The sequence below is a fragment of the Chelonoidis abingdonii genome, chromosome 6 (genome assembly GCF_003597395.2).
Source record: "Chelonoidis abingdonii isolate Lonesome George chromosome 6, CheloAbing_2.0, whole genome shotgun sequence".
Taxonomy (NCBI): Eukaryota; Metazoa; Chordata; order Testudines; family Testudinidae; genus Chelonoidis; species Chelonoidis abingdonii.
The window spans coordinates 89,680,821-89,752,909 of NC_133774.1; the positions used below are offsets into that span (position 1 = coordinate 89,680,821).

The following is a 72,089-nucleotide window of genomic DNA, read 5'->3' on the forward strand; positions in this document are numbered from 1 at the left end:
TGCATTGCTGAGCAGGATCTAAAAACAAAGATTCTCCTCTCACAAAGAAGGTGCAAATTATTAAATAGGGTAGCGAGGAGAGGAAATTGATGCCTTTATCCTGAACACTAATGTTCAATTCTCCGTCCTATGCGCAGTGTCATTTCCACCCTCATACGCCCACAGAACTTAGATTCACTAGTGCACAGTAGAAAACAAAGGTCACCAAAGCCCAGAGTGTGCACGTTACTGGGAGTGACTCTGATGTCTGAGGGTATGGCTACACTTGGAATTTCAAAGCGCTGCCGCGGCAGCGCTTTGAAGTGTGAGTGTGGTCGGAGCAGCAGCGCTGGGAGAGAGCTCTCCCAGCGCTGCATGTAAACCACATCCTTTACGGGCGTAGCGTGCAGCGCCGGGAGCCGCGCTCCCATCGCTGCCGCCCTGATTACACTGACACTTTACAACGCTGTATCTTGCAGTGCTCAGGGGGATGTTTTTTCACACCCCTGAGCGCGAAAGTTGCAGCGCTGTAAAGTGTGAGTGTAGCCATACCCTGTGAATGGAATTCATCCCATGATGTTAACAATTTGGGATCATAATATTTCCTGAGAAGCTGCTGGCAGAACTGGAGCTCCCAGTTGAGGCTACAGCAAACATCGATCAAGTCAATGAGCTGTCACAGTTCCATATAAACAAGCAATTCTGGAGTAGACTTTGAAATAGAGAAGTCCAAAGAAATAAAGCAGGGATTTATAGGTAATGTACAAAGCAGCCTATCATTTTATTGCAACAATTTGGTTAAAAGCATGATCATGAGCTGCATACAACGTCACAGAGATGCTTACAGGCCCCAGCTCAGACTAGGCCCTGTATCACTGCATAGTCAGAAACAGTTGCTGCCCTGAAGAGCTGACAATCCCCAGCAAATGTGATTTTTCTGTCTATTTCTAAAGCATCTATCACTAAGTGCAAACTCAGAGAAATGCTGCCTGAGAGCATACATGCTGTTACTTGAGTCATGTTAATCAGGCCTGTTAGTTTTGTAGGCAGACTATCTCAAAATTTCACAATACCATAGGTGCATCTATAACAATGGAACAGGTATCACTGCGATTGTGCAACTGGCCACCAAGTGGCACCACTGGAATAGATCAAACCACTCGCAATCGGAGCTGATCTAAAAAAATTTGCTTAAACTTTTTTCCCATCAAGAAATACCATTTCCATGAAATTTCAGTTTTGACTACATTGATTGGTTTTCACAAAAAATTCATCAAGAAGTTTTCTTGGGGTTGCGATGATTGGGTAAGCAAGTGGAGAGAATAATAGAAAGCATACAACACAGTAGAACAACCAGTAGTTTGGTGATGAGGGCCTTCTCAATCAATGTTCAAGTCCCTGTGTCTCTTTCCTGTGTTTTTTCACTTAAAAATTTCAAAAGGTCTTAGCTTTGTTCCACATTGGAATGAAAGCAAATACCAAAACCCCAATGTTTCACAAAACAAAATGGTTGTTTTCTGGCCAGCCTTACTCCTACTCTTCCAATTAGATACAAGTGCAAAAGTAAATTTAGTAATAATGAAACGTTCAGAATGTTCAGACATTCAGAACCTAACATCACTACTAAATTGATGCACTTAAAGCATATCATAGCCAAGCATTTGAATAAAAGTAGTGTGTTCTATGAATGCAATCACAAAAGGATGTTTTATGTGCTCCTCAGGCTATGAACTGTCTTTCTCGATGTGTTTATCAAAGTTGAACATATTGTCAATACTTAGCAAAAAATACTCTTCTCATATTTACTATAGGACCAGATGAGAGAAATCCTCACTTAGGCAATTAAGGATAGGAAAATCTTTGGCTTGTTAAAATGAGTATGCACAAGATTACAGATATAAACAAGATTACTGACAAACTATCACGTGATGGATAATAATTCAGCATTTTTCCAAGAGTTTTACATATCATCATTCCCTTCATGGATTAAAATGAAACTGGCAGAGAATAAGCATGAATAGACTCACTGCAGGGAGTAGGAATGTTTCTTGTGCAATTGTGTCAAGATGTTTACAGAAAAAGTAACAATCGCCTTTAATCTCACTGTTCTTTCTAATAGATTGAGGAACCCACCGACTGGGTTAACTGTGTCAAAAGACAAATTTATGCTGCTCCCGTGTGCATGGATCCTAAGGCTCTGAATACTAATTTTAGAGAAGCTTTATCTGACACCCAGACAAGAAGAAAAAACAGGGGCTTGTTATGTTTCAAAGCTAAGGGCTTGTCTACTCTTAAAACACCACAAAGGCACAGCTACACTGCTGTAGTGCTTCAGTGTAGACACCATCTGTGCCAACAGGAGGAATTCTCCCGATGGCATAGGTAATCCGTCTCCCTCAGAGGCAATAGCTAGGCTGACAGAAAAATTCTTCCATCGACTTCGTACTCTCTACACGGGGACTTAGGTCAGCTTAACTGCACAACCCAGGGGATTTTTCACTCCCCTAGCCACCGTAATTTTTTAGTGTAGACCAGGCCTAAATATCTTGCTTTGCTCCTGGCAGCTAAAGTGCAAAGAGTGCAAAGATGTGCATATTAAGTGTGTTTAGAAATATTTGTTTTCAACATTTACTGTTTAGTATAAATATTCAGCTCTTGAAATATTTCACAAAATGTAAATATGAAGACCTGGGAAGCAGACAGTTGTAAACTGATGATATTTTTGTGGGTCTCAGTAAGTAGCAATATAATGGTAGTTTAATTAAAGTACTTCAAAGAATTCAGCCCTATAGATTGATGCTAAAGAGGAAAATGTGTCAGTGCGTGAAATAACATTGCCAGAAGATAAATTAGTTGTCTGCTACATTTATTGTTTTTCCGTAACACTCTTATGCACTGACCTTGGTGTGCTATGTATGTGATTAGCTGAGCCAAAATAAAAATGCTTCTTTAATAATTCATTATATATTGAAAAAGTTTCTCTGGGAAATACCAAAAATTCTGGACTCTACCAGTGTATCATTCTGTTCCTGAATACTGATGGGAACGGCTGCTACCACTGCAAATTCCCCACCTGATGAATGGTTTTAGTGGAACACCAGATTAGGTTGTGGACAGGTCAGAGGAGCACTGGAATCAGGGAAAGCTGCATAACTCAAATCTTTCTTATGCCTTCAGCTGCTTATGGGCAAAAAGAAGTACCTCCTTGTGACCACCTCAATCTTCCTGTCTTGCTCTCACAGCAGACCTCAGCTCATGTGTACTTAGGGCTGTAGGTTCAAGTTTTCTCTGCCTTTGTGGCACAAGAGATTGTGCAACCTGTCCTACAGAGCCATCAGTGGAATACCCCCTTCAACAACTAATGGGCAGAAACCAAAACAAAGAGAAGATGGGGAAAATGGACAACAAGAACGTGCCTATCTTTCTGAGATGACCTGGGTGGCATGAAGGTGGACCCACCAAATACCACACAAGGATGGGGATCAAAGAAAGTAAGTGGGAAACTGATTTTAAGGTCATTTTAAAACAATGATTTAGAAACAATGTTACCACTTAAGATGTCTGTGTAAGCTAAATATCACCAAGGTCTTTTTTTGCATCAGGAATTGAGAGAGTGTCTTTACTGCCTACACGCCTTTTGACCAATATCAGAGGAGTCTCATTTATGATCTCATTGGACTTATGCTTTATTGAGGAAAGTTGCTATTTGGGGCCGTTTTTTGTTGGAAACATTTCTATTTACACAGGTAACACTGACACACTAGGGGGAGCTCTTGCACTCGCATAATAAAACATTGCTCTGTGTAGTTTTTCATCTTGATGAGAACTAGCAAGCACATTACTTGATGAACACTAGTGAGCTCTCATTACAATTCAATGGGAGTTGTAGGTGTTTACCTCTACTGGAACGGTTGCCCCAGAAAACAGATGGGCTTTGCAGCATGACCTGAAGGACTGCAGAGTATTTTGGACCAAACTAGGAGGATTGAATTCCAAAGTCAAAGGCCTCTCACAAAGAATGCCCTGCTGGCTGCTTTCCACCCTGCTAAGCCAAGGAACTCAAACTCAGCTGCCTCCACTGAACACAACTGAGGCAATTTCACACAGGAGGGAAACAACTCTTGGGCAAGCAGGTTAAGTGATTTAGGGCTTGTCAACAGTGCCCCACAGTTCAGAATCTGGAGGTGTGAATAGCAGTGCACACCAAAGTGTGTTGTAACTCCCCAAGGGGTCGCAGCAGGTGTGAACAAAAAAGTTCCTAGTTTGCATTAATGGAGTCTTCTTCAAACATAGTTACATTAATGCAAACTAGCAACCTTTCCATTCGTGCCTGCCATGTCAACACGAGCGAGTTACAGTCCAGCACTTTGGTGCACACTGCAATTTGCAGGGCAGTGTAGAAATAGCCTTAAGTTTTAGAGGTCAGAATTTACAGTTTAAAGTGTATTCAGAAACAAAAAGGCAACCACTATACATTACAGACCCCTGATGCCACATGCTTCTAGCGGGAAACACTACTGAACAAGACACACCCTTGTTTCAGAATGGATTTACGGTGTAACCAATGAGGGTTGTACTGCAGCACAAATTATAAATTTAAGTAACAGAAAAAAAGTATAGATGCTCTGTCACATCTCCTGGTTGATTCCTTCAATCAACTAATATTGCTTCCCTCATATCTAGATTGTGAGCCTCAACCAGTTTGCCCTAATCCAGGCCTTAATGTCTACCATACAGAGGGCCAAGTGCTCAGCTGCAATAGCTAGATCATATGATAGAAGTGGGTGTCAATGTCCGTGTAGTGAAGACACGGCAGACCATTTTTCCCTCACTAGCCCTTCCAATGTCCCCATACACACATTGAACAAGAGAGGGAGACAAGATGGAACTCTGTGGAACACAACATGAGAGCACACTCGAGGAAAGAGCTACTCCCCAAACCTATGTTCTGGGAATGCTATTATACTGTGGATCATTATCAGAAACTGCTTGATCTTGGATTCCCTTCCTTGTGAAGATAGATTTGAGAAGATTAATAACTGAGGTTATTTTGTGGATGATTCAATTCCAAGTAGCCTGAATATAGGTCAAATATACAAAGACTTTTTACCTTCAAGTGAAGGTCAGGGATGCATTTCATGATGGTTTTACTGGTACTTGATAAGGATGGAATGGCTCTTATGATGGCTACATTTGACACATTAAACATTTCAAAACCATATCAGTAATATGTGTACGTACCAGACCAGCAATGGATTTCTCTGGCTCTTTGGAATAAAAATGTCCTTGGCAAATGCAACATACCATTTCCTTCCTTGTTTGAAATCACTGCAGTTCTCTCTCAAAAAATATGACCAAAATTTTCAATCTAATTTTAAGCCCTTAAAATCCATATTTAACGTACGTAAATGGTCTCATTGTTCAAAGGCGATGAGCACTACAGCTGTGAGGGAACTAGAATTTCTGTATTGCAGGAAATTCCATCATTTTGAAACTTGTTTTCATTCTAAATCAGAACAAAAACTAAAAAACTCAAAATTTCTCCACAAAACAAAATGTTGGGGAAAAATAATAATTTTGGGTCGAAATGTTTCATTTTATTGTTGACTCTTAAAAAATTAAAATATAAATTTCACAATGAAAAATCATTTAAAATCATCAAAACATTCTATCCCAGTAAGGTTGAAACTGAGCATTTTTTAACCTTACTGAAATAATTTGCTTCCATTCTTTGAAAACAAAATTGTCAAAAATGACACATTCCCATTGAAAGTTTTGATGTCAACAAAATGACATTTTCCCACAGAAAAACCTTCCATTGGAAAATATTTGACCAGTTCTACTGCGCACCCACTGAAGTCAAAACGCACACATATGAAAGTGTTATTGTTACCTATCTTACTAACTCCCAGAAACTGCTCCACCCACACAGGAAAAGGAAAGATGAGCTCAGGATGAGATCTATCTCTTGCCTCCGTCCATCCCTCAAGTATCCTGTTTCAGGACTTGCAGTTCTGCATCCTCAAAACAATCCATGTATCAGTTCCTGCAGTTTGATCAGCTGGGATCTGTAGGTTTTTTTCAGTGAGTATATTTATTATGCTTCTGTACAATGTTCCAGGAGACATTCAGTTTTCTGGAAAATATGTGATTTTAATCTGCCTCAACTAAAATTTTACTTGACATGTGCCTGGTACATTTCGTAATCTTAAAAACAATCTTTGCATCATGAAGTCTGTTCCATTCAAAGGCTTTTTTAACGATATCTTCTAAGGCTTCATGGTGACAACATGCTGATGAAAACCATTCACATCCTAGATTCATGCAGGATTTAAAATCATGTTTATCTGCCCCTGAGTTAGCCCATTTTGATTTAGAGGCACAGTTGGTCAGATCCTAGGGTCCAGCTGAACTTCATATAATGCAAGTCAGAGGGAGTGTATAGGAAGTGCAAAGGTGGCATTATGCTCCTCTGGTCCTAAGACTACTTTATGTGAGGTTTGTCCACCAGTTAGAACAGTTCAGGCTGCTCTGATTTATGTCAACTGCAAATGATCCCAAGGGCCATAACAGCAGCCACGAATCAGTGTATTTTTCTGGTGTCCCAGCCACGTCCTTTTCCCTGCTAACCAGCAGCTGGGAGCTGAGTGTGTACAAGCCTCTGTGAGGAAGGATCCCCATTGAATTGGGATGAATCTACTGGGTCAAAATGATTTTTTAGCCAAATTTTAATGTTGGGCCCAAGTGCCAGTTACATTAGAATTTAAGCAGCAATGCCCGCTTGAATACCACACCTTAGAATCTAGCCCAGAGAATCCATAACCAATACTATGGGTGGGCAAGATTTTTGCCATTCAAAAACAAAGCATAATGATAATTTATGTTTATTTTCCCCCAAACCAAGACTTCACAAACTAATCTCCAGTGATGTCTTGGTTTGCAGTTAAGAAAAACAACACATTAACACTCACCCTCTTTCTGATATCTGTGCACTTTACATTTGTCAGAAATTAAATGAAGATGAAAAATCCTTAGGTTTTACACAGCTGCCCATCATCGTAGTATCTGAGCACCTTCCATGGAAAATCAATAGCCATAGCAAAATCCCTAGTGAACTTCATGCTGAGTCTCTGGCACTAGAGAGGCTGAAGCTGAAAAAGACAACAAAAAGACAACTGATTCAGTGCCTCCCTTTGGAAGCATCTGATGACAAGTATCTTACAGAAACTCTGCTAGCACAAACCATAAAACTGCTTCTACCTGGAAACCCTGAGGACAGGTGATATCAACTACTCCTGTCACCTCCCTTCATAAAGGAATTCCTCCCTGTAGTTCAAGGAGCCAGGCTAACTGAGAGACACATAAATTATACCTTTTTCAGAGTCTTTGAATCCAGCTCTGTTTGGTAAATTTTAGCCTGTTGCAACTGAAAAAGCTGAAAGTTATAAACTCCTGGAAAATGGGATTAATAATGGAAAAGCTTCAGGCAGACACCCAGTGTTGCTGCAAGGTGCCAGCATAACAACAGAATGGACCTTCCATATCTAATTTTACCAGTCTGTGTCACAGAAACAGTATTATGACTGCAATAAACACTAAATGACCTCTATAAATGTTTCATATGTCATATAACTGGTGTCAATAAGAAGTTGCAGTCAGCTAATAAAACATGCCAGCTCTCCAATCTGCTGCTTTACTGACCTGAGATTTCCCTATAAAAGCTATTAAAAAGAAGGGAAAAAAAGTGTGACATGGCCCCTATAGTTTAGGCATCTGGATGATGTGATTTGTGTGTCATCTATAATGGGCCTAGATTAAAAATCTTATGAAATTATAAAGTATCTTGGTGGGAGGTGCTGGCACCCACTGAAGTTAAAGATGAATTCCAGTTTCATTCTCATTTTTTCAGTTGTTTATCAATTTCTTTTTTTAAAGCAAAGTTCCTATTGTGATAAAATTGTCCCTGCTGATGCTCAACCCAAGAGTGAAATTATGTTTTTGGAGTGAAATGGAATAAGCCATTGAGTTTTTCAAGCATTAAAAAAAGCACTTTTCCCAATATAATATGATTGGGTATTTTGTGCTACCTCCAACAAGCTAGAAACATCAGCTTGGCTTGTTTTGTCCATAGAGGTGTAAATCAGTGTAACAGTGAAAGTCAGGGTGGCTACACAGGTGTACCTGAGAAGAAACTAGCCTTCTGACTCTACCCAGAAGTAATAAGTGGCCTCTTAGGGAGGACTTTGGGGGATTCCACTCCACATCTTCAGGGAGTCCCTTCTCTGATGTCCTAATGTGGGATAGGTGAGCAGTTAGAGGTGCTTTAGCCTGAAAGCTTGCAAGTCGAAATTTGCAAAGATATTTAGGCACCTAGTGGGATTTACAAAAGTGCCTAAGCAGGTTAGGCACCTCACTTTCTTGAAAGGTGCCTAACCTAATCCAGCCCTCAGAATCTCTCTGGCTGACAGATTCATTCTGGACATCAGGAGGTATGAGGAGAACTCATAGAGTGACTGCTGCTCTGATAGTGATGAGCAGGCCACCCTTCTTTCTGACTAGTAAAGTATTAGCCAAAAGGGAGCAGAAGAAAAATCATGAGGATTCCAACAGCTGGTGAATCTGGATGGTCTTTAAAAACTTGCACATCCAGAAACACCTTCAGATATTTTTCCTACTTGATTCAGCATTTAGAGAAAAGAATATGAGACGCTTGCTCTGTTGAGAAGCTCCTCTAACAATCTCTGTTTCTTTTTGTTGGTTCCTTTTATGTTGGATCCATGAAATCTCATACAAACACACACTAAAACTTAATGGAAGAAGATGGCCAAATTGGAAATGAAGGTCCTGATCTGTAAATACTCGGCGAGACAACTCACATAAGTGTGGGACATGACTTAAACATTGCTCCTTTAAATTCCACAACCCTCCCACAGAAGTGGCAGTACGTGCTCTGAACACAGAGGCAGAATTTGATAGCTACAGATAAATAAAACCTCAGCCTCTCCAGAGATTTGTTCTTTGTAGTCAAACATTTTGTGGATTCTACAGAGGTCCATGTTAACGGCACTAAGCAGGTGTTTACAGTATATTTCTGAGCCACAGAAGAGGAGCAACGTATTAACAGTTTATGGTAAACTGCTTCATGGAGATTTGCTAATAGAGTGAACAAAGACAGATACAGCCAAAATAATTTTCACCACCTGTAAGTCTTTGTCTACACCTCAGATGAGTTGAAAAACATTCTAACCCATTTCAGATACTGTCAGCAGCGTCTTGTGTACACTGGCACTCAAGGAATTTTAAAACAAATTCCGGTGAACCAGCTGGCAGGTTTTTTTGTGTAGATATAATTAAGGACAATGACAGAAAAAGCAGTCAAAGTAATCTTGCATCTGGTTAGAATATTATAATACACACACATACAGAGGTAGAGTATGTGTGTGTAATATTTCCCTGTGATTTCCAAAGATGTTACCGACTATTTTCTAAAAAGAAATAGTATTGCCAGATCAGTCTTTGCTGCGTCAGGCCCAATCCCGCAAGCACTTAAATATATGCTTAACTTTAAGTACATGTATGTCTTCAGGATCATGAACTTACAGCTTATAGTAACTTTGCTATTTATAGGTAATTTTCATGGAAGTTACTATACACACACATGTACACACACATACTGAGACTAGATCTCTATGGCTTTATATAACAATATGAGGGGTTTTTTTTAAAGGGTTTGTATTTTAAAGAAAAAAGAACATACATTAAAAACTGCTTGAAATGTTTAACAGCTCAGTCTATTTGGAATAAATTGAAATGGTGCTCTGTAAAAAAAGGTTACAGCAATTAGGGTTTTGATCAACTTTTTTAGATTAATGGAATTTGGCTGTAAGGCTAGCTACAGTAAAAACTTTTAAAATCTGAGCTACAAAAGCACAGACCAAAAAACACTGCCTGTGGCTTCAGCTGCTTGGAGTTTGAAATATAACAGCAGAGGAAGGTTAAAGTGATCAGTGATGTTATAAATACCACTTAAGCTAAGTGTCACATATGGTATATTAGCAATAAATGGATTTAATGAAAACTAAGACTGGGGTCTACATCTGTCATCAAACAAATGTACAAAATATTTTATCTGAAAATGAAATGTAATAATTCAAGTGATAATCTATAGAGATACAACAACTCCAAATGGTGAAACTACTGCCAGTATAATACCTTTTGGCAGCTAACATTAACGGAACAGACAATTCCTGTGATTATTGTCTTGAGAGAACAGACTATGTGATATGTCACAATCAAACACACATCCTTAGATCTGCAGCTGAGAACAGCATGCTTCTACAAGTCATCCTCTAATGCAAAACCAAGTGTGATTTGTCGCACCATCCTAGCCACCATTACAACCAAGATGGTCATATGGAATTTTTCAAGCTTCATGGGACAAATATTAGAATGGATAATATCAAAGTGTATTTTAAAGAATAATTCCTAGCTCTTGCCAAGTCATGCTCTCTGTGGTATCTGCCAGAGTGGGAGAGAGGCATGCTCTCAAGGGGCCTGTGTTTCATGGTCATCTCAGGCAGGGGGCTGCAAAGTTCATCAAATGAGACTGATCTTATCTCTCTACTAGTTCTGTTCAAAATAGCCTTGATACGATGAAGGATTTATGTTACCCCCACTTCAAATAAAAAGTGCCGAGGGATGGATTTCATTGCTGCCCTGTGGCACTGTAGAAGCCAGGGCTGCAGCTGCATAATTCATCACTGGTTTGTGTCACACAGAGGATTTATTGCAGGAAGAATCTATCTCCAAGGTAAGTAAGGATTTGTTTCTCATAATACATTTCATCATCTTAATCTCGCAAGAGGTGAGTACCTTCTCTAACTTTAATTCTTATACAAATATATTCAAATAAAGGTCAAGGTGTGAGGCAAGTCAGGGAATGGTGCCCAGTTTAACAGCATTCTGGAAAAGATTAGAAGTATTGACACAGAAAAAATATTTTAGGATGAGGTCCCTTGGCAGAGCACTGGACAAAACACCAATGGGAGTCTCTGTATATTATAGATTGGTGTGCCAAATGGCAGCTGGGGTTACACACACTCTTTCCACAAAGACTTTCGATTATTATCCATTAGATGGATGATTTAAAAAAAAAAATAGATACCCAAACCTGAGAGTGGACCTCCCTCTGGTATGCTGTGTCAAAATTCTCTCACCTGATTAAGAACATGAGCTGCAGACAGGATCTGTCATCTTCCTTGATCGCACAGCATCAGGCGATCCCACTCAACAATCATCATTTAGGATCTTAACATAAGTTTTCACAGACAATAATTTATGCTATTTACCAAGAGCCCTAAATTCAGCAATTCACAGGATCAGGTTTCAAATGGGATGGGTGGGGAAAAGCTCATGTACTATAGACAATCCTTGATCAAGAAAGCAAACTACAACTGCTTTAAATGTGGAATATTAAAAGAAAGTCAATAATAGATGGACAGAGTGATGGATAGCTCAGAAAAGGGTAGTCATTTGAACATGGTCTGATGTGCTACTCTTGTGTAAGTGCTCACGCACATAAGTAGTCTCACTGAAGTCAATGGGTCTACACCCGAAAGTGCTCACCTCAGTGTAAGGGTCCCACATGCAGGCTCTACATGTTTTGACCTTTGGGAGGGGAGGACAGAGAAAAGTGAGGCCAACTATAACTGGCATTATAAAAGCATTGATGCTGCTGTCTTAGACTGAATAGTCTCCACTCTCCAGGGATTAACCATAATAGCAGTATTACAGGTATCATTGTACATGAGTCAGCTGCCAGTAGCCTTGCATTATTCCAGGTTTTTTTCACACAGTGCTATTATGTGAGAAAATGTCTCAGGAAAACTAGTTCGTGCTGTGTTTTAGGGCAGTCTGCCAAGAATCATCATGTTCCGATTCTGGCAAATGGGTCAGAGTGATCAATATTTCACAGAAAACAATAGTTAACAGTGGTGCTGTTAATAGGAAGGACTGGCAAACTTTAGAATGTTCTGTGATGCTGGTATGCAAATATTTCCTTCTAACATGAATGTTTCAGTGTCTACTCTCTTGATGTATATAGGCAGCTCCCATTAAAATTAGTCAGAGTCATACTCAAACATGATCTTATCTTGAAGTTCTTGTGCACAGAAAACTCTCCTTAACTCCCTTGGGATTTACACTGGTCACAGACAGGAAAGAGAACATATACTTCAAATATTATCTCGCCCAAGTCACCTTGTCTCTCTAATATTCTGGGACCGACATGGCTACAACACTTCAAATTCTGTCAAGTGTGGAAGGGAGAATAGATGTGTGCAAGGGGGTAAAACAATCCAGAGTTCTATTCTTTCATTGATGTCTGTAGACAGTGCTATGCTGAACCATGCTACTCTTATCTACGTACTCGATGATTCTTGGGTCTAAATGAAAAATTGTGCTTATCTAAAATACACACACAAAACGCACCTTCTTTTTAACTACAGAGACACACTGCAACATAGATACACATTTGGGTTTCTAAGCTGACCTCCCATTAAATCCTCAAAATAGAATTTAGTATTGTGGTTTCAGGAAGACGCCAATACTATTTATGTTCTGAATACCATTAGGGGATAGGCTGTGCAATGCAATTGCCCTATAATGATGAAAGTCCAGGTACCAGTGATTCTAAAGGTGTTTTATCTTATTTTGTTGAATGTCATACTGTTTGGAAAGTATATTCCTCATAGCTTCTAGCCATACGACTCATGTTGGACAAATCCTGACCATACTCTGCAGCTCCCCAGCATGCTGCTAGCCAAAGCTCCATAGCTAGCCACACTTTCCTTTCTCATGAAGCTTCCCCAAAATCAAACCAACTCTGTGTTCTTATATTTTGGCCCCACAATGTAATGACTGACAGAGCTGTCTGGACAATGGATTTTTCATGCCACAAAAAAAATTGAGATTTCAAGATTATATTTCATCCCAATTCAGGACAAAATGTCATAATTGTTTGTGAACCAACATATTCCAAAAAAATTTTGTTTGGACTCAATTCACTGAATATTGAAAAATTTGAAATGTTTTGTTTCAACTGTGATATTTTTTATTATCATTAAAATATAATACATTTCAAAATGAGAAGTCATTTCAAAATGAAAAATCAAAATGTTCTGTTCTGAAAATGTTGAAACAGCATGTTCAGACATCTTTAAAGTGTTTGTTTCAAAACATTTTTTAAAAGTGAAAATTTTGTCAAAAAAATCAACACATTCCCATGGAATTACTCGATTCCAATAAATCATCATTTTGCAACATAAAAATATTCCCTTAGAAAATTTTCAACTAGCTCCAATTACTATGCACCCCAGAATTTACAGATAAAACTCTCGATATGTCTGCAAACATTGGTACATTTCCTTAAATCCACAAAATTGTTGCAGCTTTCCCAACACTGATTTTAATGGATAAAGTCTGAAAATATTTATTATACAATTTTTTCTCCCTTAAATAGGGAACGTTTTCTGCTTTATCCCTTGCAACTACCTTTCTTCCCCCATACAGATTTTTGTCCAGGATCTGAAAACAAAACAGATTTAGAACTGTAATGGAAACTGTTATTTCAGATCTCTTAATACAATAATTCTTTGCATAGCGATAGGATGTAAAATGAATCCTCAAACACTGATCTGAGATGAGAGTTGCCACCCCTATTTTGCAAATGATGAAGTCAGTGGCAGAGCAAATAATAAAAATGGAGGGGATCCTAATTACCAGTCTTATTGTCTAATTTCTAAACAGATATTTTAAAGTCAAATGTCAAAAATGACATTATATATATACACATACCAGACCTCTGTGCTGTGCAATTTCTGTATTTATCCAGCATATCTAAGCAAACTATATGTAAGGAAATATGAATACACAACTGGATTTTTATAGCAGGAGATGAATAATACCTAGAAACCTTAAGTAAAATGAATTGGCAGTAGCGATCTGGATATGACAAATATAGAAAGATTTCTTACAGCAAGGAGAAAAAAGCAGATAGTGTGCAGTACCGGTGATGACTGTAGATACTTTTGGTACACTCTGTACTGGTCTGCAAGGAACCAAAAAACCTAAATATACCATTACAATAAATTCCAACAGGATCTCTTTCTTTGTATAGCCTTCTCTCAGTGTCTGAGACATGAACTCTCATAGATCTTATCAGAATCATTGGTTTTTATTTTTCTCCTATTATTTATATCATTATATTATTTAAATTGTCTCTGATCTCTCTGTTGCAGAATTCTCCCTCTTTGACCATCTCCTCAACATTGCCATCAAGCCCTCTCTATCCTGCCCAGACACTTGGCCTTTCTGTGACTTCCAGGACCTCTGTGTTAATGATTTCCTATCTGCTTTCAGCCCTCTTCTCCCTATCATCTTTTCCCCTTCTTCATCATGGTTGCTGACACTCTCCATTCATCACTCTGCACCACCTTTGACTTTTGTCCCTCTCTCCCATCTCAAGGTCAATCCTGCCAACTCCCAGCCCTGGCTCACTCCCAACTTCGGTTTACTCTTGCTCTAGTGCTACAGAGCATCTGTGTTGGAAATCCTATGATCAGGCCGATTTCCTCTGTTACCAACTTATTTTCTGCTCTTTTAGTTCAGAACTCTAGTTCTCCAATTTAGTTGAATCTCACGCCCACAATCCCAGCTGCCTTTTCACCACCTTTTACTCATTCCTTAAGCCTTCCCCTCCCCATCTCCACTTCTCTCTCTGCACAGGAGATTGATGACTTCTTCCAAGAGAAAACTGACAAAATATAATGTAACGTTCCCCCTCCCCTTAGCTCACCTTCCCTTTCCCCGTAGAGTTTTCTCCTGCTTTTCCCTTATCACAGGCACAGAAATTTGTCATCTGCTCTCCTCCTTTAAGCAATCCACTTGCCCCAGTGACCCCATCCCAGCTTCAGATCTCCCTCGTACCCTCTCTCAACTCCTCCCTTACTCTTTTCTTTAACCTCTCACTCTCCTCTGGTTCTTCCCACTCACAATACAAGCATGCTCTAGTCTCTCCCAGCTTAAAACAAAACAAACAAAAAACTTTATCCCACTTGTCTCTGCAACTACAACCCCATCTCCCTTCTCCCTTTCCTTGCTAAACTCACTGAATGCCCTGTCTATAATTGCTGTCTCAAGTTTCTCTCCTCCAATTCTATCTTAGACCTTCTCCAATCCAGCTCCTGCCCCCGACATTCAACTGAAACCACTCTCATCAAAGTCTCTAACAACTTCTTCCAATCTAAAACTCAGAACAAGTATTTCATCTTCATCCTCCTTGACCAGTCAGCCGCCTTTGACACAACTGAACTTGTTCCTCTTCTCAAAATGTTGTCCTCCCTTGGCTTTTGTTACTCTGTCCTCTACTGTTTCTCCTTCCACCTTCATAATCATTCTTTCAGTGTGTCCTTTGGACCCTCCTCATCTATCCTCCAATTTTCTATGAGGCTTCTGGTTCCTTTCTCTTCTCCTTCTACAACTTTTCTTTGGGCAATCTCATCTGCAAACAAAAATTCCAATACCATCTCTATTCTGAGGCATCACAGATCTGCTTCTGTATTCATATCTGTCTCCATCTATTCAAACTATAATCTCAGCCTGTATATGACATCTTCTTATGGATGTCTAGTCATTGTCTCAAGATAAACATGGCTAAAACATAGCTTCTAATCTCTCATACACACTCTCTCTCTCTCCCCCTTTCTTGATCACAGTGGGCAATACCACCATCCTGCCTGTCACTCAGGCCCATAATCTAGGCATCATCTTCAACTCAGACCTCTCTCTATGTCCTTACATCCAGGCTATGTCTAAATCTTGCCAGTTCTCTAAGACACAGCCATACCTATCCATCCACAGAGCTAAAACTCTTGTCCAAGCTCTCCTCTCACATCTCAGTCATTGCAACACCCTCCTGTCTGACTTTGACAAGTGAAATGTTGCCCTGATCATACCTATTTAGAATACTGCTGTAAAGATCATTCCTAGCCCATTACTTTGGCCAGAGAACTTTTGTTTTTAAATCCCCACACTGGCTGCACAATCTCTATTGTACCAGATATAAGCTGCTTGTATCTATTTTCAGAACAGGGGAGGGATAGCTCAGTGGTTTGAGCATTAGCCTGCTAAACCCAGGGTCGTGAGTTCAATCTTTGAGGGGGCCATTTAGAGATCTGGGGCAAAAATCTGTCTGCGGATTGATCCTGCTTTGAGCAGGAGGTTGGACTAGATGACCTCCTGAGGTCCCTTCCAACCCTGATATTCTATGATTGACCCTTCACAGTGAGTCCCCATCCTAGCTATCATTTCCCTGTGATATCCAGAAACCTAGAGGGCAGAGGAGCTAGCAGGACTATAGCCTCAGCCAGGGCACCACCCTTAGGAACCATGATTGGAGGATTGCCCGGCTCCACCAATTGCTCCACTCATGCTATTTAAGCCAGGAGGCAGCACAGGAAGTTGTCTGAGCAACTAGATAATTCACTACTGCTACTTGTGCCTGTTGGGTGCAGAATGTAGAAAATCCTGTGACTCCGGCTTCAGTTCCTGACTCTGACTCTGGCTTGACCTCTGGTGTTGGTAATTGACAGTTGACTCTTGTCCAGACACTCAACTCCATTTCCCAACCTGGATGCCTGCTCCGCCCACTATATCAGACTTCTGGTCTGACCACTAGGCAAGACTACCTACATCCCAGTACCCTATACTCCCATTCAATACTGAGCTATCAATGCTGACCTCTAGTTGGGGGACCCCATCCTCCTTTGCCCACTCGTTAAATTTTCAAATGCCCATGTTGTCCTTCACACTTGGGAAAAGCTCTCTGTAAACATCTGCAGAGGTACCTGATTATGCACATTCCAGTCCCTCTTTAAACTCTATTTTGTCAAGACACCTGCCAAAAAATTTGACAACGGCTAAGCTGCTGGTGTTCAGAGACCACAGCCTAACACACTCACCAATAGTGTCTCATTGTTTCCTTGTACTCCCCTTCTGTCTGTCTGTCTCTGTCTATTGTCTCATGTCTTATGCTTAGACTGTCATTCCCTGAGGGCAGCTAACATCTTTTTGTTCTGTGTTTGTACAGCACCTAGCACAGTCCCTGGCTAGGTCTCCTAGATACTATGGTAATACAAATAATAATGAAAGAAAAATAATAGGCCTTTTTCCTGTAACAACACTTAGGAAGTTGTGGCCTTGCTAGAGAGAAGACATTCACCTGAAGTTAGCAAGAAGAGCATGAGGTATTGCAGGGCCCAGTGGCCTCAGCAGCACCGGATTTGTAATACCATCCATGCAACATACATAAATTAAGTCTTGCTTGGTTTTAGCCATTTCCCAAATCTGGCAGAAAACAACTTGTTGTTTATGCTGGTATAAGGAAAAGCAGAATCTGGACCACTCTTGCCCCCGGTAGCTTAATACCTGATGCCTCAGATGCGGGCAATGACCCATCAATTGCCCTAGACCAGAGGTTCTCAAACTGTGGTCCACACACCACTAGTGGCCTGCGAGCTCCATTCAGGTGGTCCATTAATAGTTTCCCCTAAGGTGCATGCCTGGACAGCCGCACACAGGAAAATGAAGAGCCATCCATCTAATTAGTGGAGCCATGCAGGCGTGGCTCCACTAATTAGGTGCCTGGACCCTGGAGAAGACGCATCTGTAAGGATGGTGGCCTTGGGGGAAATAGCAGGTAGGGGGGCAATGGGGTGACAAGACGAGGTAGGGAAAATTTGGGACATGTAGGGCTGCAGCAGCCAGAGAAAAAGGTGACTTTTCTTAGCTCCAGAGCTGTGGCTGCTGGGGAGAGATGGCCCTCCTTCCCAGCCTCAGCTCTGTGGCTCCTGTGGCGGGGGAGAGACCCCCCTCCTTCCAAGCCCCAGCTTGAGGGTTGCCCCAGCAGGGGAGAGAGGGCACATCCATCTCATTAGAAAGGTAAGACTACTGATATTAAAATATGAGTTGTGTGCCTTCATTTGTAGAACAAAAAAACCTGTTAATTATTATTAAGGTTTTTTTATATAGCGCTTTTATCCAAAGCGCTTTATAACAGTTAGCTAATGGTACAAACAACATTTGGAAAGATCATTAAGTGGTCTGCCAAGACCCTCAGCAATTTTCAAATGATCCGCAGAAAAAAAAAGTTTGAGAACCACTGCCCTAGACAACAGTACTGTGATTTATACATGGAGGGAAAATACCTTTGTGACCCCTGCAAGTGACTATACTTATACTAAAACATAATAGATTTTAAAACATTGTAAAATATTGAGTTGTATCCCTGGATATCAACTTCCTTTCTCTGTTAGCAAAGCCCCTTTGTATCTACTCTTTTCTAATATAGGAACTTGAGTTCCAATTCCTTATATGAAAAGGTATTTTTCTGCTGATGGCAACTATGTTTCATTAAATCAGTGAGTTCCAGCCTTTAGCTATTGATCTTCCACTTATAGAAAAGTCAAGGTGTCACTATTTAACTCATCTTGTATTCCACTTGTTAGTCCCAATAACATTACTAGTGTTTCCAAATAGCACTGTCAGAAACATGGTTTTCCTACCCTGAGAGGTATACCTTTGCAAATTAAATCTAAAAATAATCAATGCACTCTAATATGATTAAATCTAAAAATAAGCAATTATATTAATCTTGTGAAGGAAAAACCCCTTCTAAAGTCATTCCAGCTATTTCTTTCATTGGGGAGCAGTCAGTTTTGGTTCAGCTTGTTTTCAGCCAGGGCTATGTCAAAAAATGATTGCCTATGAGTGAGTTTCTCATTGTTGTCCTTTGAAAGGATTGTCACCAGAGGCTTAAATTAAATCTCTTTCAGTCAGAACTATTGCAGTTATGGCAGGCCAGCTCAGGTCAGTCCTAACTCCTGAGATTTACAAGAGGCCTGTTTGGAGCTCTTTACATACTTTAACAAAACATTACTGTGTACACTTTGTATTACATGCAGAGATCCTGCATTCAAGCTGTGTTCAGTGCCCGCTTCAAAGTCAGCATCTCACTTCTCCTCTATTCTCACTTCTCCCCTCTCCTTTATCTGAGAAGTTCTTTTATGTTTACTGTGTTAAACAAGAATTTTTTTAAATGGAAATAGATTTTTTATGGAACACAGGCCCAATTTGTCTTTGCTGGCATAAAGGGAAAATAGGGCAGGGTTAATGTCCCCCTGCTGAGTGAATAGAATTGACACAGCAACTAAAAACCCATGCCCAGCCCATGCCAGCCAATTTGGGCTTGCAGGGCTCGGGCTACAGGCTGTTTCATTGCTGTGTAGACTCCCAGGCTCAGCCTGGAGCCAGGCTCTAGGACCATGTAGAGTGGGAGGGTCCCAGAGATCGGGCTCCAGCCCAAGCCAAGAAGTCTACTACACAGCAATGAAACAGCCCTGCAGACCAAGTCCTGTGAGCCAGTCGGCTGGCACGCACCAGCTGCAATTTTTTCTTTGCTGTGTGGACATACCCATAGAGGGCTTCTCAGGTAGATGCAGATCCACTCCTTGTAGAAGCCCCTGGCACAGGTGCAGCATTCTGAGACAGGTCAGAGGTGGCGTAGCCAGGGCATCCCATTGTGCAGCTGAATTCAGATACATGTGCACATGAAGGACCAAGCAAAAAAAAGAAGTCAATCATTTTGGAAGGTTTGGGACAGGAATCCTATAAGCACGTGTGTTAATTGAGGCAAACAGTAAAAGCACTGAAGTTTGAAACAGGTAGGAAGATTCAGTTTTCAAAAACTACTGCACATTCATGTGCTAAAGTTTTCAAAGCTCTGGTGCTAAGAAGGGCTGTGAATAACCTTTTTATAGGGCCAGACTGTGTCCTGCATAGGTCGTGCTGCACAGCTGCAATGCGCAGGCAGTACTGAGCCAGATTCTAGGTTTGTCTAGCTACAGGAATGGCGAAAAAAGCCTAACCACAAATTAATCCACATTTGAACATACAATAAATAACTTGAGAAGAGTGACAGGCTAGGTCAGTTCTTATTTTACCTGAACAAGTGAACACATCTCAAAATGACTCATACAAACAGAAAAGTGTCATGATCCAAATGTAGCATATAGCACATTAACTGCACTTCAGAGTCCAGACTGTTCTAAAATTCCTCCTAGTATTTCTGCACAGAACATCAGGTGACCTAACAGTGAAGACTAATGCAGATCCCCTCCTTTTGACAGGTTACAAGGTGCTATTTCAACAAATAGTTTGGTTCTTTTAATGGTTAAGAACAAAAAAAATCACTATTTACATCAGGAGTACAGGGACATTCAATAAAACGGACAGGCAGGATAGTTATAACAGATACAAGGAAATATTTTTTCTATGAGTCACATTTAGCCTTTGGAACTCATTGCCACAAGGTATAATTGAGATCAATAGCTCAGCAGGATTCACATAATGAACAGACAATAAGAACATCCACAGCTTTATTAATCAGGAATTTATAAGAATAAGGAAGGACTATAAACCCTTATGTTTCAGGCTACAAGCCCATATCTGACTGAGGAAGTTAGGAAATAATCTCCTCTATGGAAAAATTACTCCTAATTGCTTGCTTACAGACTCTTGCTCTCCTCCTCCCAACCCCAGTCTTTTTTTTTTTTTTTTTAAGAACCTGATACTGGTCATTCTCAGAAACAGAATACTGGACTAGAAGGATGATTAGTCTGATCCAAATTGGTAAATGCTGTAATATATTCCTACATTTGTAACATTCTGCTCTGTTTAGAGAAAAGGAAGAATATTCACTTGCCTTTAAAACTAGAAAGAAGTAAGTTTTTTCACTGACACATTGAAGCATAAAACAAAAAAAAGAAATAAGGAGATTTTCAAAAGCAACCAATATATTTGTGGGCATAACTTTTAATCAAGAAATAATGGAGCCCACATTTTTCTTGCAGCATACAATTGTACCTGCAATTAATCCCAAATACAAATGCCAGCACACGTATACCTATCAGATTTACTTGCTCAACATGTCAACTTCAGAAAAGCGACAACTACAGTGAAGTTCTGAAAATCAGACTTAAAATGAAGAGCCCCAATAATTCAGGGGAAATGCGTTGGCAAATAAGGGGGTTTTCAAACTCAGAAACCCAAGAAGAACGCAAACAAAGTCACAGCAAAATCTCAAAAAGAAAATAAAACAATCCCTTCAAAGAGGCTTTTTTTGTTCTGAGCTCCTAGTCTCTTTGTAGTATGTCTCACATTTTCTCATAAAACAACCGAATCGTTAAATAGAATTATATAAATATTATGAGCTCCCAGCTTTGCTTTTCATATCATGCCTGGCAGGTGAATGGCAGCAATTTCTTCAAGCTTTTCCAAGCAAGCCCAGAGGGACTATTTTACTAGCTCTGTACAGCTCTGATTAAAATAAATTACAAATAATTGATACAAATTCACACAAGGCATAGGAAACTAAAAAATTAAATGTTGTGGAAGATGGTTGTAATGACATTTTCATGCAAAACCAAATCATTTGGAAAGCAAGATGTAGAAGTACAATCTAAAACCCGTTCCATGCTTAATGAAGACTACAAAGAGATATTTTTGGAAATAATGACATTTTCTAGCTGTAACATGGGGCGCAGAGGCATTGCTATTAACCCGTTAAAAGTTCCATTGAGACAGAGAGAGAGAGAGATTATTATTATCTTATAAAATTTGTCCCCAAATTTATTTCTCAAGCTGATGTTGAATGTAAACTGCCTTGAAGGTACAAGATGACTATCAGAAAAAAATGTAATAAAACAGACAAAATATATTCAATTAAGATTTTGTTTTGATTTTTTTTAATTAATTCATGGGCTTTTGCAATTTTGCATCCTGTATAATTTCTAACCTTCCCCATTTCTGAGTAAAATGAAGGCAAATGCTGTACTGATTACTGGAAAAACCAATAGAACTCTATCCCTTCAATACTTTGGTAGTAGCCTACTGTAGCCATTTTAAGGTCTCTAGTACACGTTCAACAATAACTCAACTTCAGAATGAATAAACAGCTGTCTCATTCCCCCATGCGGTTATTGGTGGTCAGTAGAGTTTCTCATTCTCTCTTTGTCTCAGGCTATGTCTATACTAGAAAGGCTTTGCTGATACAGCTATAGGCCATGTCTACACTGGCGAGGTTACAGCAGCACAGCTGTAACAATGGAGCTGAGCCACTGTAAGATCGCACGTGTAGCTGCTCTTTGCTGATGGAAGAGAGCTTTCCCATCCACATAATAAAACCACCCTCAATGAAGCTCTCCCATTGACATAGCGCAACGCACGCTAACACTTATGCTGCCGAAACGTGAGTCTCTCAGGGATGCATGTTTTTCACACCCCTGAGCAAATAAGTTTGGCCAATATAAGTGGTAGTGTAGATACGGCCATACTGGGACAGCTGTATCAGCAGAGCCTCCAGTAGAGATGCAGCTTATATACCATCATAAGGCAATCTTTTGACGGTATAATTAAACCACCTTCCCAGATGACATAAGCTATAATGGAAAAAATTCTCTTTTGCCAATATAGTTGTGTTTATGCTGCTGCATATGACATCAAAGCCACACCCATACAGCTATTTTTAGTACATTTGCTCAAGCAGAGCTAGTACGTATCTGTGTACCCTCCCAGCTGCTGTACAGATTTATCCTACTGGCAGAGCCAATGCCAACCCCACAATGCTGCAGGAATACTCCTAAAAGAACCCTCCTAGTCTCTATAAGCACATGAATGTGCCACTTGTAATAGTTGGCCAAGCTTACGAGCCCCTGCACTCAACTGGATGGAATTTGCCTGTTGTGCCATAACTTCTGAATGCCACATCTGATCTATTCCAAAATTTCAGAGAATGTTCTAGACATCAATGGCCAGAACCCTCTTGATTTGAAGGGAAATCAGAATGCCAAAAGAGGGAAAAGGGGGACACGTAGACCTCCTGTCATCTGTTGATGGCACCCATTAACCCCTTGCAGCATAACATTTCTCTTCATCTCTCAGGAGAGTTTAACATGTTGACACACTGAGGTTATGTGTACATTTAAAACACTGCTGCAGCTGAGCCACTGTACTGTAGCACTTCTGTGTAGACACTCCCTACAGTGACGGGAGGGGCTCTCCCATTGCTGTAGGTAATCTACCTCCCTGATGAATTCTTCCATCAACCTAGCACTGTCTACATTGAGGGATAAGTTGGCTTAGGCACATTGTTTGGGAGTGTGGCTTTTTCACATCGCTGAGAGACACTGCCATGCCAATGTAACTTTTCAGTGTAGACCTGCCTTGAAAAACATAAGAGAAATAATTATTCTCCTTGCTGGGGAGCAAAGGGGCAGATTCTTAGCCAGCAGGGGCAGCCAGAGGGAGAAGAGAGAGAAGGCTTCATTCATTCCGTCTTCCTTCCTAACGTCCTGCCTCCTCAGCCTGCTCCAAGTGAGAAGAAAGATGGCATTAGCTATCCACCCCTTCTTTCCAAGCTGGGAGTAAGAAAGGCAGCCTGGGGTGAGGGAAGAAGAAACATAGGGCTTCCCTGGCATGTTGCATGGAGGATCAGAGCAGAAATGGGGAGAGAGCAATAGAGGAAAATAGAGCCCTAGGCATGGTCAGGAAAATGTGGTATATTGATGGGGGCAGTGCGGGAGGAGAGACACCCAGCACCTTTGAAGTGGTGTAGACTAGAGAATGGGGGACCCTGGCATGGGCATACATGGGATTGGAAGAAAATCAGAATCCCTGACATGCTGGGAGAATGAAGGACTGTGGTGTGGGGGGGAGAAGGGAATGGAGAGGAACAGAGCCTCTGGTATGGCATGGAGAATGGGGGACCCTGCTGTGCAGAGATACACAGAACCATTAATGAAGAAAACTGAGGGACCCTGGTGTGGGACGTTGGTATGGGGAAGGGAGGCGCACAGAGTCACTGGCATATGGAAAAGAATGGGGGACTCTGGTATGGGAGAAAAGAGACTGGGGGGCACATAGAGACCCTAGAAGGGTGGAGACTGGGAGGAGTTCCAGCAAGTCCCTGAAATAGATGAGGATGGGAGGATGGAACACAGGGAATATGTTGGGAGCATGAAGGGATGCCAGGAGCATGGCCAGCAGAAGCAACAAAGCATGTAATCCTCTAATATATGTTGTGATTTAGAGCATGATTATGTTAGTAAAACAGTAAAGACTATGCAAAAATGGCATCATCTTATTCTACGGGGCCTATCCAGGAAGGCACTTATTTATATATGTAACTTTAAGCACGGGTACATGATCCAATACCTTCCATATTCAGGGCCCAGATGTGTTGCCAAGTTTAGGGTGACCAGATGTCCCGATTTTATAGGGTCAGTCCCGATTTTGGAATCTTTTTCTTATGTAGGCTCCCATTACTCCCTACCTCACCCCCTGTCCTGATTTTTCACATTTGCTCTCTGGTCATCCTAGCCAAGTTATATTTGTTTTATTTTGCTGATTCAGGCCACAATGCTCCCACTGATGATTGCACTTAATCACATGCCTGGGCCTGCACAGCCCCACTGATGTTAATGGTGCTTTGGGTAGGCACAGAGGTATCCGCTCACAACGACAATTGCAGGATCAGGGACTACAACAAGGAACACTTCATGAGGCTCGCCCTGAAGAGCTACCTCAATTCATTCCATCAGGCTGGGGGAAGGTTTTCACTCACCTCAGTTGTTATCGTTCCCCTGTAGTGGGGTGGCCACCTGCTCCTGCCCTGAAGGGCTTGAAATCAGCTCTGGGAGAGGGCTGAAGCTGCCAGAAGACTGCTGCTAGGAAAAGCAGCAAGCCTCAGCTGATTGAGGAACCAGCCATAGATGTGGCCACGCCCCTCAGGGCCCAACTAGCCCTTATAAGAGGGCAGTGGGCCAGAAGCACACAGAGTCTTTCTCTCTCTCTCAATGTGGAGAAAGATGAGTCTGGCTGCTAGGAGCTAAGCAGGGTACTGAGACTGGAGCAGGGCTGGGGGAAGGCCAGAGGAGCACCAGCCTAGAAACCCCACAGGCTGCAGGCCTTGTTAAAGGCCAAAGAAAAGTACTGTGGGGCAGGGCTGGGGGAAGGCCAGAGAAACAGGGGAGCTCTGGCCTAGAAACCCCCCAGGTTGCAGGCCTTGTTAAAGGGTTGCAGAGGGCAGCCCAAGGGTAGGCAGAGGCAGCAGGTCTAAACCCCCCTTGCTGGTGATGAGTGGCATTTATACTGCAGTCTGCCCCAGTGAACGGGGGCTAGATCGAGACTGGCAGTGGCTATAGACTGAGGCAAGGTGGGGATAGAGGGCAGGCCTGCCTGGGGAGGGTCAAGTGGGGCAATTTGCCCTGGGCCCCACAGGGGCCCTCATGAGAGTTTTTCAGGGCCGCTGGAGCAGGGTCCTTCACTGGCACCCCAGCGCTGCAGCAGCAGTGCTATTCTCTTTATTCCTCTCATCCAGTAGCGTAGCTGGTGGCATTCAGCGGAAGCAGCTGCTTCCACTCAGGCCAGTAGGCGCGGAAGTGACGGCTGCTGGCCTCACGGCCAGAGGAGCTGCGGGGCGGCAGCAGCAGCCCTGCATGGAAGCGGCGCCTGCCAGCCGCACTGCCCACTGCACAGCTGTAGGAGCCACGGGGTAGCAGGCAGGCTCGGAAGCCTTGCCTGCCAGCCCGCGCTGCCCACCAAACTGCCGGAGGAGCCGCGGGGCAGCAGGCCGGCACTGAAGTCGTGCTTGCCGGCCCGCACTGCCTACTGCACGGCCGGAGGAGCCCCAGGATGGTAGGCCAGCACGGAAGCGCAGGAGGGAAGGTGAGCAGTGAGGGGAGTCCGGTCTGGGGGTGTGGCCAGAGGAGGGAGCCAAGGGGGCGTGGCCAGAGGGGGAGCCAAGTGGGGCACCTTTTTTATGTTTTGTGCTCCCTCTAAGCCGAAAACCTGGCTACGCCACTGCTATTGTCGAGGTGGAGTACATGCAGCGCTGTAGCCAGGGAGATACAGTGCTGTATGTGCCTTGCCAGTGTGGACAGGGAGTGAGTTACAGCGCTGTAAAGCCACCACAAGCGCTGTAACTCTCAAGTGTAGCCAAGGCCTTAGCCCTCAAGAATAGAAACAGCCCTAGCCCAAAACTCTTACCAAGGGCACCCCTGACCAGAAAGGCGAACCCTTAACCCTGCTTTTGTGCACTTGCTTTGCAATACAAAAGGAAGCTCTGAAAGGAATAATAACTATACTGAAAGTGCTTTAACCCACAAGATACTCTTAACAATTGAGTATGGGTACTGCCTGACACCCTTAACTCTTCCTCTGGGGTTACCAGGGTGAAACTCTCCAAATGTGCAAGTCATTAACATCCTTTGTTACAATATTACAAAATGTATCAATATCAACTACAATCAGTGGAAATAAAGTGGAATGAAAAACTAAGCTATTAAGAGTGCTGTTAATTTCACTGTAAAGTCTTTCGCATGTGGAACTTTGGAGGACATTTCTGTTATCTTTGTATAAATAATTAAATAATAAAATAAAGATGTGCCTACATCTTGTGAAAGTGTAAAGATACTATGAGAACATACTTGCCAGAAATGGGTTGACTCATTATTGCAGGTGTTAAGATGAACTGGTCATTAGCCTGCTGGCAATTTACTTTCAGAGAAACCTTGGAAAAATCTTACAAATGTCAGTTACTTTTACATTACCTCTTTAACTTATGAGCATGGCACATGCAAAAAGTCTTCATCATTATGCTAAAGTGAGTGCAATAACTGTATCCTGAATTGTGTGCTAAAAGGTCACAACCACAATTATATGGAGGTGAAAGATATTTTACCAAAGGCACTTTAAGGTGAACAATTAGGAATTGTAATTACTGTAGTACAGCATATACCTCAAGTGCCACTTTCTGAATGAAGAAGTAGAAGCATGATTCATTCCCATTAAGTTCTTCTTTTGCCTCCACAGTAAAAAAAAAACTGCATGTGAATTCAATATTGTAAAGATCTAAAGCATGCTGCATTAGCACCACATTCCAGACAGCAAAATAGAAAAGGACTGGTAACTGGTCATTTGGGTTTTCTCCTTTACAGAAAATGAATAGTCAATACGTGCGCTTTGAAGTGTTTGGATGTGAAACTGAGGAACTAACAGACTTCTGGGAAAAGACAATTGAAAAACAAACTAAGCATCTGCAAATTGAAAAAGAACGTCAACAGAGAAGTGCTCTGCCAAAGTAAGGATGGGGGGAGAAGGGGTGCTTGTTTCTGTGGGTTGATATTGTAATCCTTTAAAAAAGTAATAAATAAATTTAGTGCACCCAGTAGATCCCAGAATGACCACCCAGGTAATTGGGGTTCTCTGTATAGTATACAACAACAAAGCTTCATGTGCTGCCCCTCCCCCTGTGTGCCTCAGCCATGACCTCAATGGCTGATCTCAAAAAGATAAGAGAGGGTAGTTCATTCTTGGTCCCTGCTCAAGTTGCTAATGCTACCTTTACCCCTCACTGTTTGGTGCTGTGTGGAGCCTCAGCTCAACCACAGCGGAGAATCTGGCCTTAGATCATTTAGCCTTTCTAGCCTTCTGTTCCCTAAGAAAAAATGTGTTCTTAACTCAGAGTAACTAATGTAACTAACACAAGGTAAATCCCTAATTAAAACAAGACAGCTGTAGTTTCAACATGTGTCAGCAGGCCAAGGCAAACCCTAAGCTCCCCTCTAATTTTTAGCTCAGCCTGCTAACCTGCGAAAACTATAAACTGCCTTGTCTTCAGAGGATCTTAGATTGTGCTGCTTACCCTGAGGTAAGAACACATCTTTTTTTTTTTTCCTAGTGAAGATGCACCTTTTCACATAAGCTGGTCCCAAATCAAAATTCATCCATCCTTTTCCTTTCCCCTCCCCCCCCCCCAAAAAGGTTAAAATCCACAGAGAAGAGGAAGGAAGGATGGTGTTGCAGTTAGTGCCCCAGCCTAGGACGTGTGAGAGCTGAGCTGAGTTCAGTTCCTGGTCTGCCTTAGATTTACACTGTAGCCTTGGGCAAGTCCCTTAATTTCTCCATCCTCAGCTCCCCACCTGTATAATTTCTTATGTCTTTTGTCTATTCTTTCTGGGCCAGGAACTGTCTTACTATGAATTTGTGCAGTGCCTAGTATAGTGCCTTGATCCTTATTGAGGCCTCTAAGTACTACTGCACTACAAATAAACTCCCACCACTCACCAAACCTATCTGGTCAACAAGTAAGAATCATTGCTTCTGGTAACAATCTTGTAGATTTAACTGTACACAGTCTCTCCAGTGCTTTCAATCTAGTAGTGCTAAAGGAAACCAAGAAAGTACTGTAAGAGGTTGTCCAGCAGGTGGCAGCAGCCAATCTTGAGAAATAAGGGGTGACCTACAAAGTAGATTTGTCAAGCCAGAAGAGATGAAAACTAGAGATGGCTGAGCCCCAAAATTCAGGTTAAGTTTCTTCATCATGTTAACACTATTATGCTAGAAGACACTCCAGATGAGCAGGATTTGGTAGATCTCCCACTGTTGCTACTGCTGGGAGAGCAGCACCAATGCTGGGAAATGTTAGGAAGATGAGTTTGGTGGTATCTCTCAAAGCCCAGAGATGTGCAAGACTGGAGTCTTTTTGGTGATATTGGTGTTTGTTTCCTGTCTTAGACTCAGAACTGAATGGAAGGAGAGGTTGGAAAAACGGATACAAATGATGAAGACTCAAAATGAAGAGCCAGCTAGTTGAAGGCTTCTTACACATTTGGGAAAAGAAGGAAAAATGTTTTGCAGAAGAAAACCATAGTGTATTGCAAACACCCAATTTATTTTTATTGATAAGCTTCAATTAGATTTATTTTACAGTACCATCATCATGTAGGGAGTTCATATGTGAAACCTCTATTACTGCTTATGAGACCTATTATCTATGTGGACCCCTCATTCAGTGAGGAGAAAATAAATGTGCATGGATCCTAAATTGTGGTTCCCTGATCCAGACAACTGTCTGGAAAAGGAATTTAGTATCATTTTAACTAAATGCTCATTGAAATAATCTCCTGTGTATTTTATTAAATACTCCTTGGGTTTCCATACATACTGATATTATAGACCAATTTAATGTTGTGGTTTTTCTTTGAAATTGTTTAAAATACATTTTTGTGTGTTTGACTACTATGAAACCACAAATATACACAGAGAACAAATACACTTAAAAGATATTCATTTATTACTAATACATTTTGGGAGCAGGTCCACTTCCTCCTCCTTATAGGACAGATTGTTTCAAAGAGTATCCATCTAACCCCTACCACCAATATGCAATAGCCTTTACTAAAATGGAAGAGTTTCAGTGAAGTAATGCTACCAAGTTGCTTCTTTTTTAGTGACTGTTTCATTGCCACAGGAGTAATGCACAGCAAAATGGATTCTTTTAAAACACAGTAAAAATCCCTTTCCCTCAATTCCTCAGCTGTGCAATGACATCATTTGACTAGTTCTCCAGTCTCCATATAGTTCCAGGGTAGACAAGATTTTAATTACCAAGTGGGAGGGGGCGCAGAGGGGAAATCAGTAAAAGTAAGATTCTGGTTTTTAAATAGCTTAGGTAAACTGTTATCATAAAGCATGTTTAAAATATTATATTTTCCTTTGTACATCACATTTCAAATATGCCACACTGGCGAGACCTGAGGGCAAAAAACAAATCTGGCATCTGATAGGAGTTGTGCACATGGAAATGACAGGCTGATTGGGAGCCTGAAAAAAGCAGTTCAAACATAAAAAACTACCTTGGAGCACATGCTCAGAAATCAAGTCATCAGAACCTTTGAAAAGAATTTCCCTGTGGGCTGAAACTGTCTAAAATGTGCTATGCTCCATTTCTTCAATATGGTTTTCCTACATTGCTTTCAAAGTGACATAAGCTAAACTGGAAAGGCACTCTTATTCCACATCTACACAGGGAGTTATAACAGTATAACTATAACCATATAATTATACCTGTAAATTTCCCCATGTAGACAAACCTGAAGGGAGTTAGGCACACAGCTCCCATTAAGTTTTAGTAGGAGTTACTGCCTTTGAAAATCCTAGGCTGTGCAACTCAATTTTCTCCTCCCTTGCCTGTGCTCAGCACCTACGAAACCCAAGACCAAATTCTGCTCTGAGGGTTGCACTGGATTTTACACTGGTGTAACAGAGATCAAAAATGGAACCCATGGTCAAAGGTTATGGCTGCACTACAGCTTAAGTCAACATAAATTATGTCATTCAGGAGTGTTAATTAGCCACTCCCCTGAGCAACATAATTTATGCCGATTTAAGTGCCAGTGTGAATGTCACTATGTCAGTGGAAGAGTCCCCTAGCAACATGGCTACCACCGCTTGTGGGGACTGGAGAAATTAAGCCGACGGGAGAGCTCTCTCTCATCAGCTTAGAGCATCTTCATTAGAGAGCTTAGAGTGGCACGGCTGCATCAATGCAGCTGCTAAAACGTGCAATACAAGAGAGACTCAGATTTACTGTACCTGAAAATATAGGAGTGAGAATTTCACTACAGGATTCAGATGGATTGACTACTTTCCATACAAATTCTCTTCCAATGAAATGAATCATGGGGAGCAGACCTGTCAGAATCCACTAGGTGGCAAGAGTAAGAAATAGAACAAAGTGTCTGCTTTCCAAAGTATTTTCCCATGATACTTCAGGCTCCTGACATCATGAGACTTCAGTGATGTCACAGAATGATGCATGTCTTTAGCAAATTAGGATGTGCCAACAGATGTGAAGATAAGTGAATAAAATATTTTTTAAAATAGTAAACTGAAACTTATCTCTGTGCTGAATGCATTCTCTTCAGCCTGGATCCTGGGGACTCTGAGAACATATTTCTGGATTTAGCCCAGTGTTCAGTTTAGCTTTGCAATTTACCTTGAGTGTTTGAATGAATTATTTTGGGCTCAGGTTTCACAGTGTTAGATGTAGGAATTTGGGTCATGTTGTTATCTTCATTTATCCAGGTCATAGAAACCCATTTTGATTACAAACTCAATCTCTTTTTCAGGGGCAATCTGACTAGTAGCTTTATAAATTACTAGTAACAAAACAGTACATTCCCACAGCAATAAATACAATTTAAGATCAATCAGCAAAAACTAAGATACAATAAAACTGAAATTCAAGTCTAAATGTCAAGAAACAAACTTAATCAGAAGCAGGAGCAGAATGTGAGGTGAAAATGTTTGGGGTAAATTGAAAAGATGGGAGTATAAGTCTTTAATTCACCTTGATTGGCACTACTGATAAAAATCAAAAGGAAGTGAAGAGTAAAGACAAACTTTAAGACAAGCTAAAACACTGAAAAATATTCCTCACCTCTAAAGACTGTAGGACACAAAAGGTTGTGATTTAGTCATTGATAAAACTATGTGGGCACTGTAGGATCATTATTGCTTAACAGAATGAGCCAAAGATCCTCTGGATTATTTACAAGTCGCTTTTAGTAAAGGCAGAGCTTTTAGCAGAGTGGGATGTGCAACACTTCTTCAAAGGACAACTTCATTTGATTTTTTCATACCAAATTTCTGCATTGGTTTTGAGTATAACAATGGGATAGTTCAATTATACCAATCCATTTTAATTATTTTTTTGAGATTAAAATAGGATACATTTGCTTATCCTTTCCAGCTCTCATTATTTTACCATTCTTCTTCCTCATCTGGATAGCATGTTACTAGAAGATGCACTATGCCTCTTTCATTACATATGCACGATTCAGAACAACTTTTTGAAATCTTATTACACAGACAAAATAAGAAGTACATAGTTTTGCCATCATCTAAAACAAACACTAAATAATCTGGATCCAATCCCTCTTAGGCTCCGTTTATGAGAGGTATATTCAACGCTACCATGGGAATGACAGATACTTCATTTTACCTGCATTGTATGGATAAGGTCTGACAACTTTGAAACTGTGTTTAAGGGAGAGTTTAAATACAGTTCCTTAACATTGTTCCTGACCATTGTTTCCCACAAACTAGGAAGTGTTGTTGTGCTTGTTTATGCAGTGCTTTGAACCTGAATGACTTACTGAAACCAAAGCAGAGTTTTCTTGCTAATACAGTAGTGTCAATTTTGTCAGCGAGTCCAAATGGGACTGGGTGAACTCTCACAAACCTGACCCAGCACAGTTTCCTTAGGGCTTGTCTACACTGGCAAGTTTCTGCGCAGTAAAGCAGCTTTTTGCACTCAAATTGCAGGCGTGTACACACTGCCAGGCCACTTTGTGCGCAGAAACTCCTCAGTTGCAGCGCTGCAAAAACCCCACCTCGACAAGAGTCATAAGGCTATTTGGGCAGAGGCTCCAGTGTAGACAGTTGATTGCTTTCTGTGCTGTAACTGGCCTCCGGAGCTGTCCCGTCATGCCTCAAGTGACTGCGCTGCTCATTGTTTTGAACTCAGCTGCCCCGGAGACATGCGCCCCTCCCCTTTCAAAGTACTGATCTGCTCTGGTACACACAGCAACCCATTAACGTGGAATGCTCCCGCTGTTGAACACAGAGGCAGGTGTGTGTGTGTGTGAGAGAGAGAGAGAGTGAGAGAGATTTCTGTGCAGAGAGCCCAGGAAGGGAGGCAGGGGTTAATGTTGGGGGTTTCCCCTCCCCCTGCCTCAGGACAGGTTGCTTCCTGCCACTGTGTGAACTTACAAGACAGCATACTGACACACTCTGTCCCCCAAATCACACTGTCTCTCTCTCCACCTCCATACACACATACACTCCTGTCACAAACTCTTCCCTCCCCCGCCACCCTTCAGTTGAAAAGCACTGGCAATGTAGTAGGATGCCCATGGAACAATGGGATTGGGAAACCTGCATCATGTGATACTGTGCCAGCCCCATGAGGCATTGCAAACCCTTCCCAAAGTACCCTGCAGCCAGTTGCACAGTGGGATAGCTACCGCAATGCACTGCAGTCTTTGCAATTGCAAAAGCTGCTATTGTGGATGCACTCCAGCGTCACAAGGAGCACAGTGTGGACACGCCACAGAGGTTTAATTTCAGCATTTTAATGGAAAAGGTATAACTTGTGGCACAGAAACTTGCCAGTGTAGACATACCCTTAATGAAGGGTATGTCCAGCTATTGCAGAGTGCCCTCTGACTTTCACAAGTGGGGTATATCTTCACAGTGACATCCATTGGCGACATACCATGCCGTGTGTGATTCCTTTGTGTCCTGTTAATTGTGTTTGTTTGGGTTTTTCTTTTAATAGTGGCAGCACTACCTAAAGAAAAGAAAGAAAGACAGACTGAGCTCTATCCCAGTTCAAAGATAAGCAGGTCACTCATCATCATGAGTCTTACTAGATATTCTATACAGTGTTAAAATATTGAAGTTATTTGTATTACAGTGGCACACAGAGGCCTCAACCAAGATCAAGACCCTCTTTGTGCTGGTCACTATCCATACATTTAGTAAGAGACAATCCCTGCTTCATAGAGATTACAATCTAAATAGGCAAGACAGAAAGAGCAGGAGGGAAACACAGAGGCAAAAGAAGTGAAATGATTTGCCCAAGGTCAGTGGCACAGCTGTGTTAGCCAGTCCAAGTACCAAGCCTCAATCCAATTTCCTAACCATTGGATCACATTGCCTCTGTTCATACAACAACCACCACTCTCTGATAATCCAGAGAAGACCTGAAGCTTGAGATATGAATGAGAAAACCATTCAGGGTCCAGCCCCATCAGAGACTGTAGGATCTAGTAAACATATCAACAGGAGTGGATTGGGAAGGAAATTCTTGGGAAGCAAAACTATGAGGGGAAAGGGGAAAGACAAGACTCACTAGACCCAGGCCAGATGACTGAATTTAAAGAAGCAGGGTAGGTAATTTTTAGAAGAACAGTCAAAGATTTTGGAAGGAGGGGTAATATCTGAAACAGGGCTTGGATGTGGTACATTTGAAGGACTGAGATTCAGGACTAGTGTTATTTTGAACTGACCCATTCATCCCTACTTATTACACCTGTGGTCTCTGAAAGGCATCACCACTCTTGTGTTGGTCCGCCTGTTGCACGTACACATTAAGGGCCCCATTTTACAGAACTTGGTCTGCAGGATAAAACCTCAAGTCTTTGGGAGCAATTTTCAAACTTGGTCAACCACTTTGCATCAGAGTACTCCAGTCATCCCTCAAGCATCTGATTAAGTTCCTAAATGTATAATTGTGTACCTAAATTAACTACCATATATACTCGATCATAAGCCGGTTCGTTTATAAGCCCCCCCGCCCCAAGATGGCTAAGTAAAAATGGAAAATGTTTATGATCCATTCATAAGCTGACCCTATAAGTCACGGGTCAGCAAACTTTGGCTCCAAGCCATCAGGATAAGTCGCTGGTGTGCCGAGATGGTTTGTTTACCTCAAGCGTCCACAGGCAAGGAGGTAAATCTAAGTAAGCAAAGTGTCCCAGCCTGCCAGCTGCTTACCCTGACGGGCCGGGACAGCAACTGGTAGGGAAATTTTCGGGGGGGAGAAGCTGGGGGTCAGGGGAGTGACCCTAGTGACCATCCCCCACCCCCATCCCGGGACCCCCACGCTCTCCCCATTCCATCCCTTCCTACCTTATCTGGGGAGGGCCAAGAGAGGATGTCTCTGGGCTGGCTGGAGCTGCTCTGGCAAGCTGGGCAGCACAGCTGAAGCCTGCTCCAGGAAGCCACACTGGGTGGCACAGCCACAGCATGTTCCAGCGGGCTGGGCCAGGCGGTGTGGCTGAAGTGTGTTCTGGCAGGCCGGGCAGCATGGCCACAGCCTGCTCTGGGGAGCAGGGCTGAGCGGCATGGCTACAGCCTGCCAGCCCCAGAGCTGAAGCTGCTTCAGAGGCTGGGGGTACAGCAGCATGGCCAGAAGCAGAGAGACTCTGGTCCCTCCTCTTCACTTCTGGCTCTGCTGGCTGTGCTGCCTCTCCTTGCTCCTTCCATTGGGGGGAGGGGCTGTGTCCCACCTCTCCCTCTCTATAACCATTCATAAGCCTTCTCTGGTGCTTCCCTTTTTTACTAAAAAAATTCGGCTTATGAATGAGTATATATGGTACCATTTCTTTTGGGGCATTTTATAATCTGTGCAAGACCACAGCTGAGTAGGGTGACCAGATATCCTGATTTTATAGGGACAGTCCCAATTTTGGGGTCTTTTTCTTATATAGGCTCCTATTACTCCCCACCCCTGTTCCAATTTTTCACACTTGCTGTCTGGTCAGCTGAGAGCTACACAACACCCCAGTGAGCATTGAACAGCCCTTAATTTGATCAAATGTTCTCACATCATGCCAACAGCACTTGTAGGACAATCCCAAAGATTTTTCTGGGCTGATGCAACAACTTCACATGGGGCCTGATCTGAAGCTCATTCAAGTCTATGGAAAGATTCCAATTGACTTCAATAGCCTCAGAATTAGGCCCATTGCACCTAAAGGGAAAGTCTCAATGCAGACAGCTGTGCTATGTGTAGCTTACAAATATTATGACTTGTTGTCTGTATACAGCACTTTTACATGTCTAGAAAGTTGCTGTCTGCAGCTGCTGGCAGCCACTTTGGGCAGCAGAGTTTGGTGCAGTCTGCCACAGAGAGGACAAACACAGTGTGCTCTCACACAGAGATGTTACTTTTGTTCTCGCTTGACTTGCTGTTTCTCAATATAAAGTAAATGTCATTATCAAACAGTTTGCTCTTTGTTTATGAGTAAACATAACCACCCTTTCCACCACTGCTTATTACTGCAATACAGCCAGTTTCCCCCAGGACTTCCCTCACAAACCCGATCTCTCCTAACTATTTGCTGACTTACTTGTGAAAACAATGTGTATGGCCTTGGCTGCAGCCTGCCTAAAGAATGCCTACACCTTCCTGAGAAGCATACTTTAATCCCCTTTTCCCGCCTGCTTGAAAACAGGGCTTTGCTTTATCCTATCATGCTTCTGTCCAGGAGAGCTGAGTGGAGTAACTTTGGTGGCAGGAGTCACTGTTAGGTGAAGTTCACTCTGTGAGCTGAGTGCATTGTTTCTCTGACCCTCCCGACCCCTCACTGCCTAGGAAATGAAAGGCACAAATCCACAGAACAGTCTAATAATGACCTGTCAACATTCACTTTGGAAAATAAAACTATTTTTGAATTGTAGGAGTGCGGAGCACTTTAAGGAACTGAGTTCTACCATTTTAAAACTCAGACAATGTCTCAGAAATCGCAAACACTAATCAAATGTTTAAAGAAAAATTCTTCTTATCCTGGGATGAGACCTTAATACCAAATTCCATCACAGAACAAATTTTTATGGACAAACTATAAAACCCTTTGAAACTAGGGGTTTATAAGGGGAATGCTGATACAGACTTATCCATGGCCAGGGAAGAACAGCACTGCTATGATTACTGAACACAATCTATAATCTGCATGGCGCTCTGAGTCAAAAGGAAAATGAGAGGCTTTGCATAACATTGAAAATCAATCAGGGCTTTGATGTCGCTCTAATGCTACACTATCTCATAGTTCATTTCATGTCCAAGCGATGTGTCATGTAATTTAAGATTACTGTAATTAGAAGGAATGGATCAGAACCCAACAGGAGAAAGAATATGCTCTTTATTTGATTTGATTTATTTAAATTAAATACTGTTTTTTCAAAACATACAAGTGGCATCTATTGTATTAGTTGGTGTTTTTAAAGGAAAAGGTGGGAAATTATCGAGTAGTCTATTCATAAAGAAAAGCAAACAGAAAGCAGCTTGTATAATCCTTGTACTATTTGCAGGTTATTAATATGCAATGTATGTATGCACTGAAAGTCAAATCCTGGGGCAGCCTACATCCCCACAGAATGCCCCAGATAAACTTCAAAGCCAAGCCTCAGCTGTGCAGGAAGCCCATAGCAGCGGAGATTCTGTGCTGTGGGGCCATGCAGCATGCTATGCAATTACAAATGAGATCTCAGTTAATAGCCTGAGCTTCCACCACCAGAAGGAGCTATGTGGACAGGTATGCAATGTGGTTGACCAATGGGGCCATGCAATACTTATTTAGATTTAAAATGAGTCTAGCCAATGCTCCGGGCACCCTAATGCATCATCAATAATACAATAAAATCCCAGCAGCATTAAAATAATCATTTCAAAAGAAACTCAGCCAGCCAGAGGCCTACTGAAACTCCTTTTCCCCTCTTCATCTTTACTGGAAACTATAGATGTATGGGAATATAAGATTCAGTAGCACAAAAGCCCTGTATACAGTGTAACAGGGAGCATCGGCTATTCTTCTCATTGGCCTGCATTGTAGCCTGTGGCCTTGGTGTGCTTGTAAACTAAGGATTCTCTCCCCTATCCCCTGATATTTTCCATGCCTTGCATGACTCTTGTTACACAGGTCTTTGCCCCACTCTTAGATTTCACTCTGTGAAACTTTGCAGATTCAGATTGCAGAGATCAGTGGTACAAGGCTTATTCTTAATTTCAGTTCACAGACGTTCACAACCCGTGTCTTGGGTTCAAACGAACTCAACAGGTCAGGTTTTCTAGTCTAGCCAAGCTGTGCTCATACTAAGACCAGGAACAGATGTGATTATAAGATACCTGTGTGCTCCCCTGATCTCAGGGTCAGCAGGAAGCCTAGCTACTCCAACCTTATGCCCAGCTGCTCACAGCAATTCTGGCAATCAAGGATCAATCAGTGACAGGGGTGTCTCAACAATGGCCCGTTTGCCAAATCTCCTACATCATCCCCTGTAAACCCCTGTAGTGGGGTAGAGGGAAGATATAGAAGCCAGTACAATGGCTACAGAAGAATTGCCCTATTCAGGCAGAATCCTCCCAAGCGGGATTAAATTGGGTTTATAGCTGCTTTAAGCTGCCATAATAGCAGCTAATTCATATAGGTTATTTAGGCCCCAAACTCCAAGCAAACATCAGCCATGACCACTCCACCTGGCATTCCCCACCCCTCAGCTGAATCAATCTAAAAACCTAGTTTAGCAACCTTCTCTCCTTCTCAACCCCCAGCCCTTGAAAAGCACAAATCAGCCCAAGCACAGTCAAAAGTTAGCCCAGGCCTTGCAAAAACATTTGAAGACATTTAGGCCTTGTCTACACTGGCAAGTTTCTGCTCAGTAAAGCAGCTTTTTGCACTGTAACTCCTGATGTGTACGCACTGCCAAGCCACTTAATGCACAGAAACTGCGCAGCTACAGCGCTGTAAAAAAACACCCCAACGAGAGGTGTACAGCTTTCTGCGCCAGGCGTACAGTGCTGTTGTGCCAGTGTCAATTACAGCGCAGCAATTGGCTTCCAAGGGGTGTCCCACAATGCTTGTTCTTGCCTCTCTGGTCATCGGTTTGAACTCTACTGCCCTGCCCTCAGGTTACTAACCATCATCCCCACCCCTTAAATTCCTTGGGAATTTTGAAAGTCCCTTTCCTGTTTGCTCTGTGATACGTGCAGTGGTCTCAGCGCATCTTTCCAGGTAGCCATGCCTGCTCCACGCACCAAGCAATCCCCACTTGGAGCAATGCCAAGCTGCTGGACTGCATCAGCATTTGGGGAGAGGAGACTTTACAGTCCCAGCTGCACTCCAGCTATAGAAATTATGATACCTATGGACAGATTTCACGATGCATGACAGAAAGGGGCCATGAGTGGGACACACTGCAGTGCAGTGTCAAAGTGAAGGAGCTGCGCAACACCTACCACAAGGCGCGGGAGGCAAACTGCCGCTCCGGTGCTGCAGCCACAAGCCGCCATTAAAAGATGATGCTGAATGTGGATGGAAGCACAGGGGTTGCTGGGATGTGAAGCAATGCATCACGGAGCTTTGGGATAGGACCCAGGATGCCCCACAACCCTCTCCATCTTCCCACAACTCTTAGCGGCAGAAGAGGAAGAGATGCTCTGTGGGATAGTTCCCCAGAGTGCACCGCTCTAGATACCACTGTAAGTGTCACAAGTGTGACCATACTATTGTACAGGCAGCTGACAGCGTGAGCACACAAACAGCAGTTTCCCTTCAGCGCTCTCTGATTGGTGCTGTAAGTGCCGGCACTGTAACTCTGCCAGTGTAGACAGACCCTTAGTGATCTTGGCAACAGTTTGGAGTAGATAACAAAAATGAATTGCACAGCTCTAATTACTGTGCTTGCTCAGTTAGTTCTTTTCCAGACACTGTTTTATGGGACAACTATATTATTAATAAGACTACTTTTTAATCATGGGTAATTAGAGTGAAAGTCACAGATAGGTCACGGGCAATAAACAAAAATTCGTGGCCATGACCTGTCCTCGGCTTATACCTATGACTAAATCTTGCAGGGGTATGAGGAGGGGGCGCTGCAGTGGGTGCATCCAGGGCAGGGGGCACCTGGGCCCACAACACCAGCTGCCTGGAGCTGCAGGGCCAGGAACTGCTGCTAGGGCCGCTCGAACAGTGACCGCTGTGGCTGGCCCGGGGCCCCCCGAGCAGCTGGCTGCAGAGCTGCTCCAGCAGCAGCCAGTGTGACTGTCCCTAGGGTCATCTAAGCAGCTGGCACTGGAGCCAGCTACGTGGGCAGCCCTGGGGTCAGCCACACTGGCCATTGCAGAAGTCACAGAGGTCACAGAAAGTTACAGAATCTGTGACTTCTGTGACCTCCTAAACCCACCATGATTTATACATTTAGAAGATATATGGGGACTTATACACATTGAGTCTTCTTTGCAGGTTCAGTATGGATCAATGTAGGCATCTGTTTGGGGAACTGAGTGAAAATTTTCATTATTTATTATCTTTTGCCAAGCCAGTTCACTCACCCCAATTATTTTCATGCTAAATGGATTAAATCAGGAAGCAGTTATCATAGGGCAGAGGCTGTTTTATGCAGCCAAACTAAACCATCATCCTTTACAAATAGGTTATGGACATCACAAATTATTCTTATAATTAACCTCACCTTGATCTCTTTTTTTTATAACTTCATTAAACTCAAGCTCAAGGGAACGCAAATAAAAGTCTCCAGCTCCTCAGTACAAATGAGTTAAGACAGACTTGGGTCCATCTGGGCCATACCTATGCTAGAAAATTTTACAGATAGCACTTTTGCCAACACACAGTTCCCACCATTGCAATGTCAGCCAGGAGGGCATTCAGAGTCACAAGACAGGATCAGCATGGAAACAGAAAGCTCAGAGTGTGGTGTCATAAACAGATAGTTAAGGGTTAATGTCTCTCTTACCTGTAAAGGGTTAACAAACAGGGAACCAAACACCTGACCAAGGGACCAATCAGGAGACAAGATATTTTCAAATCTCAAGGGAGGGAAGCCTTTGTTTGTGGTTTTTGGGTTTGGCTTAGTTCTCTCTGGGTCCTGGACAGGAGTAGGGGTGTAACCAGGTTTCTGCAATCTCCCTGCTACAGTCTCTTATCTATTCAGAATAGTGAGTAAGTAAAAAAGGCGGTCATAGTCTTTTTATTTGTTTTTGTCTGTATGTGCAAATGTGTAGTTTGCTGGAAATGTTTTAAATTGTATTTTTTCTGGATAAGGCTGTTTATCCATTGTTTTATAAGCTAACAGACCCTGTAAAATTTCATCTTGATTACAGAGACCATTTTTATGTTTTCCTTCTTTTATTAAAGTTTTCCTTTTTTTTAGAATCTAATTGATCTTTTGGTTATCTTGTGTACGAACCAGGGAATTGGTGGGAGAAAGAAAAGACAGGGGGGAGGGAAAACTTGCTCTCCGTGTTTATCTCTCTTACTGTCCCCAGGATGGGAAAAATCTGGGAGGAAGAGAGGAGAGGGGAGGAAAAACCTGCCGGTGTGTTTATCTCTCTCTCCGGGATACCCAGGGAGGGGGAAAGAAGAGAGGAGAAGGGAGGAGAAATCTGATTTCTCTGTGTTGTGTTTCATGGAGTTTGAAGCACAGTGATCTTCTAGGGGAACCCAGGGAGGGGAAGCCTAGGAGTGGCACTAGTGAGGGAAAGAGTTTACTTTCCTTGTATTAAGATCCAGGGGATCTGGGTCTTGGGGGTCCCCAGGGAAGGTTTTGAGGGGACCAGAGTGTACCAGGCACTGGAATTCCTGGTTGGTGGCAGCGCTACAGGTTCTAAGCTGGTAATTAAGCTTAGAGGATTCATGCTGGTACTCAGATTTTGGATGCTAAGGTCCAGATTTGGGAATTATACTATGACATGTGGCCAGACCAAGACGTGATTTACAAAAAGAGTTAGTAAAAATTTTCCTGAATCTCACACAAAGGATTTGGCTTTGCACTCAAATGTGGAGGTGAAGGTTCTTATTTCATCCAGATTGTTTCTCCCGCAGCTACTTAGAACTGTTGAGTTTGCCACCACTAGACTAAAGGTTACTGTTTGGTCAGGCGCACATTTACAGAGGGGAGCAGTCAGCCCACATCAGTCTCACTGAGGGGACTGGAGTTGCTTCTGTGCTACATTGATTAGTCCTAGAGCTAACTGGAAAATTGATCTTTTTTTTTGTAACATGGAAATATTTCAACATCTCACCAAAGCCCCAACCCCCCAACTTCAGTTTTTGGCCAGAAAATTGAACAGTTTTGAGGAAAGGAGACACTTGGGGTGGGGGTGGGGGAGCGTTAAATGAAAACCCAATCTTCCACTGGAAAAAGTTTTGCTGGAAAATTTTCAACCAGTGCTAGCGCAGATGACTCAAAATCACCTGATAGGCCCATAAACTTAGTCACAGCCACAGTGTATACCTGTTAGTAGAGGAGATGCATTACTAAATAATCAGCCCATTTTCCAATTTCAAGGTATGGGAAGAAATAAATGGCTATCACACAATGTTCACAGGCTAGCTCACCAGCCTCTACATCTTTTAAATATTTATTTGCACTAATGGACAAGATTTTCAGAAGTGACTAGTCATTCTGGTTGCCTCCATTTTTGGGTGGCCAACTTGAAATACTTTTAGAAGGGTGCTGATAGTCAGAGGATGCTGAGGTGCTAAGTACTTTCTGTAAGTAAAGGACCTCTTAAGGAATCTCAGGTTGAGCATCCGACAAATGAATCACCCAGAATCACTATGAAAATCTTGATCAGTCTCTTTTTAAAAAGGTAAATTTAGTGCTTATGAAGGTGTGGACTTGACAGGCCTGAAAAATAAAGTTCTTTCTCCACAGAAAAGTTAGAGCATGGACAGCAGCCCTCCAAGTTTCCATACCACACTGCCGATATTCTTAAATCCTGAGTGACCAACCCATCGGCACAAAAGGGTACTTTCATTTCCACATCCATTTAGTCTTTAGCCTCTATTCTGAGGCTGGCAATAAGAATACCCTGAGCCATCTGGGTTTCTGGCTTGGTGATGGGGACACCTGCCCACTAAGGAATGATACAAAAAAAAACAACCCAAAGATGATACAACACTTCAGTCACTGTCCCGTGACCTAAAACCAGAAGGTCTCCATAGCTCTTTGCCAGTCATATGAGCCAGGATGCCTGCCAAAGCTCTATGGCACCAGATCCAATGACAATAACGTCAAATTTCTGTGAAACCATATGTCAGTCTCAGGTCACTCTCTTTCCAAAGATTCCACATTGTTTGATTTGATATGAAGACTCATGTCAGACTAGCCAATAGCAAATTACTTCTTAGTCCAGCCCAGCCCAGTGCAGTTTTTACATAGCAAGCTATAACAGGTAGAGGCAAAAAAGGAAATGTGTGTTGGAACAAGCCACCTCCTAACAACTCCTTAGTCACATGAGCAGTTTTCACTCACATAACAACTGTTTGTATTGACTTCAGTAGGACTCCTCATGTGAGTTTGCAGGATCAGATCTGTTCTTCGCAACAACTGAATATCAGACTTGCCGTTCAGATATATATCCTTCTTCTCAGCCCAAGATGTTACTAAAACTCATCCTACTGAGTCTGGCTATGGCCTAGTCTCAAAACCTGGTGAACATCATCAACAAGTACTGAATGAAGCAGACTTCCCAGAGATAACCGGGAGGGGCATGACTATTGTGACAAGAACTTTATCCGTGCTGGTATCAGTCCCTGGCTCCCCATATGTGCTGCCGAGGCTTCCTCTGTTGCTTTGCTGCAACTGCCTCTGATACATCCAGGTTGTTTTCCTGAGTGAGTTGAGCATTCATCCTGGAACCTCTGGAGAAAGTGGCCACTTGCTTCGGTGACCTGTGGTACACATCTCTAATGCAAAATACACCCAGTTAGGATGGATGGGCCCATACTGTAATATTTTACATTGTTTAAACATGACTGTGAAGAATCAAGTTAGCTGACATGATGTAGTGCATGATTTTTTAACCAAAACAGACCATTAGGCTTTAATCACAATTAGCTGACATGATATGGAACATGACTTGTCCTGGTCTACACATAAAGTTGTGGTCAGCATCATGTCAACTAACTCAATTTTCAACAACTGTGTTCAGTGGATAAAGTTTTATAGTGAAAGACTACAAAAACAAAAGACTCAGTGACATATGTGATAGACATAAGAGTTAACAACTTTATATAATGCCTCAATTTCTTCTTTTCCTTCCTCCTTTTCTTCCTCCCAAAAGTTTTACAGTTCACCTTTAGAAACTAATTTTAATTAAAGAGGAAACTACAACTTTTAATTAATTAATGTACTACTCCCTATGATGGTGCAGTAATAAGGAAAGTAATATAATATAATGTTCTGACATAATCTGCCTCTTTAGAACACTCTAATCCTTTTTAATTGCTTTGTAGAGTGACTATGATTCATTGACTCACTTACTTTAAAAGGCAATTAGTAAAGTAGAACCCAACAGTGAATAACTAGAAGGTTCCTAATGCTATAGGCTAAATTATGCCACTCCCATGGTGAGTTTGCTAGAGTGGGGAGGGAGTATACACTGTCACAAGGACTAGGTACATTTTCTCTCCTCATATTGTGGAGTAGGGCTAGTGATGGGTACAGCATTGACTAGCACCAGAGAGAGAGAAAGACTGTGACAGGTGCAGCTTAGCACATCCACCTCACCATCTGAGGACACCCACTACCTCTAGTCCACGGAAACCCCTGCCAATATGCTGCTGCTTTTCCCCAGGTCTTCTTCCAGGCCATCTCACATGGCTTCAGCTGAGCCTTTCCTGTGCTTATTCCCTGGTTCTCTCTCAACAAGGGATTGCCCAAGCCCTGGTCCCTATAGAATGTCATTCCTTTTCCCTCTCCACTGGGTAGCACTGCATCTCGCTTCCCAGCAGGCTTTGGTCTCAATTTATAGCAAGTTACCTGATCCCTGTACTACAAGTCCAATAACATGGGAGGAAAACTCAGATGGGTGCTGAGCCTGATTTTCCTTTAAAGATCAAGCCCTCCATGTAACAAAACATTTCTGGGTGGCCACAAGCTTCCCCCCTTCTCTACACACTGGAATGGTTGTACTGAATGTTGGGCTTGCTACTACTTTTAAAGGCATAGTGCCCTCCCTACGTTGCACTGTGCTCCATCAGCCCACAGGAGGCATTATACCTGTACAAGATATGCCTCCAAGGCACCATTGCTAAGATGATGTGCCCTTCTCCCCTCCCCTCTGTTTCTGCAGAGGCATAATTGAGCCCTATCCCAGGAGTCTTTGGGCAACATTTCCTGCTCAATTTCCTGAATTTCATTAGCAGGAAGTTCACTCATTTTATTTTATGTCAGGTCCATACATGACCTCTCTGTGACACAGTAAACTTTTGAATAACAAGACATTTATGCCTTCCATTGGTACTTGACTAGGATATTTATTGTTCTGATCAATGATTAGTAAATATTCAATTAATTTTTGCTTGAATTTGCACTGTCCATAGAGCATCAACTGATATTTAAATCGCTGGTAAACATGGACTATCCCAGACAAGTTTACCAGCTTTTCGGAAAGGTAGATTTAAGAGGCCTAAACAGCTTATGACCATCTCTTTCCTTCAGAACCTAATTCTGTATAAGAAGCAATTTAAATGAGCTAGATTTTTATAAGGGGGGGGGGAGTCACACTCAGAGGCTTGGTATGTGAATGGGGTCACCAGTACGAAAGTTTTTTGAACCACTGATTTATATAACTTATTTGCCAGCTACTGTTAATTTATAGGTTTCTCTAACGATGCACATCACTTGACGTACATTAATGACACTTCACAATACCACTGTGAGGCAAGCAAGCATCTTTATCCCAATTTTACAGACGGGAAACTGAGGTACAGAAAAGTGAAGTAACTTGTCCGATGTCAAAGTAGAAATCTGTATTACAGCCAAGGACAGAATCCAAATTTCGTAAAATTCAGTCATAAGATCATCCTTCAATAGGTTGATCTTTTTGTGTTCTGTAGGCAGTGGCATGTTTTATGATTCTCTAGACACCAGCTGACATATTTAGAACATGATCCACTTAAACTTCCTTTATACACTATGCTTTCGTGCAGATAACTGGGTAAAGCATGCAAAGCTTCAGAGTAGCAGCCGTGTTAGTCTGTATCCGCAAAAAGAACAGGAGTACTTGTGGCATCTTAGAGACTAACAAATTTATTTGAGCATAAGCTCATGGGCTACATGTTCTCTGTATGTAAAAATATCTTCCTTCTCTGTGTTCCATTCTATGCATCTGAAGAAGTGGGCTGTAGCCCATGAAAGCTTATGTTCAAATAAATTTGTTAGTCTCTAAGGTGCCACAAGTACTCCTGTTCTTCATGCAAAATTTATGATTATAATGCAGCTAATAGAGTTTACATTTACATTGCTATTAGGCTGCTATTCCATAGAAATACACTGAATTGATAGTGTCCTTGGTAATAAATTGACACTAAAAAGGAGGGGGAAGATTAAATACTTTCTTTAAGCAGTAAAACTCATTTAAAAAGCAAGTGCATTAAGGAAATCTGTTAATTCATACTGATGGAGCTGAAATAATAATGAATGAGTTAACTATTGTGATGTAATTCTCTTGAGATTTAATCTATGCCTCTGAGAAACCACACTGGTTTCATACAACCAAGCAAATGGCAACATGATAATAGAACCCAACAATAGCAAAGTCAAGGGTTCCCGGTGCTAATTGTCTTGCTAGTCCCAGGCACACCTTAGAGCTGTCAGCTTTTAATGAGCTACTAAATTGTACTGAACCCCTCCAGAAATGTCAGCTTTCACCATGTTGCTGCATTTAAAATCAAATGTAATATGATTCAGAAGAGAAAACAAGGAGATGCATTTTTCATTCTAACAGCAGCAGCAGCAGCATCTCCAACAAATCCATCAGTGAGGTTTTTCAATTTTGTTTTTATTAAGCTTTATAATAAATGTAGGTATCTGAAAACAATGTCTGATCAATGGGCCAAAAATGACTAACCTTCTGACACTGATCTTAGCAAACTAAGCTACAAACAAAAGAAGAGAAAATACAAAAAAAAAAGTTTCATCTATGTAATAAATATCTGGAACAGTCAAAGTTTGTTCATTAGCTAACCACAGCCACTTCACATAAACCATTTCATCAGTTATATGTTGTTGAGGGCTTTTGATCGTCACTACATAATTATTTTGCATCTTCAAGAATAGGAGATTCAGGGCTTGTCTACATGGGGAAATAGCCCAGAATAAGCTATTGCAGAATTCCACCACTAGCTTCCCATGTGAATGCTCTTATTCTGCACCCAAAATGCCTTTGTGTGGCTCAGTTTATCTACTTCTAAAATGCATTAAGTTAAACCACAAAAAAAGGGACTCGGAAGACTGGTTACATTAGAAAATTAGGTCAGTTTAACTATGTCAGTCAGGGGTGTGGAAAATCCATACCCCTGAGTTGAATAGTTAAACCAACCTAAATTCCAGTGCTAGGTCAACAGAAGAATTCTTCGGTCAACCTAGCTACCACCTTTCAGGAAGGTGGATTACCTATGCCAAAGGGAGAATCCCTCCTATAAGCGTGGTAGTGTCTACACTGAAGTGCTACAGCAGTGAAGCTGCAATGGGGAAGCTGTGTCCCATAGCATTTTAAGCGTAGACGAGTACTCAGACCTTCTCTGACATTAGAAAGTTGTACCATCAAGGAGTTATTCCAGTATAAATGTGTTTAGGGTTTGTACTGGTATAATTACATTAGTAAAAATCACGCCCTCATTGACATAGTTATCCCGCTTTTCAGAATTTTCCTTTTTCAGAGGAAGAAAAGTAAAACCAAAGCCAGCTTGTGGTAATTACTGCTCCTCTAACACTTTAATAAGAGATAGGACTGTTAGGCCTAGCATCTCAGATGAATTCCCACTCAAATAATTGCATTCTGCCTATCTCAAATTCTCCCTGGACATTCAGACACATTCTTCACTTTCTTTACTCCTTTGCTATTCTTCACTTGCTGTTCTGAGCTATGCTGCATGTTTGCTAAGCACTTCCACCCCAGAAGTGGCTAAAATCCCAGTGCTGCAAAGACTGAGTTCTGGTATGCAATTAAAACGTAGGCCAACATAGCTTTGGTGCTCAGAGGTGTGAAAAATCTACACCCCTGAGCGCCATAACTATGCTGACCTAACCCCTGGTGAAGATGCAGCTAATTTGATGGAAGAACGCTTCTGTCAACTAAGCTATCATTGCTTAGGGAGACAGAGTTTCTACAGAGACAAAAAAAATCCTTCCTAATGCATACACCCTGGGATTACAGCGGCATAGCTATGGTACAGTAGCTATGCCCTGACCCTGTAGTTCCTGAGACGTAGACATGGCCTCATGAACATGCTTAACTTCATGCACTGTTGAACCCCTCTGTATGAAAAGTTAAGTGTGTGCTTTAGTCTTTGCAAGAGCCTGCTCACCTTAGCTGTGATGAGTAATCCCATTTAAATGAATGGAACCACTCACATAAGTGGCCCATAGTATGAGATCTATAAACATCAGGTACTAATTATTGTTTACCATCATTATCCTGAGTCAAAGTTCATGGAAATAAATAGTACTTCAATTTGCAACTCTTTGACTCTCCTTAGGCTCTAAACTTTTTTTAAATGCAGAAAGCTAATGAAGATCATTGTTTATAGGCCACTTGTATGTGTGTGAGAAAGCAGGATCATGGTGAGAGACAGGATCAATTTTGGGGGTAAATTAGGGAGGGAATCATTACAAGAAGAATTAATTGCTTTGTGAGATTAGAGAATACCATAAATTTCTCCTTCCTTATTATACCTTTACGTAGGTTATTTTTCACCAGTGAAGTCTGAACGCAAAAACAAACTGGACAAGACTGTCACACCAGCTCCTGTTTTTAAAGGAAATTCAATGGCCCCATTACATTATCTAGCTTACTTGAAATGGAAACTTCAGAATGTTTGGTTTATTTCTGAGGCATAATTGCAGAGTTTCTACTTCTTGCAATTTTACTGCACACCTTGTTTGTGATTTTTATTAAAGCCTACACTCCTGGATAACATGAGAATTTTAGCCTTAATTTAATATAAATTAATTTAATTTAATACAAATTTCTAGCCTTTGCTGTTGCAGAGAAATGTTGGAAAATATGAACCTTGAAAAACCAGAAAGCAAAAGAGAGTTCCAAATTTATTACTGTTTAAAATCATATGATTTTTTAAAGCAAATCTTTCACTAGTGGGGTCTGAATTCATGAATCATAAATGCTTCGGTTGGCAATACTGCAGCTGAAATAACAGACAACCACTTCAAGATAGGTATACACCCAATAAGTGCAACAGGCCTCCACTAATATAGAGCATGGAGGGTCTTCTGCAAACACGCTTGCACTCGTTTAGTCAAACTGGTTTAGTTAAAGTGGTGCAAATCCCTGTGCGAATTATTTCAGTTTCCTTCAAACCTATTCCTTAAACTAAACCAAAATAAAGCATGATTTAAACAGAAACAAGTGTGTCTACATGGCCTTTTGCACAAGTGTAACTAAATCTGTTTAAAATCACGTTTTAAGTTAAACCCATGACACTCTGCATGTAGACAAGCACTTATTTAGGGATATGCACATTTTATAATCTAATAAATAATACATTATTATTGTGTCACTAAGATCTGTCCCTTATCTGTCAAGGTCCTTATGGGACTGCACAGTTAAATAATAAATTGCTGACCATTAAAATATTGTATATAATATTTAAAAGGCCCCAAACAAGGTAGCATAGTACACAAAAACATACAAATACTCCAAATATGGTCCCTTTGTTGGTTCTGGACTCATTTTAATTTTTTCTGGGCTCTATATCTTGATCAAAAGACTCCAAATTTGCACCCTATCATCCTGCATCCTGATGATGCACAGAAATTTTCAAGACAATCTGAGTGTGCATGTGGATATTAGAGCAGTTAAATTAGCTTTTAACTGAAAGCTCAGTTCAACCTTAACAATGGTGCCCCAAGGCCACCCCATAATGGGGCCTGTATAACATCACCCTTCTGGCCTCTTGGCAAATTGCTGAGTTAATGAGAATAGGTCAAGTGAGGAGGTGGGAGGAGAGGGTAGGAAGGTGCTAATTGTAAGTGACCTGCTGCAGGGAGCCAGGGAATACATACAGTGTTAAAGCACAGGGGGATAAGCATTAGCCTGTGAGCTGAGGTGTGCAAGGGAGTAGCTTTAGTCTGCCTTCTGTGTTCCCTTCTGTCAGAAAGAGTTCTTCATTGTTTGGACTGTGGCGTGAAAACTACAGCAGAGGGATTTCAGGTGTAAGAAAAGGAAAGAAATTCAGACTGTCCTGAGGAAAAATGCTGCTTATTAGGTAAGCTAATGCTACTTTATATACATAGTCAGTCAGGAAAATGCCAGTGTTCATTCATTCTAGTGAAGTGTATTGACATTTTATAAAATCTTATGTTTAAGATCCTTAACTTCAATTTTATCTCTCTTTATAGCTATCATTTTCCTTTGTACTCATCAATGTATTACTGTAAGTAGGTGTTGATTTCCTTTCCTCAAAAACTATATTGCTCCAAGATTGTTGTGCATAATAAATTCTAGGTTTATTGTTCCTATTGTTCCTTTAACTTTTTTTAGTGAGATCAGCATTCCCTTATATGTATCATTTTGTGTTTTAGGTGTCTTTTAAGCTTGGCACTATCTTTACAAGTAATCCAATTTGGAAATGGTAAGAGTACTCCTTCTCTCCCCCCTCCAACCCCCGTTTTGCTTTTGCTGGTTTTCTTAAATGAAAAATGTATTTTTCTGTGCACTTTGAATACTTTTACTTGTAAATAGCTAGCATACGAAACAAATACTGCTTCTACGCTCACCCTGCAAACACTTACATATGTGCCTAATCCTAAATGCTTCTATTCATGGGAGTAACATTAAGCATGTATCAGATTGTTTGCAGGATTGGGGTCTTCCGTTAGCACTGCACCCTGAATCAGTTGCCAATCCCACTCTAAACACAACTGAGGACAGAATTGATGTTTCAAGATATCTATGTACAGTTTTGGGGGGCAACTTTTAACTATGTGTGTACAGTGGCAAGCACAGTAGGCCTGCATCCCTAGTTAGGAGCTGCTTGATACTATTGTAATACATACTACTAAGCTTCAGTAAGATATTTCAGAACATTCCAAAAAACCTGTTCCCTGTCCCACCTCTCACTGAGAGCAGACAAGGAGAATTAGATCAGGCCCCGAAGCAGAAAAACAAACAGACAAAGGTGCATAAAATACTGACCAGCTTCCATACCACGATGGAATAATATCTTCACCACCACTTCAAACTTGCATAGGAACTTTCTTTGAACACCATCTATTGCTGCTATCAAAGCTAAATCTACAGTTTAGCCATCACTGAGAGTTTGACCTAAATTTTTACTGTTTTTTTTTTAATATATATTTAAAGGCTGTAAGGGGGAGAACTGTGATGATAACCCAGACCAGAAAAATCCAAATACTTCCTTAACCACCTTTAATGATATAAATAATCTCAATTCTGAGAGGAGAAGGAGGAACCTCTCTGAAGTCTTACCTTTCATTGGGCTTACAGATGGTAAGTTATTCATTGTATTGGGAGGCAACGGGTTTTTCATGTCCAATGTGAACTAGCTTCTCAAGGAGAAACCCTTTCATGCAGGCATCATTGCATAATAACCTGACTTTGTTATGTTAAAAAAATCAAGGGCTCCACTTCTGTGCCCACCTGTTGGATGCACAAAACTCTGTATTTGCATACACAGTGATGTTTGTATGAATAACTTGTGTCATTGTATATAGAAATATATACTTGCATGAAAGACCCTTTGTACTTAGAAATTGAATCTAAATTCTGCAGGAAGATATGGATTCTACAGTAAATTCCATGGATTATGTTGTGCATTCATCCCATATGCACTCAAGATACACCTCTGTGTGTGAAAACACATGTTTTTGCACACATAAGGAGTGTAAATACATATTTTTGCAGATGGACCTTGCTGCATGTGGTCACATTTAAAAATTGGCTCTAAAATCTTAAACAGTTACAAAGAATAAATGAATAGCAGACAAGTGCCCAGAAAGTGGGAAACACTCAAAATTCTGGTTTAAGATCTGATTAAATGCTGTCTTGAAAACAGAAAATTGTACAGCAGATTAGAGTTCTTTAAAAAGTTGAGCTACCCACAGGTGAAAATTAAGTATAAACCATGTGGCCAACTCTAGTGGCTTAGAAATGAAAAGGGAAATAAAAGTAACCTTTTTTTTATTTTTTTATCTCCTGATTTGTATGCCACTCATGATGTTTTTGGTGTGACACTTCTGATTTTTAAATACTCAGACTTGGCAATACTGTATAAATCTGACCTCAATCTGTAATTTGTCAAAGTGTTATATGGCATTTAGCCACTCAAAATCCCATCAAAATATCCTGTGACGTTTGGGAAATGTAACCCTATGGATAATCAGGAAATGCTGCTAGTCCATTTCAGCACTAATGCTGTCATTGATGGAAAGGGTTAAAGGTGATACCTCATACAACTCATTCTCACTTTTGCTGGTTGCAAACAGACAAAGGGGAAGTTGAGAAAGTTGGCTCAATTAATCTCTTTTGATGGGAGTGTGCCATTAGTATTTTGTTGCCACTTAAATAGTGATTGGTGCATGATCAAAAAAAATATTCTTTTCTATGCTCACAACTATTATATTATCATCCTAGAGGTGGGGGGAAGGGGAGAAGATTCAAGCTTCACAGTATACATGATCCAAATTGAACTATTTGTTTCTAATAACTAAAGAAACCTTAATTGAAGAACTGCAGGCTCCAGTGATGTCCAGACCTTTGTCCTCAATTGCATTACTTAGGCTATGTCTACACTGCACAGTTTATAGTGCAGGGGTCGGCTACCTCTGGCATACACCTCACCAGGATAAGCACCCTGGCGGGCCGGGAAAGCCCCCTGCCGGGCCGAACCAGTTTGTTTATCTGCCTCGTCGGCAGGTTTGGCAAATCTCGGCTCCCACTGGCCGCGGTTCGCCATCCCAGGCCAATGGGGGCGGCGGGAAGCGGCACGGGCCTAGGGATGTGCTGGTCGCGGCTTCCCGCCACCCCCATTGGCCTGGGATGGTGAGCTGCGAATGGCTGAACCTGCCGACGCGGCAGGTAAACAAACTGGCCCACCAGGGTACTTACCCCGGCGAGCCGCATGCAGAGGTTGCTGACCCCTGTTATAGTGGCACAGCCATGCCGCTAAAACCTTGCTGCTGTAAGGCATGCAGTGCATCCACTCTCTGTCGCTGAAAGAGAGCTCTCCTGCCAACAAAAGAAAACTACCCTCGAGAATGGGTGGTAGCTTTGTCACCAGGACAGCACCTCCCACTGACAAATCACTGTCCACACTGGCACTTTTTGTCATTAAAACTTTGTCGTTCGGGATGGGGATGAGGGGGTGTTTTTTTCACATCCCTGAGTGACAAAAGTTTTAATGACATAAGTGCAGCGTAGACAGCCTCAATAGCACAGCATATAGTCTAGTCAGGCACTGTAGCTAAATTTTTTTAAAGGGGCTGCATAACAGTGTGACTTAGAATTTATAATTGCATATGCATGCTAAGATAAAGAATCATTTTGCCCACTTCTGGGCATGAACTATGAGGCTGAGAAGGAACCTCTCTAATGTACAGTACAGTACTGCAAAACTGCTTAGGTGCACTACAGAAGCAGGCAAGGCTTTGTTCTCTTAAACATCAGCAATTCTCATGACCAGACAGAAGATACCACACTAGGTGGATCAGTAATCTGATCTGCCTTGCAAAATCTCATGTTTTCAGGTTAAAAATAGAGACGCTTGAACTGTATGATATAACTCTTAATTGATTTGTTCTGTGTTTGTACAAGGCCTAGCACAACAGGGTCCTGGTCCGTGACTGGGGCTCTGTGCCATTACACTAATACAAATAATGAATAATTTAAGAATGTTGCACATAATGTACCTTATTAGCAGGAACAAGCTACAATGTATGCACAACAGTCAGTCATTAAAATCACATCACACAGTTAGAACTGCTCCATGAAAACAGATATGCACCTCTGCATGAGGCGATGCTTGAAGTGTACAAATCTGAGAAGTGAGAAGAATTCGGAAATAAGTGCTTCTCTGGCACATGAGAGCCATTGCCGCTCACATTAAATCTTCTTATGAATTCTGTTCTTCCCAGAAACATTTGTTTTGGTTTGATTGTTATTAAGACAACTAAAAAAAAGACCCCCACACACTATCTAAATATGAAAATGCTCTGTATTATGTGAATATCGAGGGAGCTGTGCCATGCTATTGCCATGATTCAGAGAGCAAATTCTTGTGATTATTCTTATACTTCCCCACCTCTTTAATGGAAAACAAACTATAAGGAACTCTTCAGAGATCAGGCTTGATGCGTATTAGTGGGTGAGGTACTTTTAAACAGCTGTTGCCTGTGCTATACCTGTTCTGTAGATAAAGAAGACTTAGTCTCCATTGTTTTAACTCAGCATATTTCAGGAGCACTTATATAATCTCTGCACTAACACACATTTTAGATCTTGAAATCTGTGTAATGTCTTCCTATCTCTGTTATTTCATTTTGGAATCCAGTCCTATCAGAGCTATCTGATCTACGCTTCTGTACTTTTTTCCCCATGAAAGATCTCTAGCATTCTGTTGTAATTTGGCAGAGTCCATATTCTCTCTGTCAACCAAACTATCTTTTATATTCTCAATAATTCACATGTAAATATCTTACCAACAGATACAAATGTTCTGAAACACTTCCTCTATTTTAAAGCAAGTTAAGTGTTTGTGAAAGGTACTAGATTAACACCTCTGGAGACTGAAGTCCTCTACTAGCCACACAGCAGGCAAAACCGGGCTCTGAAAGGGACCACGTCTGTGAAGAGACACCCCCAAAATTTTTCAGATGATAGGCACAATGCAGGGTACCTCTGGGGATTCCAGGCCAAAGTTTCTTCTTCAACAAAACTCCCATCCAGAACAAGGAAACAAAAAAAAGTCACCCACAAAGACCCATCACTGGGCCCTAAGTAAAATACCCTCGTGTCCACTTTCCACCCACGGCTCCCTGCCGGACCTCTCCCAGCCAGCTTCCCAACACAGGCACTCACCGCAGCTCCCTGAGCAGGTTTTGGTGCTGTTGCTGAGTGAATCCCGTGGGCAGGACAAGGCTCTAGTAGGTGGGAGGAGTTGCCGTAACACAGGAGCTAGCGCCACAGCAATGACGAGAAAGAGTAGCACTAGTCACCCCACTGCCCATTCAGGTTTGGCACCCGCTGCCCTCTGTCATCACAGGGGAGTAGTGGGATCAAACTTGAGAGAGACATCGAGACCTGGTGCATGGAGGTCACAGCGACGCTCATGTTTGGCCCCATGGCCCGTTTGTCAGAACCTGAGCAGCAGCACTGCAACCCCTGTGTGCCAGGTCGCAACTTTATTGGTTTTGGCTTTGGTGCTCCCCCGTCATGACTGAGGGCTGTGAGGCCAAACTTTAAAGAACAGTGGGGCAGCCAGTGCTGTTCCTCCTCATCACTGCTGTGGGGCTGGCTCTGCCCCGACAATGGTACACACCATGCATACTGCTCATATGGCTGCGGGCATCATGGCCTCTGTGAATGTGAGGATAATCAAACCTTAATTTAGGAAGAAATTAACTTCAATCTTTGCTTTATTTGAAAAGACTAATAAGTTCAACCAACCATAGTGTGTTCTTCCCACTGGAAAGGTTTCTTCTACAAAGAACTGAAACCTAAAAGCCATCAGATGGTAACTCTTTACCAGACAGATTGCTAGTGGTGACCTAGCTGTGCATGGCAAGTCTCTTTGTTTTCCAGTCTGGTTCCTTGGATAACTTGTAATTCTTCCTTTCTGCTCTCTCTACTTTTGACTCAAGCCAGCAAACTGAACAGAAGCTGCTGTCAGAATGGAGGGACCTGTTTCCTGGGGAGTTTTTGCATATGTCCAAAACACTTTATTGGCAGACACTGTGAACGTGATAAACGGATCAGGTAAGTAACAAACAGGGATTATCTCCCAGTGAAGGAGAAAGAGGAAACTCAATTTTCAATCACAGCGCTCCTGTTTATGGAAACGTTTTTCTCCTCCTGCAGTAGCTGCGGTGCCATTGGCCATGGTGAGTGGACCCAGGAAGGATATTTGTTCTGCCAATGTGTTTATGGGATTCTGCACTGTTTCCCTCAAAACCAGGAAGATGGTTGTGGTAAGAAGCATCATTATTCCTTTCTAAAGCATAATTCATGTGCAGTTAGTCACATACCTAGTGCATATTTTTACTATTCGCAGCTCACCTCTGTCATATTCAGTAATCAGCTGTGAGGGGACTAAACATTTGGGCTGTGTCAGAATTGTTCAGAATCATTCCAGAAGCAGCCCCCGGTTTTTCTCAAGACAGGAGAATTGACTCAATGAAAGAGAGTCTCTTGAGTTCTGACAAATACTAATACTGGGAATAAAATGAAAGAAATGAGGATTCCAAATGTACCATATGAGGTGAAACTTAACACTTTGCCTGGACCAAACTTAAAATTGGGGTCCAGCTGAGGTGAGGAAAGTAAGTCCAGATACCGAGGCCAGATGTCAGGAGGAATGGATTTATCAGGGAACTGGTACTATGCTATATAGTCTTTTTTACCTCTGTTACCATTTCAAGTGCCAGCCCAGGTAAGTAATGACTTATCAGTGGCCTAATTAGACATTCATGGTCAATAGGGATGAGTGTTGAGCTGTATTAGAATGAGTTTGCTCTCAATCCAGAGGCCAAAGATTACATTGGCATCTCTACATTAGCCTTATTGACAGAAAATTTACCTGAGCACCATAACTTTCTGAGCACCATAACTATGTCGACCTAGACCAGGCCCTACTGTATCTTGCCCACTGGCATGTAATCATTCTGTCATCTAATCCTGCTCAAATCAGATCTAGCTGACACTGTGATTAACATATTGACAGTTGCTGGGGTCTTGTTTACGTTGGAGTTCTCACTGTTGCTATCATCAGTGGAAACCCACCAGTGGCAGCAATGATGGGAAATTTTAGAAGGATAAGCGTAGGGACTTGCCTTCTCTATAGGTGATCCCTCTAGCGCAGTGTGGAGGCACACTGTCAGGATATTATGGGAAAGTCTGTACAATCTCTGACTACAATGGACTTGAACAGTGGATAAATAAAAGATTTTGTATGTCAACACCTTTCAGTAGCACTAAGTTCATGTTAATATTTTTGGTTTTTAAAGATTTGGATAAGTATCTAGAGTGTGGGTGAAATACTAAACCTCTCGGAGAAAGTTAATGGAGTGAGAGGTAATGTTCAAGAATTCCTCAATTCCCCTATAGGTTAATATTTTTTAATTTAACAGATCTTTCTGAATTGAGGGAGAGTTACAGGGTACACTTATTTTCAGATTATATTATTAATAATTGTGACCTATACTTTATATGCATTATGTATACAAAATGTTATATAGCATTTTTATAATATATATGTGTGTAATACATTATGTACTACATAAAGATTTTCACTGTGTGTGTGTAATAGAAGATTGTTCCTTCCAGATTCCCTTTAATTTAAGCAGAGATCTGCTAAATTATAATTTATCTGTGTTTGTGTAGAACAAAAAAGAGAAGATCTCTCTTCATCAAATGTTTACCATGTTAAGCCCTTAAGAAGTTAGAATCACGGGGCCAGCATTCTAAGCAAAATCCAATTAACCTGGAAAGACCATTAAGTGAATTAACAAATTTGATAATCTCTTTAGAAGGAATTTTTCCATTCAAGTTCCCTGGAGGCTTTTATTTACAAAGGAAAAGCCTGAAAGCTTTTAGTACTCATATTTTTCTTTCACATTAAAACCAGTTTCTGGGTCTCTAGGGGGAACATTACCTCCATCTACTTACTCCATATGCACTTGGAAAGAAAATATGGCAGTACTTAAAAGCAACATTCTGGCAAATATCTGGGATTTACATATGAATACTTGGAGGTTCTCTGTCCTGAGCGCCATCAAATCTCATCAGTCATTTCTTAAATGTTCTCTGAGTGCTGCCATTCACAACTCTTTCAGAACTATAAACACTCCCTTGAAAGAGTCTCCATAGCTGGGTGTTCAGCTGAAGCCTGAAAGGAAGTACTTTGGAGCAATGAAGTACATGCAAATCATACCTTTTTCCGTTTAATTTAAAGGAATTTAAATTCAGGCTTTGTTCCCTCAGGTCCTACAAAGAAAAACATACCTGCTTGGATTCATCTTGGAATGAGTTCTGAAGGACCAAAACTTCAACAGACAACAGACATCCTTATAGTTTCATTACTGTTTTCTCTGCTTTGTCAGCTCCTCTAATGAGTAACAAAGATAAGAAGCAAGAAAGGTAGTTACTTTAACAATGAGAAAGTAACATGAATATGAAGCCTTTTGTTTTATCTTTAATTGTATAATGGCAAGGAGGAGAAACTGATTATCTGCACTTGGTATTAGTGTTTCATGAATGCCAACTGACTGCTTTATTAGGTAGGTGGTTAGGAAAAGAACAGATTTTTTATTTTATCCTAAAACAAGTCCATCTATTCCTGTGCATTAAAACAGGGGCTATAAGTATGTCTCTTCTCCACCCACTTTGAAGTGGCCCTATTAATTGCTTTCAAATATTGGCTTCTATGATGTTTAATATTGAAAGAACAATTCTTCCAGTGGAAGATGATATATTTACGCCTACTTAGGCTAAAACAGCCATAATTGTATTGTAAATATGATTTTGCTTTAAATATCTAATTTTAATAATTTATTGTTATCTCTTTTGGCTATTTCAGCTGTTGAAAAGACATTAAACTAAAAGTCATTAATTAATGGTTTTCTTGTCAACCTGGGTTGATTTGTTTTTCCACTAACTAAACTAAAACTTTGAAAGAGCCATCCTAAAGAGACAGAGTCATTTGTATTATCATAGTTTCATATTTGAAGATATTGTAAAAGTTATCATTTCAACCTCTATCCCTACACGCAAATAAACTTTATTTTAAAATATTTAGTCCAAACACTTAATTTTTCAGAGGGTACAATTTTTCAAAAAGGCCTTTGTTGATTTGACTGATTTACTTTGGAAAATGTGTGTTTCCAGAAAGTGGATTATGTTCAAAAGACGTTTCCTAAACACATCACTACAGAGTATTTAGTCAAGATTATGGATGCTTATCCACTGTGTTCATTTTGTTAATTGTCCCTCACCCATCTTAGACTGTCTAGAATCATCAGCAGATCTGAATGGCATTGGAGGTTCTACTTCTTGTCCCCATCCTTTTCCTTCCTAGGGCCTCTCACTCAATTTCACTTTTGAAAACCAATTTTTGATGTTTCACAAGTCTCAATAAGTCATGCATTGTGCGCTTCAATAAGTGGTATTCAGTTCCAAACTGGATTAAGTATATTACAAAATAAGAGTGTTCATATATGATATTCAGGAATAGTTATTCCAGAACATTCATTCCAACTATTCTGGAATAATTCCATATGTAGACAAAACAGCTATTCTGGAATAATTCCATATGTAGACAAATCCTCAGTTATCAACTTATGCAATTCCTTGCACTTTAGCTGAGTCGATTTGATTTGCATAATGTCTATATGACTGTTTCTCAATAATTATAAAGTATACAAATTCAGAGCTTCTTAACGGCCCTTAGCCAATTAGGGCAGAGGGATTTGCATATTCACTGTATTGTTAATCACTAGTTATTTTTAATACCCATACACAATTATACATGATTGAAGCTAAAGTTCTCCAAACTTCCCACACACATGCCATCCACAAACATGTCTGTTAACTTCTGGCTTCTCTCCCTGCCCAGCTAGTTCACTCTTATTTGGCGAAAAGAGGGGGACTGAAATTACTATCCCATCCTCACGAGCTAAGGAGGAATCATGAGGGAAAATATTGCAAAGGCTAAATTTAGATGAGGCCACAGGATGTGGATGGGATCAGAGGCTGAGGCTCTCGCATATGTTGAAAAGAGCTGGGTGGGGAATTGCAGGGGAAGCAGCCATTCTGGATGTAGGGGCTACAGATGGGAGAGCACAGTCTCCACCCGCATATCCCTTAGGGAGGGGGCAGACACCGTGTAGCTGGACAGTGAGTAGAGCCTCTGCTCCATATTAATGCCATCTTCTCAAGGAAGAGGGTTGAGGGCAAGGCCACTCCTTCATTAACCACATCACTGGGAGGAGTGCACCGGTCCCAGGTGGGGGAGCTGCTGTTGTAGTTGCGGCAGGTAGTCACTGGGAGTCCTCATGAGCAATTCTAGCCGAGTATGGAGAACTCTTCCCTATAGCTCCTACTACAGCACAGCTTCTGTGGACAAAGCACCTCTCTCTGTGATCGGAATATGGTCTGGAGCTTCAAGCCATAGCACATTCTACAATGATTAGCGAGTCTAATACTGAGGGTTGTTGAGCAACCAGTTTTCCTTAGTGACTTGTGAATAGTCAGCACCTATCGGGATTGTCCATTCCTGTCATACAAGTTACACTCATACTCTTCTCAGCTGTATTTCTTTTGGCAGGACTGGGGAATTCACACATACCTGAAGTGTTAACATACAAAATGGTGTCTTTCAATTTGAATGGTATACACTCTGAGCCTTTGTACAAGCAGTCATGTTCCTGCATTGTTGAGCTGGCATTTCCTGATCTTTCTTAGCTTTGGCAGATAATTTCCTGACTGAATTGCTTACTTTACACTTTAAAGGGTTTCCTTTTAAACTATAGAAGTGCCAGAAGGACTCAAAATTTAGTCACATCATATTTACACTATATAAGAATCGAAAGGGTCAGAGACTATCATTTACAGTATGTTTGTAACTGCCTGGCATAGTGGGGTTCCAACCTAGTTGAAGCCTCTAGGCACTACCATAGTATAAACGTTGATTTATTATTATTTTATTTATTATTTAAGACTCTTTCTTGTAAAAAGTAACTTAGTTTTTCCACCTATCTTATAACTGCCTTGGGATACAAATGTCTCTGTGGTGGATTTTATATTATCACTGTCTATGTAGAGCACACCCTATGTCTTAGGGGCTGTACTTTTTAATCAGATCTGAATATGTTGGGTTCTGAATTAGTTAGAGGGGTTTGACAAATGTTTGTAGAAGTAAATATAAATATTATGGATTATTTGATTTGGAGTATTAATCAGATTTTTCCAAAAGTATTCTTTTTCCTCCAAGAAGAGCTTCCTACTTGATGGAGTGAGATCAAAGGATGTTGTCAAGGCTGCTTGTATATCTTAAATCAGGAATATTTAAGTATCCCTTACAATACATTATTTCCCAAGAAATCTCTAGGAGAGTAGACCTAGATGTTTCCTGATTTGTATGTATCCAGTGAGATAGATACACAAATAACAAAACATACTCTCCACCCCCGCCAGGTATCCACTGAACAAGCAGTTGCATTTCTTAATGCACGCGCTAACTTTGTCTACATTGAGGATTTCACTAGAGCAAACCATTTACCTAGCCCTTGTCTACAATGGGAAGGGGAGCTAACACACATTTTATCTAGCATGACATTAGACCCTATTGTACTCTTAGCATGGACAAAGATAGACATGTTTAAAAATATGTGAGCTGAACACAATAAGCACAATTTATCCCTGACTGTGTACTAAGTGCTATATCATGTACAGTATCAGTTTAGTTAAAAAAAAAATAGCTGCTACATTTTTTAACATAATGTGTTTTCTCACTGTGGATATGCCACTTAATTTTTCTGTCCTCTTCATTAGGAAAGCTTAACTGATAATTCCTTAATTCTTTAAAAAAGCTCTTCCAAGAGACAAGAAACATAAGAGATTTTTTCATTCTTTTAGGCTATTGTAGAGATAGGATAACAAACTCTGAAATGCAGTTGGCATAATTACACAAAAATACAAGTGGCAAATACCTGTCATTTTTTTCAGTTAGGTGTTGACATTTATGGAGTGGAATTTTATGTATTTTTTTCTCTCAGCTATCTACAACTAACTTAAAATAAAGAAAACTAATTCTTTAATCTGTTATTTGCTATATGTGGGTTTGAGAATGAGAAAGTCCAGAGGACCCCAACTAAACTTTGACATCTCTCACTTTGCAAAGGAGGTCCCTAGCTATCAAGTACACATAATGAAAATACACTTACCTGCTTTAATAGTAATTAAACTGGATTGATATATTATCCCACTACGGTGATGATCACTAGTTTTCATTTGCCAGAAAAAGCAGGGGGAGGATGTTGGGAAAAGTTAGTAAAAAGAGAGCATTTCTGCTTTTCTGATTGAATCTACACTAGAATCAGTCCTCATTCACATGCCAGTTATCTAGGTGACTCATCACTCTTTCTAAACTCAGTATTTTTACTCAGTTTATATTTAAAAACTGAGTGTTAAGTGTGTTTGAAGACAGCAGAGTTTCTACTTTGCCCTGTTTCACTTTCATTCTCTTTATCCACCTTTGTGGAGCCCTAAGTTGAGGCTACATGAATAGGCAAAATTTCCTGTGATAGAGACGACTTTTCTCCCCAGTCAGACATGAAGCACTTGCCCTGTCCTCACTAGCATGTCAGATGAGGTACTGATCATGCTCTCTGCTTCCTTAGCTGTCATCCCTTAGAGCCTGAGTGCCATAGCTGGTGTGGCAGCATCACAAACTCTGCCCCTGGGAATGAAGAGGATTTTGGTAACCATATGTTGGGATGGATTAACAGGGAATGTCTGATATAGATGGAATAGTGATCAGGTGAGGGTGTTGTCGGTGGCCTGTATTATGCAGATGGTCAGACTAGATGATCTAGTGGTCCCTTCTGGCCTTAAACTCTATGTAAGATACAGCAGACACTTCTTCTGCAGTGCTTGACATTGGTGAGGCCTCAGGTGGAGTACTGTGGCCAGTTTTGGACATCACCCTTTAAAAACAAAAGTGCCTCATTGATCTCCTGAGGTCCCTTCCAGCCTTACATTTCTATGAGTCTATGCAACTATCTTTAGTGGCTGGCTCCTGGCAATTGCTTCCCCCTTGGGCAATAGAATAGCCGCGGCTGAGAAGCCCAGGTAAGCCATGCATTGCCTACATAGCCATACAGCGTTTATGGGGTGGGACTGGACCATCTCAGAGTTTTATAAACACATGCATTTATCTGGAAATAAACTCTTACCATCACCCAGCAATCTAACTGGATGACATTTATTCCATCTGTGGGGCAATGAAACCACTGAAACTTTTTGCAAAAAATTAAGTCCCTGAGAAGAAAAACTGTAAAACTTTGTTGTGTGAACAGGGATCTTGCATGATCAGGTTTTTGGTTCCTTGATTTCCTTCATGAACTCAACAGTAAAAAAAAAAAGTCATTTGATATGCCACACTTAGAAATCATGTCTCCTGTTGTATTTTTATTGTGTGTCAGTTATAGCTGCCTGGTGCTGTGCTGTCACTTTTCAGATCCACCTCTTCTACGGAGTACAACTACAAAGAAGTTAGCTAATTCCCTGTGCCAGGGCTAAGGGTTGGTAACAGTAATTTCTTTGGCCATTCACTCTTCTAACTTTAGATTGTGACTTTGCAGTATTGTAGCAATGGAAATAATTTTATAACATTCATAAAAGTAAGACCCACTTTTAAGGTCTCCGTGTACAGAAGTCCCATGTACTTGAGTTCCACAAAAGAACCATTTGCAAAATTAGCCTTTATATTTAATTTTATTGTTATGTATTACTTATATTACAACCTCACTGTGCTAGATACTGTCCATGCAAGCCTGAATGAGCAGCTGCTCAGGTGATGATTTTGAAGTCTGCTACCAACCTTCCCATCTCACATAGTATTTCAAAACTTTGTTAATATTTCCTTTTAAAAAAAGTAATCTATTTAACACTTACTAATAATAACTAGGGCTGCTCATTTGGATTAGACAAGAACCTGAATGAAGTCCAGAACAGCAACAGGTAGATAGGATATTCAGCTTCATTTGGGTTTACTTTATCACAGGCTTTTCAAAAGTCTGAGGAAGGTGCTATACAAATAATATTACACCTCTATCACAGAAATAACGCTGTCCTCGGGAGCCAAAAAATCTTACCGCGTTATAGGTGAAACTGTGTCATATCAAACTTGCTTTGATATGCCGGAGTGCGCAGCCCCGCCCACCCTGGAGCACTGCTTTACCGCGTTATATCTGAATTTGTGTTATATCGGGTCGCGTTATACTGGGGTAGAGGTGTATTTATACAGCAGCATAGTGTTGGTATTTCACATATAGAAAGAGACACACAAAAAGACAAAGCTGAAGTCCTTCTCCTGAAGATATTACACACATTTTCAAATACCTTGTAAAATCAACATTTCTTACTCTTTAATTGAGTCCAGATGATCACTGTACGTGTTATATATCAATGTTTGATCGCATAGTAGGAAGCACAATCCAGGTTTAAATATGCATATTACAGCTAGACAAAAATACAAAAGATGGTTTACAAATATTTTCACAAATAAATGTGATAAATTTGCTACACTGATATTCATGGTGTCATGTGTTCACAAGAATTTCTTACTGATTGTTTTTGAATCCTGAAAGTTTCACAATTTTTAGCATGACTGATTACCTGTCTAAAGTTTTGACTTTGTTATTCACTGATTATTTTTCCCCATTCCAATCAAACAATAGAAACAATACCATGTGACTGAGATGACCAATCACAGAATAAGAATAATGATTAGTAAATAGCCAATGACATCTGTAATAGCCACAAATCATGAGCTGAAATTTATTCACATAAACTATGTGGATTTGGGTTTAAAAACTGATAACACAGTCTATCCCTCTATATTTTACAGAATTTAGTCACATTTTTCCTGTGTAAAAGCTGGGAGGTTCTTGTGATATCAGCCAGCCAGCAATGTGTAGGTTGCCAGCTGCAGTGAAATCAAAGATCTCTTTCACAGTATAAAATTACCATCAGAAAAACTAGTGTCACAAACCACAACGCTGCCAGACACATTTTGGCATTTCTCCAATTAACAAAACTATATATACTCATATTGCCTTTCAAAACCAGACTACACTGGTTTAAATGATTGGCAGCATCTCCATGTCAGTCCCTAAGGACTATGATGCAGTCTTGTGACCTATTGGACACAAGGATTCATTCTGTTGTCATGTTTTACTATAATTAACTGTCTGTTCAGTCATTTATAGTAAGACTGAAAACCCGGACTGAAACAGTGGTACAGGGAACTTAGCCTTTTCAAGTTAGTGCTTAATGTAGTACAGACAAGACATGATACTTAGGCTCCTCAGTGTGCATAAATAAAGCACTCACTTCTGTTCCTCCACTTCACCCATCAGAGTGTTTTTCCCCCACCCTTCCTCATTTCCTCTGTCTCGTTTAAAAACTCTCTAACATGCACAAAAGTCTCCATTTTTTAAATCCTGGACACTCAAACAAGAGGAGGGTGAGCAAATTCAAGGATATATATCTATCCTATGGAGGCTATACCAACACAGCTATGTTAGCACAGTTTTGCTGACATAGCCCTGTGGTGTAGATGCAGCCTATGCTGACGGAAAGGGTTCTTCTGTCAGTGTAGGAACACTACCCTGAACCAGTTAGTTACATTAATGGAAGCCCTTTCCCATCAACACAGCTGCAGCTGCACTGGTGGTTTTGTTGGCAAAGTCACATCTGTATATGCTGATATAACTTTTCAGTGTAGACCGAGCCTTATTGTTTTCTCCTGTTCCTTATACTAACTGCTGGATGTGCTTCAGCAACTGGATTGGCTTGATAAGTCCACAAGGCTAAAGGCTCTTGAGCCAGTGCCTCATCCCATTTCACATAGCATTCAGGGGCAGGAAATCCCAAACCAGTTGAGGCCTGGTCTACATTTATACCTTATACCGGCATAGCTAATGTCTGTCAGGGATGGGGGCGAGAAATCGATCTAGGGCCTTGGCTACACCGGCACTTTACAGCACTGCAACTTTCTTGCTCAGAGATGTGAAAAAACACCCCCCTGAGAGCAGCAAGTTGCAGCGCTGTACAGTGCCAGTGTAAACAGTGCCCCAGTGCTGGGAGCTATGCCCCACATTGAGGGCAGAGCTTTAGCATTGCCAGTATAGACTAGCCCTAAATCTTGCCTAGGTTAGAGCTCTTTTAAACAGCAAAAATCCATGTCAATGCAAATCATCAGTGTAGAGGCACTGCAGGGGTGTAAAATGGGCCTTGCATTGGTGCTGCAGTGTGCCTAGAGGGTGGGGGTTTGCACCAGTATATCTGCATCAGTGCAAAAAATTCTAATACAACCAAGCCTTTAATGCTGCAGATAGCAAGTTACAGCGCTGTTAAGCACCAGTGTAAACAATGCCCCAGCGGAGTAAACAGTGGAGTACCTGCAGCACTGGAAGAGCTCTCTCCCAGTGCTGGAGCCACAACCACACTCGCACTTAAATAGGCTGCCGCAGAAGCGCTCCCATGGCAGCGTGTACAGCTGCAAGTGTAGCCATACCCTACGATACGCAACTTCAGCTACGAGAATAGTGTAGCTGAAGTCAACATATCTTAGATCGACTTAGAATCACTTACTTCACGGCCTCATGGCACGGGATCGACAGCTGCCGCTCCCCCTTCGACTCCGCTTCTGCCTCTCACCGTGGTGGAGCGATTGGGGATTCCTTTATCACTTCTACACTAGATCTGGCGGGTAGTGCAGACGTACCCATAGTGACACAGCTGTGCCCAATGTAGATGCAGCTATGCCAACAGAAGAGAACTAACGTCCTTCAGAGAGATGGTGTTTCTATATCAGCAGAATGTCAGCAAATGCTGCACCTACACTAGGGGATTATGCCAGCAAAGCTGTGCTGACCCCAGCTCTTCAACGTAAACATATATCTCAGACGACTGAATATAGGATCTAAGTAGGACAGTCTTGATTTATACCTCAATCCAGCCCCACTGACTAACATGGGAGTTGGATCAGACCCTTAGTTTTTGTTTCTATGGCTAGATCTACATTGAAAAGCTAAGTCAACACAGCTATGTCACCCAGGGGTGTGAAAATCCACACATCTGAGCTGACCTAACCCCCAGCATAGACAGCATTAGGTTGATGGAAGAATTCTTTCATCAATCTAGCTACCGTTTGGGTACGTCTATACTACCCGCCGGTTGGGTAGCGTTCGATGTATCGGGGATAAATTTATTGCATCTCATCTGGACACGATAAATTGATCTGCTAATTGACGCCCAGACTCCGCCTCGGCAGGAAGAATAAGCACAGTCGACGGGGGTGCCACGGCAGTCAACTTGCCGCTGTGAGGACAGCCAGGTAAGTTGAACTAAGATACTTCAACTTCCGCTACTTCAGCGTAGCTGAAGTTGCATATCTTAGTTCGAACCCCCCTGCTAGTGTAGCCCAGGCCACAGAAAGGTGGATTAACTATAGTGACAGGAGAACCCTCCAGTCACTGTAGTGCGTATCTACAGTGAAGTGCTACAGTAGCACAGCTGCAGCACTACACCTGAGCCGCTCTAGCGTTTCAAGCGGAGATTAGCCCTTTGTTTTACAGAATCAGAACACTTAAATACCATCCAACAAACAAGGACCAATATATTATAAAATCTCACAAAATGAATGTTAAGCTATGGTTTGGCTAGAGATGTAGAAATGACATAAGCAAATTAAATTGTCACTGACCAAATGCTAACACAGATTCTATCTGGTCTCTAACCAGCATAACCTCCTTATTTCTTGTAATTCCAGGCTTTTTCCTCCTCTTTTACCTCCTTCATCTCCTTGGATACAGGATCCAAATATAACATTTTATCATTTTACTAACTGTTTTCTAAATTAATGTTTACATGTCTGTGACATTATTAATATAAACTGGGACCATATAGAACATGGGTTGCAACCAAGATTCTGTAGTGGCACCAAATCTTATGTAAAGGGGGTCCTATAAGGTGTCTAAGGCCAGGTTACGGGTTACTGGTTATAATTATGCTGTCTGTATGTCTGTATCATTTTTGTAGTTGAAGTTATGAATATTGGCTGTTGCTGTTCGTATTTCAAATTGGTGTTGCAGTTCTGGGAAACTACCCATGACAAGCTGTGTAGCTTCAGCGATTTTTTTTTCCTTTAGCCTGCTTGATGGCCCATTAATGGACCATTAACTACACAATTGACCGCATTGGAGAGGTAAGCGGATATATGCCATTGTGATCTCAGCATGGTGTGCAGAAACTGGCCCACGTGATAGCAAACTCCATTTTGGTAACTTCCCACAGTAGAAGCAAAGAAGTGTTCTTACACCCTGGAAAATCCTATATAGCCGCAGGAGGCCAGTCATCTTCCATCTGTCGTCACATCCGCTTCTTACCATTGAGGAGAACTTTGCTACATTCAGCTGAAGCTCTGCACAAAGGGACCTGCATGACAGCCATTCCCAGAAGGGATGGTAATCTCCAAGAGACTTGATGATAAACTGCAGTTGACTTCATCCACTGCTACAAACAAGCCATGAAACACAAGAACTTCGCCACACTTACTGTTCATGTAATTAATTCCATTTAACCAGTTCTACCTCTCATCTTCTATCTTTTTCCTTTATGAATAAACCTTGAGATTTTAGAGATTCTAAACGATTCGGCCAACAGCGTGTTTTTGATTTGTGGGTAATTTTGATGTGTTATTAGGGCACAAGGGCTCGAGGTTTGTACACCGACGCCCTGATCGTCGGTGCTCAGTGCTTTGGGACCCCTGCTAACGAACGAAAACATGTACTTAGGGCCTGCTGGGATGGGCCTCGCCGCTAGATGCGGCGACTCTAGAGACGTTTGATGGTCTGGCACACTATACCGGTGCGTCAGCGCATTACACCGGAAACACATCACGGCCACCTAGCCATTAGTACGTAGGAGGTCCGAAGCCGATGTGGTCCACGCATACCCAACGGGTGGAGGGAGGGACCCCTACAACCCACCCTAACCTAATCACGACTACATCCCTCTGAGGTCCTGAACCACTGATCCCTGGATTCCCCACCATCTGTGGGTGTGTGTGTGCGCACGGAGGATGGTGTGGGTGCTTCACCCTGTCCCCATGGACCTGGCCCGCTTGCGATTCTAATCATGACTATGTGTAACATTAGGTCATGAGCGATGTACCCTCCACTACCGCTCCCTACCCTCTTACCCCACCCACCAATCCCGTCTACACCCCGCATTGGGGGACATTACAGAACTTGTATGTACTTATGGCTACCCATAACCAATACCAGCAATTCCCCCGTACTCTATATGTTGCCCCGATGTCACTAATGATCTGACATGCCAAACTCTGTGTATCATCTTTATTTAAATATTCTCTTTAATAAAGATTTGACCTGGGTCTGGGCTTTGGTCCTTTGGATCGAGAGAACCTTTTTCTTTTTTACTAGAGTGTTGTTTATCGTAACCATTCATCCCCAGGACGAGTGGGACTGGTGGTGATACTGGGAGACTGGAGTGTCTAAGGAAATTGCTTGTGTGACTTGTGGTTAGCCAGAGGGGTGACACCAAAGTCCTTTTTGTCTGGCTGGTTTGGTTTGCCTTAGAGGTGGAAAACCCCAGCCTTGGGCTGTGACTGCCCCGTTTGAGCAGTTGGTCCTGATTTGGCACTCTCTGTTGGGTCCCGCCAGAATCACTTCGTCACAGTGTTGCTAAAATGTTATTAAACAGTTGAAAAAAATCTGTTTAATTGTGAAATTTAGCTTAAGAACTTCTGCAGTATCTGGGCATAAAAGAGGATTGAAAGAAAAATATAGCAGTGGGAATACAAGAACACACTATGAGAACAGTACAGTGATCCTGTAATTTGATATAGTAGGTCTTTAAAAGAAACAGAATGACAATAAAATTATCCTTTCTGCCTGGATAGAACTTTATTTCTTGTTTTGTTTCCACTAAAATAAGAAGGAAGCTTAGAACAAATGCTCTTCAGATGAGGAAAGCTGCCCAACATTAAGGTGTGCTGAAATGCACTTTTATAAAAAGAGAAAGATTTGTACTTGGAGGGCTAAATTTGAAATGGATACCAGAAACAAGACTCCCCTGAAATGGAACCTGAATGGCAGCTGAAGTCCATATGCAAACCTATTGTATATGAAATTTCAAGCTTCTCAGCACTTATAGTTATACCAATAGCCCTATCTCAATGACTGGGAATCTCAAAAAGATAAAGCCTACCCTTTGGTTCCTAGCAATTGGTACCAGCCAAGTCCTGCCTGCTCATTCTTGGCCACCAAACCCTGCAAAGAATAACTAGCCCAAGACTTTTTGATTTGGCATACTGCATGCTGATAACATCAGGTCTCACTCCAAATTAGAAGAAACTGATTGACACACATGTCACTGGGGGAACCTGAGCCACTGAAGAACAAAAGGAAACACACGGATTCAAATTTTCAACACGGTGTGTTTCAACAAAAAAGCTCACAAAGAAATACAATTAAAAACCAAAAACAGAGTCAGACCAACAGAAGACCTTAAGGACTTAGGCTATGCCTACAGCTGGGCTTCTGTAGCGCTTCACTTAATACCTCTGTAGTTGTAGGACAAAGGAGAGTTAGTAGGCAGCAGGTTGTGTTACAAATTATGGTAATGAGCCATAAAGCCACTGTCTCTGGCTTGGTTTTCCATGGTTTTCAAGTGTCCAGGAGAGTAATGAATTTAAGTTCCCAGGCTCGTCTTTTGAAGAAGGTGTTGTGCAGGTTTTCTTTGAGGACAAGGACTGAGAGGTCAGAAGAACAGAGGGAAACATAAGGATGCACATTTCAGTACCGTGAGTTTCTACAGCAACAACAAAAGGTGAAAAAGATACAACAAAAGCCTGCACAACACTAACAGTAAAATATCATAACATTCCTGGAAAATATGTCCTGCCCAAGAGGCAGAATAATGTACATATTCAAAACAGAGACCCTATCTAGCATTATGTAGATCTAAAGATCTGGTACACAGTGGAAGAAAAACCGAGAGACAGATGTGACATAGACAGAACAGTGATAAGATGAAAGAATTGTCCTGTGATTAGTGTGGCAGCCTGGGACTCAGGAAAGCCTGCTTCAATTCATTCCCTACACAAGTCATTTAGTCTCTCTGCCTTGGTTCTCCATTTATGGAATGGAAATTATTTTACTTCCATACCTCACAGGGATGGTTCAGGTCTAAATATATTGAAGATTGTGAAAGCTGTTGGGTACTACAGTAACAGGGATTCTATATGTACTAGGTTAGATAGAAATGTTAATGTCTGATCATGATAATGCAGAAAACGGTGTGTGTGGGGAGGGGGGAATTCAGCCAGAACAGAGAGCATTCCTTAGTGAAATACCCACGTTAGACATGTTTACAGAGCTACTGAGGTTTTACCATGACAGCAGACAGATTTCTCACACTTCCTGAGTTTATCTGCATTGACATATACCACAGAAACATCTTCTCCATAACATTTCTGCTTTTCCTTTTGTGACCAAAAGAAGAGATGCAGAGATAAGTGGGGAAATAGTTCACCAAGTGATCATGAATAAATTGAACATTCTTTGAGACTCATAAACTAAAGTAGGTTCAGATCAGTCACATAACAAATGAGATCTAGTCTCAAGTCTGCTGCTGACCTGGTGTGTGACTATGGACAAGTCATGTCAACTCTCTGTGCCTCAGTTTCCCCATCTATAAAATGGGAATAATTATACTTATCTTCTTTTGTAAACTGCTTTGAGATCTATAGATGAAATACAGCAACTAAGCATTTATTATTATGCATTGTTAATCCCCCTGTCCTTGATCTCCCCTGGCTTGTCCAAAAAAAATCATGCCTCCTGTACTAATTCTGTCTCATTGTTCATGACTGTTTTGGATTTATCATTTGCGATGGAATATGGGTAATTCTGTGCCTTAGAAGTCAGCTGGCTAGATGTGTTCAACAATTTTCCTTTAATACTTACAATGTAATTGAAGCTTATTGGAAAATTTGTTCATGTACCACTGGCTTGGTATGTGATTTACTGGATATTACAAAACCTAATAATAAAAAAGTAACAAAAATTTTAAGTTAAGAAAAGTATTACATAGATGCCAGCTGCTCCCAGCTTGGAGTCACAGTTCCTATTTTTCAGCAAAATGTTTCTTACATCCATTCTGGCCCACCAATAAATAAATAAAATTAAAATTAATAAATAAATAAATTGATTCCAGTGCATTTCAAATGGGAAGAAAAGTCCCTCCAAAAATCCTGATTAATAGCTTTCAGAAGTTGACATCTGTGTTCATACATAACTCACAAGTTTTCAAAACATAACTAGATTGGAAGGAAAAACAACAGCTGAGATATTAGAAAACTCAACCAATGTGAAGTGCATAATAGATGATGCTCCATATGGCACTTAGTAACATTAGGAAAAAAAGCTTCTCTTTTCCTGTCAAAATAAACCTGACCTACTTTTTTCAGGAGGCAAGGAAATCAGAAGATACACAGCTTGAAAGGAACAAGGTCTTCACTATGCCAGACTAAAAGGGAAATCTTTAGATAGGG

At 41.4% G+C, this 72,089-nt stretch overlaps 2 protein-coding genes across 2 annotated transcripts; both read left to right on the forward strand.

Annotated features, from left to right (window-relative positions):
- Positions 1–10,705: 10,705 nt before the first annotated feature.
- On the forward strand, positions 10,706–29,349 carry LOC142047057 (protein FAM240B-like). Its single transcript, XM_075067522.1, has 3 exons — positions 10,706–10,789; positions 27,090–27,232; positions 28,669–29,349. The coding sequence occupies exons 2-3, from the start codon at positions 27,093–27,095 to the stop codon at positions 28,745–28,747; spliced, it is 219 nt and encodes a 72-aa protein (XP_074923623.1). The 5' UTR covers positions 10,706–10,789; positions 27,090–27,092; the 3' UTR covers positions 28,748–29,349.
- A 15,535-nt stretch (positions 29,350–44,884) lies between these two features.
- On the forward strand, positions 44,885–57,834 carry LOC116840093 (cryptic protein-like). Its single transcript, XM_075067494.1, has 6 exons — positions 44,885–44,923; positions 50,042–50,123; positions 50,855–51,001; positions 55,369–55,483; positions 55,586–55,695; positions 57,707–57,834. The coding sequence occupies exons 1-6, from the start codon at positions 44,885–44,887 to the stop codon at positions 57,832–57,834; spliced, it is 621 nt and encodes a 206-aa protein (XP_074923595.1).
- Positions 57,835–72,089: the final 14,255 nt, after the last annotated feature.

Coding starts and splice junctions, on each gene's coding strand:
- LOC142047057 (XM_075067522.1), top strand. CDS start 27,093: ATGAATAGTCAATACGTGCGCTTTGAAGTGTTTGGATGTGAAACTGAG. Junction 27,233..28,668: donor CAGAGAAGTGCTCTGCCAAA/GTAAGGATGGGG, acceptor TTCCTGTCTTAG/ACTCAGAACTGAATGGAAGG.
- LOC116840093 (XM_075067494.1), top strand. CDS start 44,885: ATGGACTATCCCAGACAAGTTTACCAGCTTTTCGGAAAG. Junction 44,924..50,041: donor TTTACCAGCTTTTCGGAAAG/GTAGATTTAAGA, acceptor TAGTGAGATCAG/CATTCCCTTATATGTATCAT. Junction 55,696..57,706: donor AAACCAGGAAGATGGTTGTG/GTAAGAAGCATC, acceptor TTGTTCCCTCAG/GTCCTACAAAGAAAAACATA.